Raw genomic sequence first — 72,089 nt, forward strand, 5'->3', positions numbered from 1 at the left:
ATACAGGACATGTGGTTTAACATGTGTATAGTATAAAAACAAATTTAAAAATGCCACCAGGATTCTTAACAATAGAGTCTTTTGCTATTGTTCTTGCAAGGATAATGCAGTGACGTTTATTTTTTGCCTCTAGGTAACCAGGCTTTTAGTCCCATTGCTATTAAACAATTTGGGAAGATTTTAACTATGAGATCTTTTTGTGTCTCTGTTTCATTTAACATGTAAATTTACATCTTTGTTGAAGAAAGATGTTTTGTGAAATCACATAGCCTCCTAGAATGCTGAATCCATTGATAAGATCAGCTGTGGATAATTGTTATTCTGATGACTGATCAAAGACTTTTTCAGAGGACTCACTACAGGAGGTGAGGGATTTGCCTCACAGGGGTTCTTGCTTTGAGATGCAAGATGGGAGACTTTTGGCCTCAGGTTATGGCCTAACCTTTTGTCGCCCTCATTTGTATTTGTTTGATGTGGACCGGATCTTGAGTGTTCTTTGTTATTCGTCCGCCTAAGGTGAGAACAAAAGCAGAGAAGAACCATAGTTATTTTAGAATTTTCATCAGTTTCTAATTCAATCATGTGGAATTAATGTTAATGCATCATTTTGCAATATTAATTCTGGAAGCCACATGATGTTGCTGGTCAGATCTGTGAGTGTGTAACACCTGTTTACACAGTCTGCTGTATTCTAAGCATTATCTCCCAATTCCGCTGGGGACATTTTTCTGAATCAATCAATGATTTTTCATTAATTTCAGTTCACAATCTAATGGGCCGATACCCATAGTTCATCTTTTGCTCTCATTAACAGTCAGATCTGTTGGCAGAAATCATTTCACCCTTTTGGTGTTCTCTGCTTAACGGTTGTCATTTTATGGTGTGACTCACAGATTCTTAGATCTTTTGACCCATAAAAATTTTGGTAACTCTGAATGTTATCATATCCATCCCCCTTTCATTATGTTTTTTCTGGTGAGCTTAACTCTCTGATCAAATTTTAATTGTAGGTGGTGTTTTTTCAGCGAGGATTTTATTGGTTTACAATCAGTTATGCTATAGTAGTTCTGTCAGTGTTTTCATTAAGCATAAAGAAAGCGAACCTCCTCAAAGTGAATGTTTCATCTCTAGTCTTTAGTGCCATGATTGGCGATTATAATATAATGTACATTATTGTTTATTCCTAATGTAATTATATTATATTAAAATAGTATGTATTAAATATAATTATATCTGGTCTCTGGAGAGTGTTTTAGAACACAGTGCATTGTTTTATGCAATTACAGCAAACACATTCTGAGCATCTTATTATCACTGAGGTGAGACTTCTTTGCTCTCTGTCAGGCCATTTGAATATGAAAAGGTTTGAGCAATCAGGAGGTCTAAGGGCTTATTTAAAGCTAAAATCTTTTATATTTAGTCTATTTCGAGATTAAATTAAAGTATAGTGGATATTTTAGTTGATCAGCATCATATTTAAATTTATCCCCATTAAATTTAAATGGCAAATTTCTGATTTGTAAAAGCAGAGTTTTCATTAGAGCTTATTTGTCTTTTTTGCAATCAAATCATTCTGTTCTGCTCACCTTTATTTTTCACATGCAAATGCCTTTAAACAGACTGTTGTTATTAATCCAATTTAAAAGTTTACAATTGTTTTTAAATCTTAAACCATTTTTTCCTGTTTTCCTTTTTTTCCATTTTTCTCTTTTTTATAAAACAGTAGACCAGCGTGGTGTTCCCGAATCAAAAACCATGGTTTGACAGGAATGTGTGCTCTTTACTGAGAGTGAGGAACGCTGCCTACAGGTCAGGGGACAGGCATGCTTACAGAAATGCCCGAAAAGATCTAAAGAAAGGCATTAAAGCAGCCAAGTACAGATATCAGCAACGGCTGGAGGGACACTTTGAAAACAACAACCCTCGCAGCATGTGGAGGGGCATTAAAGCCCTAACAGACTATAAGAACAGCCCCTCATTGTCCAGCCATGATGCCTCGCTTCCTGACACCCTGAACGAGTTTTTCGCACGCTTTGACAGTGACTCCAACAGAATGGAAATCCAGACAGCACCATCACCCACAGAAGAGACGATACCCGTCTTCGAGTGTCACCAGGTGAGATCCACTTTAAGGAGGATCAATATCAATAAAGCAGCTGGTCCAGACAAGGTTTCAGGTCGCACACTTAAGTCTTGTGCTGACCAATTGGCGGGGGTGTTCACCAACATCTTCAATCTGTCTTTAAAACAGGCCATAGTCCCTATGTGCCTCAAATCAACAACCATTGTTCCAGTGCCCAAAAAGCAATCAGTGAAATGTCTGAACGACTATCGCCCAGTTGCTCTGACACCCATTATAATGAAGTGTTTTGAGAGACTTATTCTTTCACACATCAAAACAAACATCCCTACTGACCTGGACAGCCTACAGTTTGCTTACTGCAGGAACAGATCAACAGAGGATGCAATCTCAATCACACTCCACACCAGCCTTTCTCATCTGGAACATCCCAATACATATGTTAGGATGTTATTCGTAGATTTCAGCTCTGCATTTAATACCATTGTACCATACAAACTGGTAAACAAGCTGAAAAATTTAGGATTAACCCCTTCACTCTGTTCTTGGATTTTGGATTTTCTCACTAACAGACCACAGAATGTAAGAGTGGGCAACCACATCTCATCCACCATCACCATTAATACAGGAGCACCGCAGGGCTGTGTCCTCAGCCCAGTACTTTTCACCCTCTTCACACATGACTGCAAACCCATTCACCCTTCCAACACTATAGTGAAGTTTGCTGACGACACCACAATAATAGGACAAATCTCAGGTAACAACGAGTCTCAATACAGAGAGGACGTCCAACACCTAATCAACTGGTGTGTCAATAACGATCTGGTTCTGAACACCTCCAAAACAAAAGAGATCGTTGTTGACTACAGAAGAGCAAAAAGGACACCACCAACCCCCCTCCACATAAATGGCGAGGAAGTTGAGAGGGTAAACAACATCAAATTCCTAGGCCTACATCTGACAAAAGATCTCACATGGACCATTAACACCACCCACTTAGTGAAGAAAGCTCAACAGAGACTTTTCTTCTTAAGAAAACTCAAGAAAACAAAAGTACCGACCCAGCTCTTACTAAATTTCTACAGGAGCACGATAGAGAGCATCCTCTGTCACTGCATCACAGTGTGGTACACAAGCTGCACTGCGGAAAACCGGAGAGCTCTATCCCGGACTGTTAAGACTGCACAGAGGATCATAGGAATTAAACTCCCAAACCTCGATACAGTCTACGCTAGCCGCCTACAGAGGAGAGCTAACAACATCATTAAGGACCCTACTCATCCAGGACACAAACTTTTTGCACTACTCCCATCAGGGAAAAGATATAAAGCAATTAAGACACGCACAAACAGGCTAAAGAGCAGCTTCTTCCCCAGAGCTGTAGCCTGTGCCACCCCTCCTCCTTGTGCACATTAACAATCACCCCCCCCCCCTCCCTCCCTCACTCCCTACCTTTCTGATGTTCTGCTGCTAATGCACAAAGACACTTTATGGATATTCATGTTTGCACTCATTTGCCATAATGTAAATACTGTGACTATTACATTTAGTATATTTTTATCTTACATCTTATATTTTTAGTATTATGTCTATTGTTGGTTTTTATATATTTTAGTATTATGTCTTATATTTTAGTATTATGTCTATTGTTTGTTTTTCTCTCTTTTTATGTTGCTGCTGGTCTCTGCGAGTTACCAAACAAATTTCGTTGTACAACTACAATGACAATAAAAGTTCTTTACTTTACTTTATTTAAAAACAATGGATAGTTTTTGATTTAAACTTTTAGGATCTAATTTGTGACTCTCCACTGAGTCCCAGAATATAATTTGGATGATGTTATTCCGATTTTAAGCTTCAACTCTTGCTGCCTAGCAGACAAAGAGATTTCAGAGCAAGGGATGGCATTTATCTATACTGCTGCTATCATGTCCCTGATAATCAAAGTGGTTTTGTCTAATTCTCAACCCCACCGGATAACGCATTCCGGTCTAACATTTTTGAGCATTTCCGACTCATTCTATCAATGTGTTTATATAGGGTGCGTCCAGCTTTCCCTCAACATTTCTAATAGGCAAAGAAGAATTGACTTACCACAGCAGCTGAAGATAGAATAGAAGATCCAAACCTCTTGGTTGATATAAATCCATTTTGTGCTGGAAAGACGTAACTCGCCTGAGTTGGGAGATCACGGAGATGGGTCACCATTTTGTAGGGTCCACCCAGTTGGCCCAATGCCGGTGTCCACTGGTGGATGAAGGTTCACTGCATGTTCGGTCTTTCCAGTGCACAATGTTGATTTATATTAAACTTAACTCATATCTGACTCCAATTTTAATATGAGATGGTTTAGAATATTAATATATTTATCCTCGTTTTATCTGACTCCAATCATAAAACATTAAGAAGATTATATCAATATGCAATTTAGATAAATGTTTGAACCTTTTGTCTTCACTAGTAACTATTACATCCGTTCATTCGGGTGCTCATGTCGCTCAGAGAAATCGCCTCGGCCGAAGGCGTCCCTCACGGTCACACTCCGGTCAGTCTTGAATATTAAACAGAGGTAAATTGACTAATACTTTAGATGGCCGCTACCAGCGCGCTCGTTCTAAAATACTTTAGTTAGTCCCGCTTAGATGTACACCTTTGAGTTAAGACAATCATCATTTCTAATTAGAGGTTAGGGCATTAATATAAATGTACCCGACTACTGGACTCTATAGTAACTTTGGTTTTCACCAAGCCCATGGTTTCCCATATGAACTTAATTTAGAATAATATTACCTTCAAACAAAGGTCGGGTACCCAATCTAGGTTAGTCGTGCAACACCTTGTTGACCTAGACGGAAGTTATCGCCCTTTCCACCTAAGTACACATGAATCAATAGCAAGAGTCAGCCGGATCGCTAAAACACAATTAGTGTGCCAATGCTCCATCTCAATTGGATTTTAGTCCGTCTACTGACCTGACGCAAGACGTGCGGAAACAAGGATACAGCGTAATCTACTTGAATTAATAATTACAGAGTGAGCAAAATATGGTCAAACATTACAATTTATTAGTCAGGTAAATGTATTATGCCAATTCAATCAGTCAATTCATAAATGATCAATACAAAACATCAAATTATCAAAGATAAATCCAAGATGAAAAAGATGCATTCCTGACTTTGAAATATACATAACATGGGGCAGACCCCATGTTATGGGCTGATCTGGTTAGGCAGAATCGCCCTGAGCTTTTCCCAGCCCTTACCTTAAATAATCCAAGAATTCCCTCAAGGAAGGGGGTGTGAATGTATAACAAAAGGCATTCACACTTAGTGTCACACCCCTCACAGTGGTTCAAAAGATGCCTGAAGTTATATATTTATTGTTCTGATTATGTCTATTTCTGAGAGGATGAGACCATTGTACCAATCGCACTGAGACATTTCAAATGATATCAAACATGATAGTTAAAGTCAGTTTGGTTAATTCTAGAACATTCAAACATTGAAATGACCATATGTGTGAGTTGGGGGGATGAAGCAGACTCAGATGCAAATGCAGCAGGAACTGGTTTTTCCCGCATTCCCCTTGCTGAGTTGTGAAGTTACCAGTCTCTGTTTTCAGCTTATGTTTTGAATTGTCAAAGATATCAGAATATTTGCAATATTTCAATTCTTACACAGCCGTCTAGATTAGAGAGATTGCTTGGTTTATAACGTGATAATTTAAAGCATATTCATTAGGCAGAATCATGCTGTTATGGGAAGGGAGCGCCGAGATCGGCTGTGATCCAGTAGACGAAACCTGGAAAGAGAAATTCAGAAAATTAGGTCAGTTTGCAAACGTAACTCAGTAAAAGCTTAAACGTGACAAAAGTCGACTAGTAATTTCTGTTTTTACTAGACTTAGCACTTGGCTGAAGGCGTATGCGTCGCCGCAGTAGCTGCAAGTGTGTAAAAATGAGAGGGGAAAAAGCAGGGATACGCAAGGTAGAGAGGCAGGGTACGTAGCCTGTAGGTGGTGAGGATCGCTGGAAGAGGAGGACTGGAGTTTGCACTGGAATCGGGAGCTGCAGGCTGGAAGAGTTGAGGTGGAAGTCCCAAGAGTTGCTTTATTGTCCGGGAGATTAGTTTTATTCGTGTTTAGACTTAATGATTGCTGCAATATGTCCAAATCCAATATATTTTTTTAATCCTTTCCTTGATGCCCCGGGGAGGTGGAGTGATTGCGGGTATATTGTCTGTTGGGGATAGGGGGTGTGGCAGGAGCGTGTTAAGTCCTGGGGGGGAGGGGGGGGGGGCGAAGACGTGGATTCGTAAGTCTTTTGGGTTTAATGCAGCGGCTTTGAATTGTGGTCCCGGCGTCTAGAAGTTTGGAGGAGTTCAGTGACAGTCGTTGTTGGATATGAGTGACCATGATGATGCTGGAGAAGTTACGTAGCGGAGCTGGGGAATGCATTGTGATCTGGCTGGAGTGGATAGGCCTACGACCTCTTGTTGGAGCCTCGGTCTCGAGCTGACTTTCATGCTGGGCTGGGTGTTGTTAAGACAGGGCTGGTGTTTCAGGGAGCGCTGAGCTTTCTTTCTTGTCTATGGCTGCGCTGATGCTGTTGTGATCTCCACCGCCGTCGCTGTTGTTGTTGTTTTTGTCATTTTTGTAGTTGCTGACGATGGTTGTAATGGTGGTGTGGTATTGTAGTTGGAGAATAGTAGGAGATGTGGAGAATTCGGTTTGTCCGTGAGTAACTTTTGAAGGAGCTAGAGCGGACCTATCGTTTGCTTCTTCGAAAAACGAAGATAAGGGAGTAATATCTTGCTAGGCTACTTATAGTGAGTTAGGATAAATCGGATTGGCTAATGTAACCCAGGTTACTAGTGGGTAGTATACAGCAATAGAGCAAATAGAAATATGAGGAAAAAAACATTGGCAGAATACTCGATTAAATAATATACATTAAAATTATTTACTTATATAAATAATTTATAATAGAGTATTATACAGCATTCAAGGGAATAGTGCTTTAGAATGACATCATCGTGCCTTACACTATAGCAGCAGATCAGCTTTCCAAACAATAACAAATCTCGCTTGTCTGTTAGCTTGTGTTTACCGTTGCTATGGTGATTCAGTGTTCGCAAGGGAAAGCAGAGATGTAAGTTGTTATATTAATAACAGAAATATAACAATTAGATTTACATCTTTTAATGTTTTAATGCGTATTAACTGTAAAAATTGACTATTAATAAGATGCTGACATGATTTCAATCATATATTTTTAATGAAGGATTGAGAGAAGAAAAAACAAGATTTGTCTCTGAGAGTGAAATCTGCACATGAGTGCCACCTGGAGTTTTCCTGTTTGTTTCATTTTGATTTTGAATGATTTCCTTGGTGAGTTCGTGTTTTTATTATTTATTATTGTATTCATTATAACATGATTTAAACTAGTGTCGAAAAATGTGTTTCATTAGTTAACCATTTGTTTGGTCTAGTAAAAACAAAGTATTATACAGAGTATTATACAAGTGATTGTGTAAAGTTTAAGTGAGAAAGTTTAAGTAAAATGCTGTCATTTGTAAAAAGAAAATGCCAAATAGGAGAGAGAAATAGGAAAAACACAGAAATTCAGCAGAGAGAAGCATATACATGGTTATTTACTGTTGCTGTTTATTTAGAAATGTGTTAAACTAAGATAATGCATACATTGTAAAATGCTAATGGTTTCTTTGGCCTTGTGTTTTCAAGGCCAGGTTTTTTTTTTTTCTTTTCCTTGGTTTTGTTCGTTTGTGCATCTTCTTCTGATTTTTCATCGGTGAGATGTTCTATTGACGTCAGTTGCTGGATGTGATCTGCTCTGGATTCGAATTAATTGAAGTTTGAACTCTTTTCTGGATTTGGATTGTCTCAACTTCCATCGGTGCGTGTCTAATTGTGGAGTTGGACTGGCGAGCCTCCCATTGAGTGGATTCTTTGGATACACCTGTTGAAAAGATACAAAGTAAAACCTATTCAGCGTCATGGTAGGAGTGTAAATTTACAACACACTCACAAGTGCAACATCCTGGATCTCTGGAACTGAATTTGCAACCTAGTTGTTTTGCAAAAGAATCTTTTTGAAAGTTTATCACCTTTACTGGACTTTTGGAACATTTTGAAATGTTTTAAGTGAATGTTTTATTTTCATTTTATTTTATTTGTACATTGTTTCTTTAGAGTGTTCATTCGTTGCAATTTTTGAATCTTTATAGAGAGAGGTTTACTGGTTAAAGAAGGGAAATCTTGATTATATGTTAAATAATAATACAATTTTAATATTGTATTATTAACTTACACTTACAAACCTTTAATATAGTATTGTTATTAGTATATTAATATTATATTATTGTTATAATAGTAACCAAAATATAATATTAGCTCTTAACAATAGAAAAACAGAAAAAAACCCCATAATATTAACTTACCTTATTAGTGATATAGCCATAAAACCCTGTGAAGAAAGAGAAGTGTTATTAGAGAGTGTAAATAAGACTGAGGTCATTAGATAGGTGTAAAAAAAACCTAGAATTTGTTTTATTTATTTATTTATTTTTATTTATTTATTTTTATTTATTTATTTATTTTATATTTATGTGAACATTTTACAATACAATCTTTTAATATTCTTACCTCTGTGTCAGAGTCCTTCACTGTTGTTGTATCTTCTCTCTCTTTGGAGGAATTTAGACTTCTGAGCATCTGGTCCATTGATTAAAAGCTTATAATACATTTGTGTATCGAGGGTTACACTAACTAATGAGTGTAGATAGGTGGCCAGCTGCAGTCAATTATATCACATGCTCCTCTCGAAATTAGTTTAAAAACTTCACCTAGCTTACCCAATTCACCTGTACCGCATGTCTTTAGACTGTGGGGGAAACCGGAGCACCCGGAGGATACCCACGCGAAGGCAGGGAGAACATGCAAACTCCACACAGAAACGCCAACTGAGCCGAGGTTGGAACCAGCAACCCAGCGACCTTCTTGCTGTGAGGCGACAGCACTACCTGCTGCGCCACTGCCTTCCCCCATTTTTATATTGAAATTTTTAATTCTTGTGGCCTACAAAATTTATTCAATTTTATTATTATTTGTTTAATACTTGAGCAAGCAATACAGGTTTATGATTATTTATTTCGTCCTTGTTATTTGTTATGTTATATTCAGCAGCCGGATATGGCAGCGATCTCTTGCCTTGTGTAGGGTTCTTTAATAGGCGGCTGCTGTCCCGAGCAAAAAGCGTTTGGGGGAGTTCTCGAGACCTATCTGAGATCTGACTCCCCTCTTGCCCTGCAACAGAAGGGAGCCCCGGGCTCGAGGATCTCACAAGTTCAGGGCTCTCTCCTGGGACAGCATGCCAAACAAGCTCCATAATCAATCATCAGCTAAGGGCCAACTCTTCAAACATTGAAAATATTTTCATAACTGAAAAAAAATTATATTTTTATAATTATATTTTGTTCTCTCTCTTTTCTTTTCTCACACGGAGACATAGTCATCACTCCACTTCATTTTGATTCATAATCACTGAAAAACAACACTTAGCTGCTTCACTATATAGGTTGATAACACCACAAAGATCTGGATCAGTCTCTACATCAGCAAGCCAGCATGTCACCGACTGCAAACCCCACTGCTCGCGGAGAAGATGTGGAAACCTGGCTGAGACATCACGAATGGCCTAATTCACAAGGCAATTGAACTTTTATTACTTTTAGCAATATTCATGATTCTGAAGAGACTCTTGACACAGGACTCACAACCATCCAGAGCTAACCAAATTCATCTGTCTTCTGAGTGACGCCTTCACAGCCCAGCTCAAGCTCAGCGACAAAAACCTCATCCATCTTCAGAAGGAGCTGACGTGTGCACAAAGCCGCATCAACAAGCTGGAAGCGAAAGGCCAAGATGACTTCAAGCATCAAACCAACTTCTCATTTCAACTTCTCATCAATTAGAAATTATCAGACTCTTGACCATTTTTGAGTAGTTTCTACTCTAAGTGGTCCTGCAATTCTTGGCTCTCTGTCAGCTTGCTAGGGTTAGCGAGATGTCACTGTCACGTTTTGTGTGACAGTTCATTATTTTGGTATGTGTTTCTAAGTATGTGTGTTTCTCTCTCTGTGTTTGTGTGGGACTCGCGTGCCTGTCAGTGGGTGTTTGTTTTCGTGTCATCAGCTGAGCAGTCACATGATCATTGTTACCGGAACTATTGCATGTCACCGCTCGGCTGTTTGATCCACTCTGTTGACGAGTGTCATGAACTTTCTATCGGCGCTGCCGACCCAGATCCCTACTGTTTATTCCTGATAGACTGTGTACTTCCAGCCACTCACCATTTTCTCTGTCTATTTTTCTGTGATCTTCATTAAAACACTTTCACTTGCAATTGGGTTCCACGTCCTGATTATTGAGCGTCACAGAACAAACTCCCCAACATGGACCCAGTAAGTGCCGCGGAAATTCAGGAGGTGCTTTCACGCAGTGTCGCCAGGATGGATCATCAAGACCAACAGATGAAAATGACCAGCCAAGCCATCCAAGCACTGGTCAATCAAGTTTCGGAGCTGACTACACAAGTCCAACGACTCAGCTCGGGTCTCAGTGCCGGATCCTCCTTACCAGCTCGCTCCGTCGACCCACCAGCCAGCCCGTTGGTCAACGAAACTCCCTGAACCACCGAACCACGACTACCTCCACCACAGCCTTATGCAGGTGAACCCCATTTATGTAGAGCCTTTATTGCCAAATGTTCACTTTACATATCTCTTCAACCATCATCTTTTCCCACCGAAGAGAGCAAGGTGGCGTTTTAATTAATCTATTGACTGGCAAGGCGGCATTATGGGGAACCACGTCGTGGGAGAAGAAACTTCCCTGCTGTCTGTCTTTTAAGTCTTTTTCAGAGGAGCTCAAGACGGTGTTTGATCTGGCTGCTTCGGGGAGGGAGGCATCCAGACGTCTCGTGGAGCTTCGCCAGGAGGATCACAGTGTGGCAGATTACTCCATCGATTTCCGCACCCTGGCGGCTGAGTGTGGCTTGAACAGTGAAGCCCAGTGGGATATGTTCTTTCACGGACTCGCGGACCACATAAAAGATGAAATTTATGCATTGGAGCTGCCCAAGACGTTGGACGATCTCATCAGTCTGGCTATAAGGGTGGACAACTGTCTGCAGGGCAGAGGCGCTCACAAGGAGTTCCGTCCTCAGGCCTGCTTTCCAGAGGCTACAACCCCCGATCCGGAACCTGAGCCCATGCAGGTGGGAAGATTTCGCCTCTCGTCGGAGGAGAGACGCCATCGTCGCACAGGGGGATTGTGCATGTACTGTGGGGTTGGTGGTCATTATGCAGCCATATGTCCAGTCCAGAACAAACCATCCACTGGTAAGAGTTTTTTGGTGGGCGAAATATTGACTGGGACAGAAACTTCAGGTTCCACTTTTCTACCCATTAAATTGGAGGTTAACTCGAACTTTCATTCCTGTGATGCGCTCATCGATTCAGGAGCTGAAGGGAGTTTTATCGATGCGGATCTAGTTAATAAGTTAAAATTCCTTGTTTTCCTCTTTCTTCACCCATAGCTGTTCACGCACTTAGTGGACTACCTCTTCCTACTATCACGCAGATCACGGCCCCTATTAGACTTATTACTTCAGGAAATCATACTGAAACTATTTCCTTTTTTCTCACTAAGACTGTTATGTCAAGGCGGAGAAATGCGTTTTTCATGCACAGTCGGTTCAGTTCTTGGGACATATCGTGTCAGTCGAGGGGATGCGCATGGATCCAGAGAAGATTCAGGCTGTGGTAGATTGGCCAACCCCGGATTCCCGTAAGGCCCTGCAGAGGTTTCTGGGTTTTGCCCATTTCTACCGGCGTTTTATTAACAATTTCAGCCAGCTCACCACACCTCTGACTTCCTTGACCTCCTCCAAAACACCGTTCAGGTGGTCCAGTGCAGCCGAGGCTGCCTTTTCCAAACTAAAAGGCTGCTTCGTTTCAGCCCTGATCCTCATTGCCCCTGACCTTTCCCGGCAGTTTGTGCTGGAGGTCAATGCAGCGGAGGTTGGGGTCGGAGCCATCCTGTCCCAGCATTCCACCTCGGATGGCAAGGTCCATCCTTGCGCATATTTTTCTCATTGATTATCTCCTGCAGAAAGAAATCACGACATTGATATTCGAGAGTTGTTGGCCGTCAAGCTTGCTTTGGAGGAGTGGCATCACTGGTTAGAAGGCTCGGGGGTGCCTTTTATCATCTGGACCGGTCATAAAAATTTTGAATATATTAGATCTGCTAAAAGATTGAACTCCAGGCAGGCTCGGTGGGCATTATTTTTCGGACGGTTTAATTTTACCATCTCGTACAGACCAGGTTCCAAAAACATCAAACCTGATGCGTTATCACGTCTTTTCGATCCTTCGGATCGCAAGTCATCTCCTGATCCTGTACTTCCTCAGAACATCGTCGTAGCAAACATATCTTGGGAGATCGAGTCTAGGGTCCGTGCAGCCCTGGATTGGGTAACGCCCCCGATCGGATGTCCACCGAGTTGTTTGTTCGTGCCAGAGGGATTACGGTCCGACGTTGTCTGGTGGGGTCATTCCTCCAAGGTAGCTTGTCACCCAGGGGTGAGTCATACATTATTTGTTATCAAACAATGATTTTGGTGGCCAGCTGTGGCTCGCGATGTGCATGATTTTGTTTTGGCTTGCTCTGTCTGTGCGTTTTCCAAGTCTTCCAATCGCCCACCTGCTGGACTCCTCCAACTGCTGTCAGTGCCTTCGAGGCCCTGGTCACACATTTTGCTAGATTTTGTTATGGGTCTTCCATCCTCTAACGGTAACACGGTTGTTTTGATCGAGGTGGACCGGTTCTCGAAGGCTGCTCATTTTATCTCTCTGCCCAAATTACCATCAGCCAGAGAGACAGCGGTTGCTGTCATTGATCATGTCTTTCGCATTCATGGCCTCCCGACGGATGTGGTCTCTGACGGGGGCCTCAGTTTGTCTCTAAATTTTGGAGAGAATTCTGCCGTTTATTGGGGGCCACTGTTAGTCTTTCTTTTGGTTTTCATCCCCAGAGTAACGGTCAGACCGAGAGAGCCAACCAGGATCTTGAGCGCACATTGCAATCTTTGGTCTCGCAGAATCCATCCTCTTGGAGCCAACAACTTTCGTGGGTGGAGTACGCACATAATACCTTACCAGTGTCTGCCACGGGCCTTTCTCCATTTCAGTGTAGTCTAGGTTACCAGCCACCAGTTTTTCCTAGTCTGGAATCCGAAGTTGCGGTTCCCTCCGTTCACGCCTTTGTCCAGAGGTGCCGCCGCACTTGGAATAGGGCCAGAAAGACCCTCCTCCAAGTGGGGAGGCGCACCAAGGCTAAAGCCGATCGCCACCGGTCTAAGCCTCCCGTTTACGTTGTCGGTCAAAAAGTATGGCTTTCTACTAAAAACATTCCGCTCCGCACCGTCTGTTATAAGTTACCTCCTAAATTTATCGGCCCTTTTATTGTCACTAAAATCATTAATCCTGTGGCAATCCGCCTCAGATTACCTCCAGCATACAGGAGAATTCATCCCGTGTTCCATGTATCCAAAGTAAAGCCCGTTTTTCATACGGCAATTAATCCGCACACACCAGTAACCCCCCCTCCCCGCCGCGTCTAGTAGATGGGGAGACTGCTTATTCGGTTAAGCGCATTCTGGACTCTAGACGGAGGGGACGAGGATTTCAGTACTTTCTGGACTGGGAAGGTTACGGTCCGGTGGAGAGAAGTTGGGTTCCGGCCGGGGACATATTGGACCACTCTCTTTTCGATGATTACAATCGCCAGGTAGGCTCGTCTGGGGACGCCAGGAGGCGTCCGTAGGGAAGAGGGTAATGTCTCGGTTGTGGATCTATCTGCTCTTTATTTGAAGTGTCTGCGTTGTGTGACAGTTCATTATTATGGTATGTGTTTCTAAGTATGTATGCTTCTCTCTCTGTGTTTGTGTGGAACTCGCCTGCCTGTCAGTGAGTGTTTGTTTTCGTGTCACCAGCTGAGCGGTCACATGATCATTGTTACCGGAACTATTGCGTGTCACCGCTCGGCTGTTAATCAGTGCGCTACAAGTGTAGCACATTATTGTGCTTATAAATATTCAGCGTTCCTGTCTCACTTTGTCAGTTCTTGTCAGGATCCTCTCGCTGATTCTCGCTGGTGGTGAATGGCTCGGTTGCTTCCTCGTTGCACTCTCTGATGCTTCCGGTTCCTTCGATGATGACTGTTTGATTCACTCTGTTGACGAGTGTCATGAACTTTCTATCGGCGCTGCCGACCCAGATCGCTACTGTTTATTCCTGCTAATAGACTGTGTACTTCCAGCCACTCACCATTTTCTCTGTCTATTTTTCTGTGATCTTCATTAAAACACTTTCACTTGCAATTGGGTTCCACGTCCTGATTATTGAGCGTCACAGTCACAGGTTTATGTCATGTCAGCAACTGTTTTGAAACCAAAGTTCTCTCTCCATAGATGCAACTTATGCAAAAGGACTAAGTGTTTACATATATTTTCAGGATAGGATAATAACTTGATAATATGTTACTCACTCTAGCTACCGACACATTTAGCTTCATACAAGTATTTAACATGTATAATCAGTGCTTTACATATTCAGTTATTCTACACAATCATTCTTCAGCATAGCCTTCTCCTAGTGTTGCTCCTGTGCAGAAATACTCATCTTACACAGACACATCACTGTATTTTTAACACACGCTGGCATGTTTGCTGCAAACACTCCATGGTTTCAGGCCTCCTTCATATGTGGAAATAAATCAGATATAGATTGGATATGTGACAATGCGACTGTCATGTAAACAGGCAGATTGAGTTTATTGAGGCATTCCGTTCCTTACATCATTAAACTTGCGACAATGTGCTGCTTCTCCGCGGTTTAATGACATAGAAGGAAGCGGTAAACAACATCAGAGGAAACACAGAGGAGGAAAGTGGTCTGTCGCCACATTTTGCTCCCACCAGACCTGGGATCTCTCTCGTACCCACAAATTCCTCTGAAGGGTGGAGGAAAAAGCATTTAAAGCATTTAATCATTAAAGCATTTAAACCCTAAGAGCAAGCTGCAATGATGGCCCTTTCCCACCTCTGCCTCAAAATCATTTTAACGTGTTGTAACTTTTGCTTTTGCTACACATAGAACAACTTTATTCTCTCCAACACCAGTACGCACACAGGCAAAGGCTACATCTTCCAACCACACACACACGTTTGTTTTTGTGAAAAATGGGGACATTACATAGGTTTCCATTCATTTTATACTTTCCAAACCGTATATTGTATTGCCCTTACCCCACCCCACCTCTAAACCCAACCATCACAGGAGACTGTGTGCAGCTTTACTCTCTGATTAAACTCATTCTGTAGGATTTGTAAGCATTTTGAGAAATGAAGATGTCACTAATGTCCTCATATTTCACATTCCAGTTTAGGGCGGCTTAGAAGGGACACCTTAACAATGTCTCTCGCTCTGCCATCTAGTCTGCTCATTATGAGATCACAAACTTCTGATTGTGTTTTACACACAATTCTGGTTAAATAGCAACTCATCATATCCTCCCACTCATGGATGGTAAACGAATCCCTTTTATAGCCCCTGAAGAATGGTGGAGGTGCAGTGTCTTTCTGAACTATCGCTTTCAGAGTGGAAGCATCAATACACTGAATGGGTTGTTCTGACTCAAGACGATTAGGCTGCGCTGGGCTGCTGCACAAGATTCTGGATGAAATACTTCCTATTTTCCTCCTATTTTCCTTCCTATTCTTACACCTATTTTCTGAGCCAGATATAAAAGCTTTAGCTATAGTTCTACACTAGTATGGGTAACTGCAGCCTGGAGAAATGGGCGTGGCACAAGGTAGGGGCGTGGCAAAAGGCTTTTTATTGGTCAGGTTTTTTTTTCGGTCAAATGTTTTGGCCAATCAGCAATCACCAAACGCTTGCACAATAGCGTGGGTAAAGACGTGGGGCCTGTTTCAGTAAGGAGGTTTAAACAACTCAGAGTTTAAACTTGAACTCTGAGTTGATTTACCGAGAGATAAAAAACTCTGAGTTTTCGGTTTCAGAACAGCTGATCTGAGCTGGGTCAATCAACTTTGAGTAGACCAACTCAGAGTTAAGCGCAAGCACCGTGACTATAAAAAGGCATTATCAATGGAGCGCAGACATTACGAGTGACTATGGCAACATCTTAAAAAAAGAGATCAGCATTTCTTTCTCCGGCTGAATTTGATCTGCTCATGCAAAGTAATAGCAAATATGAGCGTATATATTTAATAAGAAGCAGCCATCAGTGAAACAGAGACAGCGTGGGAAAACAGCTGCTCAAGTTAATGCGTAATTTTTAATTTTAAGTATTTAAACATTTAAGTATAATAAAATAAGTAAAGTAATGTGTGACGTTTATACTTTTTTTCTAAACTTTTATACACTTTTATCAGTTTTAATAGATTTAACAGTGCACTTGTTGTGTGTCTGCCTTTTTATTGATCAAGTGATAGAGGTTGATATAACATTAAGAAGGTAAGCAGTAATGAAATTATTTTTAGACAGAATAATAATCCCATTAATCTAGTAACAGTACATGTCGAAGTTTAAGCTAATTATTTATGATGAAAAAAAGGACAAGCCTCGTGCGTGACTTTGTTCTGTGTGTGACAAATATGTAGGCAATAGCTGTGTTTCCATCAAAATTACATAAATTTGTGCAACACTGGAATAAAATAAAGCAGCGTTTTTATCCAAAGAGTCGAAGAGAACACAATCGTCACTTCCTGATTAACTTGCGCCAAATATCAACTGTAAAAACAGAATTACTGCGGTAGAAGAAGCTGCGTCAATGATTTTTTATTTAATTAATGTACTTGCGCCTCAGAAGACAATTGACACACAATGAACACGTGGGGGCGTTTGAAGCCAGACGCGCAGATCTTGACACGCTCCAGACGCTCGGAGGTAATTAATAATATACACTAATACTGAAACAGTAAAGGCCTTTTAGAATGACTAAAATAACATTAAAGATGTTCTGCAGTTTGCTCAGTCTGCTGGTTTGTCCTTTCAGACACATTTTCATCATCATCTCTAACAAACCATTTTTTAATGTACATACTGTAATTTGTTAAGTGCACTTCGTAGTTTATGTGCATCTTATCAAATAAAAGTTTACCTACTCAGTTATGCACATGTTATATTATGCGTATTTTCAAAAGTTATGTGAATCATGACGTTTCCATCAATCTTTTTTATGCACATCTCCAAAATGAGCTCTAAAATAGGTGTGTGGAAATGTAAGACTAATGCGAGAAATACCGCTTCATCTTTAAAAAGGGGAGGAGACCGACAGAAACTCAGAGTTTAGAGAATAAAACCTGCTCCGGACCAGGTTAGATTCACAGAGTAAGTTACCACAGTAACTGACTCTGAGTCAAAGTTACCCTTCTTTCAGAAACAGGCTTGACTTACCCTGATTTCTCGAGTTTAACAAACCTGCCATTTTGAAACGGAAAACCCAGAGTTTCTCTCATTTCAGGATTAAACTACTCTGAGTTTTAACTTAACCTGCTTTCTGAAACAGGCCCGTGATGTTGACTGCTGTAAACAGACGTGTATTAAGATTTACGATTTAAACAGGTTGGTAATATGTTTAGGTGTCTGTTTTGTGTGAATATTTTGAGAGCCTTACACATGATACACACTCATCTGCAAAGTCACAAACCTCGCATAGTTAATCACGAACGTAAGTACTAGTTATTTTGCGCTATGCATTTTAATATAATTTGTTTGGGTCATATGTGATGACGTGAACAGCAATCTCTCATAGAAATCTGACACATGCCAATGTGTACGTGCAAATTAGCCTTATATATAACATTCATGTTTATTTTACATCTAACACTTGTCATTTATGAATATGCATTTAGAAATATAACAAATATGTTTACTTAGAGAAAAAAAGTCCACTAAAATCATAGTATAAAATATAGGCTAGCTAGGAACATGCATGTACATATTTATAATTCCAATGGTTGAAAACATAAGTGGACTTTTTTGCAACATTTCACAATATTTGTTGCATATATAATTTTATGCAAGTAAAATTCAAATATGAATTTGTATGTCAAGTAATTTCATATTTTACATCTATGCATAAGGGATGTTACTTTTTTGTTACATTTGAAACTTCTTATTTTAAACATGCTTTTATTTAAATGATTTTAATACATGACTTTTTTATGATGATTCTTGCAGATTTATAATTTATATTTTATATTTGTTTACATGTTTATATACATTTTATAACATTACCCAGGACATTCCAATGTAGTGTTTCTCCAATAACTGTAAAGTCTTTGCTCATGGTAAGTTTTACAATGTACAATGACAACTGCATAATTTTAGAACTAAACATCTTTTACTTTTAGCCTTGTACATTGCTCCTGAGGTTGGGTTTGACTATTCTGAGGTGAGTCTTTGCTTAACACTTTGTTAGCCAGTATAAAAGAAGAATTTTTTTATCTTTTTAGTAATTGTCTTTTTATTTAAAACAGGCTAAATGACTTGCATAAGGAGATTGTGGTGTGGGTTCTGGCTTGAAGACTCAGGGTAAATAAAAAATCTTTTCATACAATTAAAGTGATGTCAGTTAGCACTTTGCAATTAATTTTTGTCTTCCCTCAAGTTCTCCTTAAGAACGAAAAAGACCCAGAAATGTATAGAGCTTATCTTGGGCATCTGTACTCTCAGTTCAATGCAAATATAGCAAGTTAACAAGTTGGTTATTTATATATATATATATATATATATATATATATATATATATATATATATATATATATATATATATATATATATATATATACACACACACACACTGGCCACTTTATTAAGTACACCTTACTACAGAGGTGTCAAGGTCATTTCTTGCAGGACCGCAGCTCTGCACAGTTTTGCTCCAACCCTAATCTAACACATCTGATCCAAATAATCAAGGTGATCAAGACTTTTTTGAATGCCTCAATTATTTAGATTAGATTTGTTTGATTACAGTTGGAGCAAAACTGTGCAGAGCTGCGGTACTCCAAGTATTGACTTTGACACCTAACGAACGGAGTTGGACCCCATTTGCCTTCAGAACTGCCATAATTCTTCGTGGCATAGATTCAACAAGGTACTGGAAAATTTCTTAGAGATTTTGGTCTATATATACATGATAGCATTACGCAAGTTTCTGCAGAATCTCCTGTTCCACCACATCCCAAAGGTGCTCTATTGGATTGAGATCTGACTATATCATATCTGATCAAATCACCCCAATTTATCCTCCTTACATGGGCTGCCTGTTAAGTTTCGTATTGAATTTAAAATATTACTTCTCACCTATAAAGCTCTAAATAATCTAGCTCCTGTTTATCTAACCAACCTTCTGTCTCGCTACAATCCAGCTCGCTATTTAAGATCTCAAAACTCCGGGCTTCTGGTAGTACCTAGAATAGAAAAGTCGAGTAAAGGAGGTAGAGCCTTCTCCTTTATGGCTCCTAAACTCTGGAATAGCCTTCCTGATAATGTCCGAGGCTCTGACACACTCTCTCAGTTCAAAACTAGATTAAAGACCTATCTGTTTAGTAAAGCATACACTCAGTGCATCACTTAGCGGGTTTCCACACAAGTTTCTACATCTTGTTTATATACACTATGATCAGCAGCTACGCTAATTATTCTCTTCTCCATTTCCACCTGGGGATACTCATCCCGAGGTCCTCAGATTATGCAGAGTCCCTGATTGGACCCAAGACCAGCGACGAGATGATCCCAAGGTGTCCATATACAGGACCTGGCCGTATCCTGAGCTGCTGCTGCGCTGTTGGTCATAGGGGAGTGGAGAGTACGAGACTGATTCCAGTGACGCTCCAGGGACAGACGAGTCTTCGCTGAGGCCAGCTTCCAGCCCACTGCTGAGACTGCAGCTTTGCACAAGACTTTTGGCCAGCGGAGAAATTAAAATGGTCATGCCGAACTGAGTCTGGTTCTCTCAAGGTTTTCTTTCTTCACCCTCCTATCTGTAAAGTTTTTTCCCCTCTCCGCTGTCATCACTGGCTTGCATGGTTCAGGATCTGAAAAGCTACTCATCAATGAATTTGCTCTTCAGTGTTTGAACTCTCAGTAATGATTTCAAACCACACTGAACTTAGCTAAACTGAACTGAACTTAAACACTAAAAACTGAACTACCCTGATCCAGTTACCATGACCATTTATGTGAAGCTGCTTTGACACAATCTACATTGTAAAAGCGCTGTACAAATAAAGCTGATTTGAATATATATATATATATATATATATATATATATATATATATATATATATATATATATATATATATATATATATATATATAACTGTATGTGACCATTATGATATTTAAAATGTCTCAAACACTGCTTTTCAATTTACAACTACCAATGTAGCAGAAATCACTTTTTAAACTAAATTTTCCACTAGATGGCAGCACAATACCATTTATTGTGGATTGCTGCAATTGTAGGCTTGTTTTTTGTTCTTAGAGTTTAAAGAAAATGAAATTGCTGTGCAATCAAATTTACTACTTATTTAATCAAACTTACAACCTAATTAATATACACATTATACTTTCCCAGTTATGGAATTACATTCCATCATAGTTGTGCTTTAGTGTCATCCTAAATGATGGGACTTAAATAGCACAAGTGTCATAAAGGCTCTTAAATGCTTAAAACCTGACAATCAGCTTGTGTTTGTAATTATCAAATATATGTGTATGTGTATATACATACACATTTCATTTTATATTTAAAAAATATGTATACATGCATTTTCCTTCAGCTATGGATCCAAGAGGAGGTCTTAGTGATGTATGTTTAAATTTATTTTATTTTTTCAATTTATTTTATAGTTTTTTTTTTTTTTTTCATTTTTACATTCGTCATTTATTATTTTGTGTGTGTGTGTGTGTGTGTGTGTGTGTGTGTTTCGTCTTTAATTCAGCTACCATCAAACCTGTTCTGAAAGGTTCTTTTAGATGTTTATGATGAAGGGGATGGAGCATTCCTCACACTGTTACTTGGTCAAATATATAGTAGAGTTCAAGCTCTCCAGATGTGAATCCTGTGGTTGGCTCTACAAAAACACCATTGGATACTGTGGCAATGGGAGGAAAAGGGATGTACAGAGCATTCAGACAAGAGTTTAATGGCTTCTGCTCTATGCACTGCTACTACACGATGAATGGATGGATTTGTACTTAATGGATTGTCGTGAACTGACGGATGTATGAATTTTTAGTCAGTGGAAGGCATGTTTTTTAAGAGATTGTTTTATTTGTTTTTTGATAATTAAACTGAAATGTTTAATGAACTTGTGTCTGTGTTCTAATTAAACTGATTAATATCACTTAACATAAGTTTATTAATGAGTTAACTTTGTTATAAATCTGTGATATTTGAACAATATATATTTACCCGACATAAAATGTATTTTTTTTTTATCTTTTTAATTTAAATTATTTTAGGCAATAATATCAGTGCCACAGTTGGGAAACAACTAATTCACAATTTAAAATAGTATTAAATAAAATGCTTTTTTAAGTAGTGCATTTATAATAGCCAGTAAAAAGAACCAAAACATATCATTTGACTAATGATATTTAAGCATTTGTATCCTAAAGAATGCTAATTTACCAATTATTTTAATGAAACTTGTGATTACATTTAATTCATTCTTTATTCTTAACACCAGCAGCATAAAGTAGAATGATCCACCCTTAAGCTAAACAAGCAGCTTAAGTAATATGTTATTCTAATTGGCCAACGCATTTGACCGGAAATAAAACCTTTGAACAATGAAAAACCTTTTGCCACGCCCCTACCGGAAAAAAACTTTCGACCAATGAAAAACCTTTTGCCACTGTTTCGGTCAGTGTCTTTTTGTGTTCTTCTTTTTTTTATTAACCCTCCTTTGTTTTTCTTGGTTTTTGATACGAGTTCCAGCTCTCCGTTGGTGGACGCACCTTTTTCCCATGTCGGAATTAATTGGAGAGGGGATAAAGATGCCAACGAGGAGGCGAAAGGGAGACACAACTTTAGTGGACCAGCTAGCATTTGATTTTGTGATTTTTTTCTTGTCTTTTTTTTTTGTTTCTTTCTGGGGATTTATTATTTCATTCATTTGTTGTGGGGTAAGCATTTGTTATTGTTATTATTGGGTTTTCTGGTAAAATAAATTCATTTAAAAACGATTATTATGTTTACTAAGTTTCTCTTTTTATGTTGCTTTCTCTCTGTTTAAAACAAGCTATTATTTTTGAGAGAGGTTGTAACACCATGCCCCTACCTTTTACCACGCCCATTTCTCCAGGCTGCAGTTACCCCCTACTCGTTCTACCAGGAAGACTTAGATGTCACGTCATTCATAATAATGATCTCGTCAGCCTATAACAACCGAGCAAGCTATGTATATAAGCTCATCTAAACAATCTGTTTCGCTGTATTCAGGTGATGTTGCAAAAGTTTCGGTCACGGTACGAAAGTTTGGACTGCCAACATTGTTTATATCTCACAAGTTTGTTCATTTCTCTGTCCGTGTTCACGTAACAGCTCAAAGTTGAAGGTTAAACAGCTTAGTCATATCACTACATTTTTGCTATTGATTGATTTCGCCATTACACTTTCATTACTCGCCAATCGTACGTTTAAATGCCCTTGCATACGGTTAACGTTACTAGCTTTTAGCACTTCTAACGTTAGCTCCTACTCAAAAAAAAAAATGTACTTTTTGTAATTATGAATTTAACAATGCTGAAATCGAACAGTATTAAAATGCAAACTTCTACGTTGCCTTTTAAACAACCTAGAGCTGGTTACAAGAATGATCATGGGATTTCACCAAAAACAGCCCGATTATATACTGTCAATCTTGTTCATTGGGATTTCACGCCATCTTCATCAGCCATTCCATCTCGATGATCTTATACTCTGTGTTTATTACCTTAAATCATTACGTGTATACATAGTCTGCATGAGGTAAGTCTAACTCTTGTTTTATTAACGTTATATGAAGTTACTGAATCATGATATGCAAGTTAATGTCTGAAAGAGCACATATCTAACTTTATGGCCTTTAATCATTTCGTTATAAATGTTTTCTAGCTGGAATCCACATTATATAGTTATTATATATGTAGCGCCACCTAGGTGTATTAAGTTTAAGATAGCGCTCCAGGTTCAATACACTAAACGCCTACAAATATGTTGAAGTAGGCCCCTCTGATATATTTCAATGACGTAATGTAAATAAGTCAGATGAGAATACAAATATTTGCTGTGTTTTAATAAATTACTAGAAATAAACTCTTTGAATAATAAAACTCTTAGATAAATCAGAAAATATAAATAATTTAATTAGAATAAAAATGTAAATATTGGGAAAAACCCCAGATGTAAAACAAAATACAAAATATAGAATTTATGCACAGCTAAAAGACAGTAAAATGACCCAAAGTCAAACCCAGCAATTTACAGTACAATGAAGAATATTAATTAAACCAATATAGAAAAATACCACCTTTCTACACTCTAACAATTAAACTTATAAATCAACAAGTGACTAAGAGTGACTGAATATGTTTCTCTTTGAAAGTGGCTACAATTGTGTCACTAAATTACACACTGAATTAAACCTATATAAACTATTAGTATAAATCTATACTGTAAAACACGCAGCAGTATTTTATGCTCACTGCATCTCCATAAACAACTCAAAACTCTGTGGGCCCACACACTCACACATTCATACACCCCCCGTTGCAGGCCTGTATCGCTGCTAGTGTACGTTGTGGCCGGGAAAATGAAAATGGCCTCTTCACTCTCCTGAGCACAAATAAAATTAAACAAGATACCTCAGATGAAGATGACCTTGATCCAGATGACAGCAAACCAGATGCCAGCGATCCTGATGACAGCGATCCAGTTGACAGCGCTCCAGATGCCAGCGATCCAGTTGACAGCGATCCAGATGACAGCGATCCAGTTGACAGCGATCCAGATGACAGCAATCCAAATGACAGCGATCCAGATGACAGCAATATGTGACAGTTCTCCAAACTGACAACACTTGTGAACAACGGGCCAACGAGCCGCGATCGATCGGCGAACTTCTGCCGCGGGTCTTTCAAATCCTCACTTTCACTTTTCCTCCCCAGCTGATGAGAGGCAAATCTCACGTAGTATTCAGGTTATTTGTGGTGCTATTTGCTCCTCTTTGACTCTTTCATCCTTGTTTCATACTAATCTAACAGTCTCTTTTTTCTCCTCCTTATTTTCAGTTTAACCGTCTCTCTCTCAGTTCAGCTTTAGTCCTCCGTAACTGTCAGTTGACAATCTAGGCATTTAAAAAATGCTCACTCACTCTGAACTGACTAATAACTGACACTGGAAACTTATATGATGAAAACACACCGCGAACTTAAAACAAACACAAAACAAACTCAAAGTAATCAAAAACATGTTGTTCACACGCAATATCTATTACTATCTCTTGTTTTTATTCTCCGTGAATGTTACGCAATCATAACAGCCGCGACGCGAGTCTCCCCTTCAGTTTCCAAAACTGCCGGCTGTGTCTCCTCTCTCCCTTCTCTCTTCCCAACAGCCAATCACATTTCACACTCCACACCAGAGGGCGGGACTACACGCATATAAACCAATCATGTAGGAACACCTACCAAACTTGTTAACCCCATGTATTTCAGTGAAGGTTGATCAAACTTGCTATCTTATCATATTCTCAGAGATAGACGCTCATATATTACACATCAACATTAGGATGTATATTCACAAATGAATGCAAAACACATTTTAGATTTAATTCTGTTCTAGAACCAATATGAATAAATAAATAAATAAATAAATAGATAGACAATAAATAAATAAATAACCTTAAGATTACTTTAAAACTTAACTTGTAGAACTTCATTCTACTGGGTTACATGCTCCCCCTTCTAAACATCTCATGTCCTCATGAGATTACCTCATTAAACTTCAATAGTGATCTCAGGCTCAGCACAATTGCTTACTTGAACACAATGAGTACATCGTGCCATAGGGTGGCACCACACTGTATTACAAAACTTTGGTGAACTATCCCCACCTTGTACTTTTACAACCATTCCTCTGTGAACTAAGGTTAAAGACTTGTTAGTGGGTCTCCCCAGACAATCATAGCTCAATCGGTCTATAGGTCTTGTGTTTCTCTTAGGTCGCACATGAACATGCTCTACTACCTCTCTAGTAGTATTGGCTGTTCCAGGATCTCCCCCTTCTAGAGCAGGATCTTCAAGCTCCTCAGGAGTCTGCTCCAATACTGCTTCGTGGCCCTGGTCAGTGACTGATGTGTCATCCATCTCTGCAGCCGGTGTTTCCAATTCATCCTTATTGTAAACTGCTCCCTCATTTATTGAAGATTCCTCCTGTGTTACATACTTTTGAGTTTCATCGACCCTATTCGGGTAGTAATACCACAAGTCATCCTTTTCACTGTCTGAGTCATTTCTTAATCCACTTCCTGTCATGTTCTGATTTATTTCCTTTAATCCTCTTCCATATTTTCTCCCCACAGATTCTGTCCTGATCTCTGTTGGAGCAGCTGTATTTTGAATTTTTCCTGAATCAGACAATCTCACATCATCCCCAACAGGTAAGAGATGGTCTCTGTGAAGAGTCCTCACACTTCCCATTCCAGATTCAGGTTTTAAACGATATACAGGTAAGTTATTCAGCTTTTCAACTATCAGGTAAGGAACAGAATTCCACTTGTCACCAAGTTTGTTCTTTCCAGTCATACCCAGATTTCTTGTCAGCACACGATCTCCTACAGCCAGTGTCTGATGTTTTATGTGCTTGTCATACAATCGTTTGTTTCTCTTTTGACTTTTCTGTGCAGTTTCAGTTGCCAACTGATATGCTTGTTGTAACTCTGACTTCATTCTTTCTACATATTGTCGATGGCTACCAGCTCCTTTTCCATCAGGTGAAGTTCCAAAACACACATCCACTGGCAGACGAGCCTCTCTTCCAAATAGAAGATAGTACGGGGAATATCCAGTTGCATCATTCTTAGTACAGTTGTAAGCGTGCACTAATCGGTTGATGTGCTGACTCCATCTGTGTTTCTCCGTAGGATTCAGAGTACCGAGCATGGACAGCAGTGTTCGGTTGAATCTTTCTGGCTGAGGATCTCCTTGTGGATGATAGGGTGACGTTCTGGATTTTCTTATACCAAGCATGTTAAGCATTTCTTTTATGAGACCACTCTCAAAGTCTCTTCCCTGATCTGAGTGGATTCGGGTGGGTAAGCCATAGTGAACAAAAAATTTGTCGCACAGTACTTTGGCCACAGTTAGTGCTTTCTGATCTTTGGTTACAAATGCTTGTGCGTAGCGAGTGAAGTGGTCGGTTACAACCAGAACATTGCTTAGACCTCTGGAGTCAGGCTCAATAGATAAAAAGTCAATACATACTAAGTCAAATGGCCCATTGCTGGTGAGGTGGTACAGTGGGGCAGCCTTCTTAGGTACTGTTTTTCTTGTTACACATCGCCCACAATTCTTAACATACTGCTCCACATAGCTAGACATTCGGGGCCAATAGAATCGATCTCTCAGTAGTTCAGTTGTTCTCTCTACCCCCAAATGACCAGAGTCATCATGCAAGGAGCGCAGTACATGGGACCAATACCTTGAGGGTAAGACAAGCTGTATATTTTCCTTTCTGCAGGAACTGTTGGTGACTCTGTACAGAAGTTTATTCTCAATTTTCAACTTGGGTCCCTGCCGCCGTAACAGAGCAATTGAATCATCTGAACTCCTAGTATCAGTAAGTATTTGTCCAGACTCCAATTCTCGCTTCACTATACCAATTACAGGATCTTCATCTTGAGCCTTACTTAACTCCTCATGGCTCAACTGTTCCATAGGACTGAAACTCAATGAAGTGGGACAAGCAAATGCTTCTGGGATACTGTGAGAAGAGACACATAGATGATCCACTAGCCTGGAGGATGACTCATCACTTTCATTAATTCTTGCCAGCTGGCAAATAGCTTTTACTCCTGACTTTGAAATTTCCTTCCATTCTGTTGAGATAGCTGATTCAAAGGGGTAGCGTGACAATACATCAGCATCCGTGTTGTGACTCCCAGGCTTGTATTGTAAGCTAAAGTTGTATGTGGCTAAAGCAGCTAACCATCGGTGACCTGTTGCACTCAACTTGGCGCTGGACAGCACATAGGTAAGTGGATTGTTGTCTGTTTTCACCACAAACTGAGCACCATAAAGATAATCATGGAACTTGTCCACAACTGCCCATTTAAGCGCCAAGAACTCAAGCTGATGAATGGGGTAACGCTGCTCAGATGCACTAAGCTTTCGGCTTGCATAGGCTACTGGCCTAAGTCCACCAGGATGCTCCTGATTCAAAACAGCTCCCAGACCATTAAGGCTAGCATCCACATGAAGAACATAGGATTTGTTAGGGTCGGCGAAAGCAAGTACTGGGGCATGTGTGAGACAATAAATGATCTTGTGAAATGCTGCTGTACAGTTATCATCCCAACGCTCCCCAAAAGGCTCAGACGTTTTGTGATATTTTCTGACATCTGCGGTCTTTTTGTTTTGGCCAGATGTTGGTGGGTACCCTTTAGTGAGTTCTGTTAATGGCCTTACAATGGCTGAGTAGTCTTTTATGAATCGTCGGTAAAATCCACAGAAACCAAGAAAGGATCTCAGTGATTTCAGATCAGTGGGGATTTTCCAGCGGGTTACCGCCTCAACTTTAGCTGGGTCTGGTGATACTCCAGCAGCTGACACAATGTGCCCCACATAACGTACTTGGGACTGACAAAACTGGCATTTATCAATTGAAACTTTGAGGCCACACTCTCTGAGTCGATCTAAAACTTTTAATAGTCTCTCTTCATGTTCTTCAAGAGTGCGCCCAAACACAATGATATCATCCAGATAGACTATTACTTGAAGGAGATGCATGTCACCAACAGCTTTTTCCATTAGCCGTTGAAATGTGGCTGGAGCTCCAGTAATCCCTTGAGGCATACGTTCAAACTGGAAAAATCCTAAAGGACAGATAAATGCTGTCTTTTCTTTGTCCTCCTCAGCCATAGCTATTTGATAATATCCACTGCGAAGATCTAGCACAGAAAACCACTTACTGCCAGCCAAAGAGTCCAGAGCATCATCAATCCTGGGAGTAGTGTACTGATTGGGGATGGTGCGAGCATTTAGAGTTCTGTAGTCAATGCACATCCTAACTGCTCCACTCTTTTTCCTTGCAATTACAATGGGCGATGCATACTGGCTTCTTGATTCTGTAATTATTCCAGCCTCTAAAAGTTCTTTGATATGGCGTCGCACATCCTCGATGTCTGCAGGAGCGATGCGTCTGGAGCGCTCTCTGAAAGGTTTGGTGTCTGTCAGTCTAATGTTATGTTCAACTCCTTGGGCTAATCCCACATCCCACTCATTGGTAAAAAAGACATCACTTCTGACTGCCAACTTCTGACGGAGTCGCATTTCCCATAACTCAGGAATGGATGACTCTTCAAATTTAAACAGGCTTGGGTCAATTACTTGAGAGCTTTTTTCCCCAGAACCAACAGTAAGTGTGTCAGTAAGGTACACATTGGCCATTATTGTACCCGATGGAATTGAAATGTCCTTTGAGGTTTCGTTATGGACTAACACTTGCACACTGTTATCTTGAATGGTGGAAAAGGGAAGCACAAATGGAGTTATGAATGTACCAGCTGGAAGATTGTCCTCTTCAGGTGAGTCTACCACAAAAATTTCTTTTCTCAAGGGTTTTTCAGTCTCTATTTTACAGACAGCCAGTACTTCTCCTCTAGATGGAACTACACACTTTTCAGGTCCCATCCACCGTACTTTCCCCTCAGGCTGGTCGATTAAGGTATTTTTACATGTCTGCTGATTGAGATGGATTTCAGGAAGGTTAGTATGAATTCTTAAAGCTTGTGCAGTGCTGGATGATTTTACATCATGACTGAGAGTAGCAAGGCGCTGGAAGAAACTGGCGTTTGTTCCAATAATGACTGGTAACTGGGAGGGCCCTTGAGGTTCAGGACATACGAGAGCCAAGATGGACAGCGGCTCCTTTACTCCACTGACTGAGAACGGGAAAGTGACATCCACTACTATATATCCCTTATAAGGATAACTGGACGAACTGAGGCCCCATATGGATAATCCAGTCAAGGGGTGAATCGGTACATAATTTAAATTCTTAGAGTACCAACTCTCAAACACTATTGTCACTTGTGATCCACTGTCTAACAGGGCTTGACATAAATGTCCATTAATTGTCACTTCTACTGTTGATGCTGGTCCAACTAGGCCTTTTGGAATACTGCTGGCTTTGCTTATGTCTGTCTGACTCTTTTTAGAGAAACCAACTTGGTTCTGGGTTTTTCTGCTTTCATTAGCCTCGGACTTAAAACTCTTAGCTTGCCGCAAAGAACGAATTAGCTTCTGGATTACTTGGTCTGAATTTTGTGGGGCTTGACATTTTGTCGCAATATGACCGTCTTGTCCACATTTGTAACAGAAATAATCATCTTTTGTTCTGGTTGACTTTCGGCTAAATGATGATGAAGTGGACTGTGATGGTTTTGGCCGTTGTTCTGTAACCTCTAGTGAGCCCTGAGAAGGACTGACACTCATAACTGCCAACTGTTGTTGTAAGTACTGAACTTGTTTCTTTAACTCTTGAACTTCTACATCTTCTGTTTTTTCCATCTGGTTAGGTTTCTCTCTGGATTTAACCACCAAAGAAGAAGTAGAAACAGTTTTGGGCATGACTCCACATAATAGTGCACGCAGCTCTTGAATCTCTCCTTTGAGTTCTTGAATGACAGATGTGCTTGTGGTTTCATCACAATACTGTATGGATTTGGCTTTAGCTGACATTCTGTGGCGAGAAGCTTCACTCTCTTCTGCCTCACGTATTTCCTTCAGCAGACTCAGGAAAGAAGGTGGGCATGCTGTACGTTCTCGAAGCCTCAACTGTAGCAACATGAGATCAGAATTCACTGCCCCTCGAATGAGTTGTTCTACTCGCACTTTATCGGCCATTCTGAAAGACAGGCTATTTCTTTCCACTACTTTTTTTAGAGCTTTGTCAATTCTCCTCAGAAACTCTGATAATGCCTCCCCTGCATTTTGACGCATAAGTCAAAACTTAAAATACAGATCTTCACCAGACTCTGAAGATCCAAAGGAACTCTCTAATGCTTCCACATACTCTAAAGCATCTGCTTCTGGATTTGAGAAACGAACAGCTCTCACTATTTCCATTGCTGGTCCTTTAAGGCTTTCCATGATTCTGCGTCGTTTGTCTTTTTCAGTACAGTCACACTCAGTTATCATGAGCCTTGCTTGATCTATCCAGTTATCCATGTTTTCCTCTCCAATTGGGGTTGGAACAATGGCTGAAAATGTCCGAAGTCGTCGGTATGCATTTCCATCACTTGTTGGCTTTATGGTCTTTTCCAGTACTTCACCCATTGCACGTATAATTGATTCAGGAGAACTATCACCAGCACTGTGGGGTGTAATTAAAGCTTTTACGTCACTGAAAGTTTTCCCTTCCTCCATCAGGAACTTTGTCAGCTTTTCAGAGAATCCTTCAGCATCTGTATTAGAGGCACTTTCACTTGGTTGAATCACGATAACTGACCAGGGCTCACTCTTTTCCCCCCTTGTCACTTCAGGAGGAATACGGGTGGAGTCAGTGGCTTGTCGGCACTCACATAGAACCATCATAGACTGGGCAGTAGGTCCTTCTCTTGTGTCCCTCACTCGAACCCTTCCCAGAGCTTTGACAGTTTCCATTACATCTTCAATCTCTGCCACTTCTGTGTAAACAGGTACATTTAACAGGATTAAAGCATGAGTAGAATCAATACTGGCTGCTTCACACCATTTTGTTAACTCTGCTTGAAGACTGGGGTCCTTTCTCAAAGCCATAGCGACAGTTTATGAACTTTTGTATAGAAGACAGTAGGTGCTTGGATTCAGATAATTTAACTTGTCTCTTCTTTCTTTATGAACTTATCATTGATGTATCAGAGGGAGATCCCGGACGAGCCCCCACTTTATGTAGCGCCACCTAGGTGTATTAAGTTTAAGATAGCGCTCCAGGTTCAATACACTAAACGCCTACAAATATGTTGAAGTAGGCCCCTCTGATATATTTCAATGACGTAATGTAAATAAGTCAGATGAGAATACAAATATTTGCTGTGTTTTAATAAATTACTAGAAATAAACTCTTTGAATAATAAAACTCTTAGATAAATCAGAAAATATAAATAATTTAATTAGAATAAAAATGTAAATATTGGGAAAAACCCCAGATGTAAAACAAAATACAAAATATAGAATTTATGCACAGCTAAAAGACAGTAAAATGACCCAAAGTCAAACCCAGCAATTTACAGTACAATGAAGAATATTAATTAAACCAATATAGAAAAATACCACCTTTCTACACTCTAACAATTAAACTTTTAAATCAACAAGTGACTAAGAGTGACTGAATATGTTTCTCTTTGAAAGTGGCTACAATTGTGTCACAAAATTACACACTGAATTAAACCTATATAAACTATTAGTATAAATCTATACTGTAAAACACGCAGCAGTATTTTATGCTCACTGCATCTCCATAAACAACTCAAAACTCTGTGGGCCCACACACTCACACATTCATACACCCCCCGTTGCAGGACTGTATTGCTGCTAGTGTACGTTGTGGCCGGGAAAATGAAAATGGCCTCTTCACTCTCCTGAGCACAAATAAAATTAAACAAGATACCTCAGATGAAGATGACCTTGATCCAGATGACAGCAAACCAGATGCCAGCGATTCTGATGACAGCGATCCAGTTGACAGCGCTCCAGATGCCAGCGATCCAGTTGACAGCGATCCAGATGACAGCGATCCAGTTGACAGCGATCCAGATGACAGCAATCCAAATGACAGCGATCCAGATGACAGCAATATATGACAGTTCTCCAAACTGACAACACTTGTGAACAACGGGCCAACGAGCCGCGATCGATCGGCGAACTTCTGCCGCGGGTCTTTCAAATCCTCACTTTCACTTTTCCTCCCCAGCTGATGAGAGGCAAATCTCACGTAGTATTCAGGTTATTTGTGGTGCTATTTGCTCCTCTTTGACTCTTTCATCCTTGTTTCATACTAATCTAACAGTCTCTTTTTTCTCCTCCTTATTTTCAGTTTAACCGTCTCTCTCTCAGTTCAGCTTTAGTCCTCCGTAACTGTCAGTTGACAATCTAGGCATTTAAAAAATGCTCACTCACTCTGAACTGACTAATAACTGACACTGGAAACTTATATGATGAAAACACACCGCGAACTTAAAACAAACACAAAACAAACTCAAAGTAATCAAAAACATGTTGTTCACACGCAATATCTATTACTATCTCTTGTTTTTATTCTCCGTGAATGTTACGCAATCATAACAGCCGCGATGCGAGTCTCCCCTTCAGTTTCCAAAACTGCCGGCTGTGTCTCCTCTCTCCCTTCTCTCTTCCCAACAGCCAATCACATTTCACACTCCACACCAGAGGGCGGGACTACACGCATATAAACCAATCATGTAGGAACACCTACCAAACTTGTTAACCCCATGTATTTCAGTGAAGGTTGATCAAACTTGCTATCTTATCATATTCTCAGAGATAGACGCTCATATATTACACATCAACATTAGGATGTATATTCACAAATGAATGCAAAACACATTTTAGATTTAATTCTGTTCTAGAACCAATATGAATAAATAAATAAATAAATAAATAGATAGATAGACAATAAATAAATAAATAACCTTAAGATTACTTTAAAACTTAACTTGTAGAACTTCATTCTACTGGGTTACATATATACAAGTCTTTTGCTATACCATAAAGCTAGAGCTTTTCATCATAACCGATCATTACTATGGTGAGAAAGTAAAAAAATTCATTTTGAAAACGTAATGCATTTTTTTCTTCTGCTGTTTGGAACAACTAACACTCATTTGGGGGATGGTGGGTCTCTAGCAGGGGGGTCTTTGGAAAGACCGCTGGCAAATGCAATGGATGAGCTCACCGGGGGCATTGATTAGACCCAAGGGAGAGCTCACCAAGCCATGCCCGGGTAGAGACCACTCTCCCCGGCGTGTCCCGCGCCTGGAGGTGCTAGCGCGACCCTGGGTTTCGCTGACCTGCCGTGGAGGTTTCGGTAACGGCGAGAAAAAGGGCACTTAGTGCAATTTTTGATTTAGCGGTTGAAGGAACCAGAGCTCTAAGGGGGGGCCTGTTGCCCCAGGAGACGCGCTCGAACCCAGGCGAGCTAGGTGCGTGCTACTGCCCTGGTCTAGCCAAAGACCTGGTCCAGCCAAAGGCATCCAAAGCAGCCCCAGGAGACGCGCTCAAACCCGGGCGAGCCAGGCACGCGCAGTTTGGCCCCGCAGGGTCACCAGTGGCACGGCACAGTTCAACGCAAACGCATGGATGAGCTCACCGGGGGCGTTGATTAGACCCAAGGGAGAGCTTACCAAGCCATGCCCGGGTATAGACCACTCTCCACGGCGTGTTCCGCACCTGGAGGTGCTAGCGCGACCCTGGGTTTCGCTGACCTGGCGTTGAGGTTTCGGTAACGGCGAGAAAAAGGGCACTTAGTGCAATTTTTGATTTAGCGGTTGAAGGAACCAGGGCTCTAAGAGCAGGCCTGCTGCCCCCGAAGGCGCGAGCGAACACGGGCAAGGCCTCCCTGAGGCTAGAACTACGTGCTGCTAGTGCCCCATCCACGAGTCAAAGGCCGGTGGTGCCCCATTCACAAACCCAAAGACCGATTGGGGCAACAGCGGTACGTCTTGGCCAGCTGGGTCAAAAGCTGTCAAAATCCACAGCGGCGTCCGTCAAGGGTGTCCTTCATCTCCGCTCCTGTATGTGGCTTGCATAGAGCCACTGGCACAGATCTTGAGAAGGGACAAATGGATTTCGGGTTTTAAAGTACCGGGAACGGGTGGGTTAGATGTAACATGTCTTTTATATATGGATGACGTCACACTTTTAACTTCAGACCTGTCAACGGCCCGAAGAGCCATGGATTTGACCGACTGGTTCGGTCGGGCCTCGGGCGCAAAACTGAACAGAAACAAGTCCGAGGCCCAGCTCTTCGGGCCGTGGGACAACATCCAACCAGAGGGGCTTGACATGGTTTTTAGAAGGGATGATCATTTTAAATTTTTAGGGGTGAAATTTGATAAAGAGGGAGGAGGTCGGGAAAACTGGAATGATATTTTAGGGAAAGTTAGACAGCGTTTGGGTTTTTGGGTTTTAAGACAGTTGACCATATAGGGTAAAATTTTAATTTATAAAGCGGTGATTTTACCCTTAATGCTTCTTGTCTGTTCTGTTTTTAGCCCACCAAGGCACTTCCTGCTGGAGTTGGAGAGGGCGGTGTTTTACTTCATATGAAGGTCCAAATGAGAAAGAATGAGAAGGGAGGTCGTAAAGAAAAAAACAGAGAATGGCGGAAAAGGCCTCCCGGACCCCTACCTGTTTTTAGCCAGCCGCTTCACCGCCCTCCATTTTAGATACGTTACGACCCCATCCAGAGAAAACAAAACAGCAGCAATGGCGAGATTCTGGATGGGGTCATACCTATGGTCTTTAAAGGTTTTAACTCCAGACTTGAAAACTCCAGTTGCTTTTAACCTCACTAGAGAATATGATTTTATAAAGAAATTTTTTAAGGAAGTATGTTTTAGAGACTAACGATGTCACCATTTTAACTAACCACAAGGCTCTCATTTCTCTTGTGCAGGATCGAGAGACGGTGAGTCGGGTCCCGGGCCTCACATTATGTGAGGCCCAACAAGTGTGGAGGAACGCGGCACACCCAGCTCTCCAGAACGGACACAAGGACCTGTTGTGGATGGTGGCACATGAGATCCTCCCGGTCAGGGCGGTTATGCACTCCAGAGGCATGGCCAGAAACCCCGTCTGCCCACGGCCTGGGTGTGCAGGCCCAGAGACCGTGCGGCACCTGCTCTGGGAGTGCGGCGCTGTGCGGGACCTGTGGGCCAGGACCGGCCCCCTGTATCATCAGTACCTGCCGGCGGGGAGGGCCCAGATGGACTACCACATTGCCATCCATGGGGTGGGCCAGGGCGTGAAAGACATGACGAAACAGGATTTTACATCGCTCTGGCTCACCCTGACCGCCATTAAGGATGCCATCTGGGTCACAAGAAACCTGCTGGTGGGGAAGCAGGTCACGGTACCCCTTCAAGGGACAAAGAGAATGATAACAACCACGCTACAGGGGTACCGGACCTTGACAAAAGGCCAAGGGGGCCGGGGTCATACGGAGGAGGTCCCGGCCGCCACCGTACCTGGCCGCCCGTAGATGCACCCTCAGCACTCTGGCTACGGGAACAGCGGGCCAGCAGGTCAGAGGAGGGGGATCTCCGCTATGCCCCTGAAACACAGGGGCTGTGACCGTCCTGGAGAGTTGGTGTGAATGGACTTTTTTGGTATGACTCACCCTCGATCCTGGACAAAGAAATGATTTTATTTCTTTGGATTGCGTCTACTCTTTTACATCGTTTTTACTGGACCGGTTTTATCGCTTTTATCAACGCTGCGCCTGGACTCTCTCTCTTTTGACATAACACACGCACACACAAAAGACTTTTGCACAACATACACTTTTATTTTCTTCCAAAAAGCAAGATTTTTTAAGGGAAAAATTTATGTATATTGTCTGTGTTTTATTGTCTTTTAAAGTGTGCCAAAATGTTTTATCGTGCGTTTTTTTTGCTTTAGTTCTATTAAGTCCAGTGCTTAATTAAAATGGTGACTAGCCAACAAGTTTTAGGCCAGTTTTATTGTTTATGTTTTTATTTTTTATGCTTTATTTTTATTGAACAGCCTTGATTTTACTCCATTGTATGTTTTTGTTTTTAAAAACATGTCTTTTATACAAACATTATTGTATTTTAAGTTCGCACAAAACACCTACCCTTTTAATTTATCCTCTATTTTACTCCTATTTATTTACTCTGTAAGTTTTTAAGGGAAATAAGTGAACTATAAAAGAGCAAGATGTGTTTTTGAGATGAAAATTTTATGTAAAAAGCTGTCAATAAATTTTTTTCGAAAGAAAAAATCTGTTCTTATCAGTATTATATTTGATCTTGTCACGCAACTGGGACTGCGATCGCCTTCTGGAGGTTCACCCTGGTGGGCGCTTTTTGTAGTGCTTACCACGACCTGTGAGAGGTACATCGGCTGCGTTTATACAAAGTCTTTTAAGGTAAGGTCTCTTTTAATATTTATTCTGCTGGTTTTAAGTTTATTGGTGTTTTTAGAGAGCTGTCGGTACCTCCACCATGTCGGCCGCTCATGCCGGCATGCGGAGGCACCACAGCGTGCGTTTTAATTTCAAAGTTGTAAATGGAAAGCTACTGGAGTTGTTCAGATTGGAGGCCTGGCCGCCCGTAGATGCACCCTCACCACTCTGGCTACGGGAACAGCGGGCCAGCAGGCCAGAGGAGGGGGATCTCCGCTATGCCCTTGAAACACAGGGGCTGTGACCGTCCTGGAGAGTTGGTGTGAATCGACTTTTTTAGTATGACTCACCCTCGATCCTGTACAAAGAAATGATATTATTTTCTTATCGTTTTTATCGCTTTTCACGCAGTTTTTATCGGACTGGTTTTTATCACTTTTTTTATCAACATCTACGCCGGGGACTTTTTTTACATAACACACGCACACACAAAAAACTTTTGCACAACATACACTTTTATTTCCTCCACAAACCCTGATTTTAAAGTGTTTTTATTAAGTGCCAAATGTCTTTTAATGTGTATTGAAATGTTTTTTTAATGTGTGTTTTATGTTTCAATTCATTTTACTAAGTCCTGCGTTGTTAAAATGGTGACTAGACCGTGATTCTTTTTTAGACCCGTTTTAAGTTTTATTGAACAGCTTGTGTTTTTTAGTCTTTCATTTGTTTGCCTTTTTAAAAAACATGTCCTCTATACAAAAAACACTTGAAATTTTATGTTCATTTAAAGTACTTTTGCATGTATTTATTTATTTATTTATTTATATATTTATTCATTTTTTTATTTATTTACTGTTATGTACTCAAATGAAGCCAAGTGAAGAGATGTTTTTAAATATTATTGTGATGTAAGAAACAAATGGGAAACGCTGTCAATAAAATGTTTTTCAAAAGAAAAATAATCTGTTCTTATCAGTATTATATTTGATCTTGTCACGCGGCTGGGACTGCGATCGCCTCTTGGAGGTTCACCCTGGTGGGCGCTTTTTGTAGTGCTGACCACGACCTGTGAGAGGTACATCGGCTGCGTTCAATCGAAGTCTTTTAAGGTAAGGTCTCTTTTAATATTTATTCTGCTGGTTTTAAATTTATTGGTGTTTTTAGAGAGCTGTCGGTGCCTCCACCATGTCGGCTGCTCGTGCCGGCATGCGGAGGCACCACAGCGTGCGTTTTAATTTCAAAACTGTCAATGGAAAGCTCCTGGAGTTGTCCAGATTGGACTTCTCCAGGAAGCTTATCCAAAAAGCTTTAAATTTTAAACCAGAAGGCCTGAACTGTATTGTGGCTCTGCCCCTGAACAAGGGATTTGACGTGAGTTTTAAGGCTGCTTCCCTGTTAACTGTTTTTTGGCAAAAGTTGGAGTCGGTTAAAGACCAGCTCTCCGTGTTCACCGTGGAAAAACTTTCGGACAACAAACTTAAAACTGTGATTGTCCGAATGTTCAATGAAACGGTGACGGGGGAAGACATTTGTGTCTGGCTGGGCAGATTTTGCACTGTTCGTGGACAGTGACAATAATCATCTTTTCAGAGATTGTCCTAAAAGTTTTGCCAACAGACTGAAAGGTAACAAAATGGCTGCCCCGCAAAACGTGGTGGCCGACAAACAAAGGGAGGAGGAGGCCCGGCCAAGAAGGAGGAGGCGGGGCGGCCAAGGGGGCGGAGTCACAATCGGTTGAGGTGAGGAGAGGGGAAGCTGTCGAATCAAAAGTGAGTTTAGAGAGGAAGGAGGAGGAAGACACAGCTTCCTCTCTCCTCATCGTCTCGGAGATAGTGGAGGCTTCAGAGCGGAGTGAAATCAATGTTTCACTCCCTAGTGCTCAGGTGCTAAAGAGACCTGCGGGATCTCCTCTGTTTGCTACAGAAAAGAAAATGAGAGTCTCACACGATTCGGATAGTTCACCTGTAACTATTTCAAGTCGTGTGTGGCCTCTCGAATCCCCAAATGAGGTGTCTTTTTTGCACGTTAAGCTAATATCATCATTGCCAAAAGAGACACGAGAATATCTCTGTGGATTTGGAGGCGATAGACACACACCCTAACAATCCAGGGATAATTCCTAGAAAGGAGGGGAGTGTGCTACAAGAAAAGACATGATTTTAATGTCGGTTTTAAGACTTTTCTGTAGGTTTTAAAATGGTCTTTTAAGAAGCTCATGTCTTTAAAATATAGTGCTCATGGATATCACCTTCTCCACTATAAATGTGAGAAGTGTGAAGTCCCTAGTAAGAGCACAGAGCATATTTTCCCTTTTAAAACAGACATTTTTTTATTACAAGAATGTGCTTTACCCTTTTTAAAAAATTATAAAAAAGTGGGAGGATTTATGGACCCCGGACCCTCCATATGGAGTGGCTCAAATTTTAATAAAAATGACGGGGTGGCCATTTTAATCAATAATCCAAACATTTGGGTGAAGGGGAGCACGGTGGTGAGAGATGGGCGGGCTATTTTAGCTAATTTGACTGTTTTAGATAGGGATTTTAATGTGCTAAATTTTTATGGTTTTACGGACAAAAACAAAAGATTTGAGCTTTTAGAAGACATACAGCCCCACATGCTAGGTAGGGTGCCCTTCATTTTAGCAGGTGATTTTAACTGTGTTTTAACTCAAAAAGACAGAAGAAGGACAGATGATTTTAAAGTAGATAAGACATCGGTTTTATTGCAGGGTTTAGTTAGAGATTTTAAATTAGTGGACTGTTTTAAAGCTATGCATCAGAGAGAGGATTCAATTCAATTCAATTCAGCCTTATTTGTATAGCGCTTTTACAATGTAGATTGTGTCAAAGCAGCTTCACATAAATGGTCATAGTAACTGGAACAGTGTGGTTCAGGTTTTAGTGTTTAAGTTCAGTTCACTTCAGTTTAGCTCAGTTCAGTGTGATTTAATCATTACTGAGAGTTCAAACACTGAAGAGCCAATTCATCGATGCGTAGCTCTACCAATCCTGAACCATGCGAGGCAGTGGCGACAGCGGAGAGGGAAAAAAAACTTCACCTGATGGGAGTGAAGAAAAAAAACCTTGAGGGAACCAGACTCAGTTGGGCACGGCCATTTTAATTTCTCCGCTGGCCAAAAGTCTTGTGCAGAGCTTGGTTTAGGCAGGAAGATGACCTCAGCGAAGACTCGTCTGTCCCTGAAACGTCGCTGGAATCAGACCCATGATCTCCACTCCCCACGACCATCAGCGCAGCAGCAGCTCAGGATATGGTCTGGTCCCGGATATGGAAACCTTGGGATCATCACGTCGCTGGTCTTGGATCCAATCAGTGACTCCGCATAATCTGAGGACCTCGGGATGAGTATCCCCAGGTGAAAATAGAGAATAAAGAGAATAATTAGCGTAGCTGCTGTTCATCGTGTATATAAGCAAGATGCAGAGGCCTGTGTGGAACCCGCTAGGTGATGCATTAAGTGTATGCTTTACTAAACAGATAGGTCTTTAATCTAGTTTTGAACTGGGAGAGTGTGTCTGAGCCTCGGACGTTATCAGGAAGGCTATTCCAGAGTGTAGGAGCCATGAAAGAGAAGGCTCGACCTCCTTTACTTGATTTTGCTATTCTAGGTACTACCAGAAGCCCTGAATTTTGAGATCTTAAAGAGCGAGTTGGTTTGTAGCGAGACAGAAGGTTGGTTAGATAAACAGGAGCTAGATTATTCAGAGCTTTATAGGTGAGAAGTAATAATTTAAATTCAATACAAAACTTAACAGGCAGCCAGTGTAAGGAGGATAAAATTGGGGTTATATGATCATATTTTCTAGACCTGGTCAGAACTCTGGCTGCTGCATTTTTTACTAATTGAAGTTTGTAAATAGAGGATGCTGGGCAGCCAGCAAATAGAGCATTACAGTAATCCAGTCTCAAAGTCATGAAAGCATGGACTAGCTTTTCTGCATCTGAGATGGATAGCATATTTCGTAATTTAGCGATATTTCTCAGATGAAAGAAGGGAGATTTTGTGACATGGGATATATGGTTTTTAAAAGTTAGATTGCTGTCTAATATGACACCCAGATATTTTATAGTAGAGCTAAAACTAACTTTGTATCCCTCTAATTGTAAATTGAGTTGCGAGATCTGCTGTGTGCGAGATTTAGGCCCAATAAGTAATAATTCTGTTTTGTCGGAGTTTAAGAGAAGAAAATTGTTGGTCATCCAGTCTTTGATGTCTTTGATACACTCAGTTAGTTTAGAAAGTTCAGACGTCTTGTCAGGTTTAGTTGAAATATATAATTGAGTATCATCTGCATAGCAGTGAAAGCTGATCCCATGTCTTCTAATAATGTCTCCCAGAGGTAGCATGTAAATTGTAAACAGTAAAGGGCCTAAAACTGATCCTTGAGGCACCCCATACTTTACTGGGCTGACTTGTGAAGGCTGTCCATTAATATTCACAAACTGGTAGCGGTCAGTTAAGTATGACTTAAACCATTGTAGAGCCTGTCCCTGGACACCTGTAGACTTTAAGCGATTTATGAGGATATTGTGGTCAATGGTATCAAATGCCGCACTAAGATCGAGTAAAACTAATAGCGAGGCGCACCCTCGGTCAGCAGCTAAGAGTAAATCATTGGTTATTTTCACTAAGGCGGTTTCTGTACTGTGGTGAGCCCTGAAACCTGACTGAAACACTTCAAAAATATTGTTCGTCTGCAGAAAAGAGCATAATTGAGTGGAAACAACTTTTTCTAGTTTTTTAGACATAAATGGAAGATTTGAAATAGGCCTATAGTTAGCTAAGTTGTTGGTGTCTAGTTGCGGTTTCTTAATAATAGGCTTAATAACAGCTAGCTTGTAAGAGTTTGGAAAATGGCCTATAGATAAAGAAGAGTTGATAATGTTAAGAAGAGGTTCTCCAATAGCAGGTAGCAGCTCTTTCAGTAATTTTGTTGGAATTGAATCCAGCATACACGTAGCTGGTTTAGAGCTATTTATAATTTTCACTAACTCTTCATGTTCTATGATTTTAAAGCAGTGTAGGTTATTATTATGATTCAATGAAATATTTACAGGATTTGGAGTATAAGCCGGTGCAGAAAGTTTGGCATCTCCTATTTTCTGTCTAAAGCCTTCTATTTTATTACTGAAAAAATTCATTAAGTCATCACTACTAATTTGCGGTGGAGTAGTTTGTTCCAAGGATGACCGATTATTTGCTAATTTAGAGATGGTGTTAAATAAAAATCTAGGATTGTTATGATTATTTTCTATCAGTTTGCGCAGGTCCTCGGTCCTGGCAGATTTTAGAGCCCTCCTATAGCTGGACATACTGTCTTTGTACGCAATTCTAAAGACCTCTAAATTAGTTTTTTTCCATTTACGTTCCAGGGCGCGGGTTGCTGTTTTGAGCGCATGAGTATGACTATTATACCATGGTATAGTTTTAATCTCTCTAGCCTTTTTTAATTTGATGGGTGCCACAGTATTTAGTGTGCTAGTAAAGATGGCATCCATACTGCTGGTTACGACATCAAGATCATTTGAGTTTGCGGGTGCATTACGAAATAGAGAGAGATCAGGTAAGTTATTTATAAATTCATCTTTAGTTGACGGAACAATAGTTCTACTAGGGCGGAGTATTGGAGCGGGTTTGCTGATTTCAGGTAAACACAGCTTATATAGTAAGAGGTAGTGATCTGTAATATCATCACTTTGTGGTTTAATGTCTACGTCAATAACCTCGATTCCATAAGACAGAATTAGATCTAATGTATGCTTTAAGCAATGGGTTGGACCCACAACGTTTTGCTTTATCCCAAGTGAGTGTATTAAATCCATAAACGCGAGCCCTAATGTATCATTAGCGTCATCTATGTGGATGGTAAAGTCACCTACAATTAGCATTTTATCAGTTTTGACTAGTAAGTCAGAAATAAAATCAGAAAATTCTTTTAAAAATTTGACATAGGGTCCTGGGGGTCTATATATGGTGATTAAAGTGAGAGATAACATAGGTTTTTGCATAGTATCTGGAAGCTGAACATTAAGCGATAATACTTCAAAGGAGCTAAACATAAGTCCGTTTCTCTGTTTTAGGAAATCACTAAAGATTGATGCAACTCCACCACCACGACCAGTTTGACGAGCCTCATGTTTATATAAGAATCCTGGAGGAGTTGCTTCATTTAAGCTAATATAGTTATTTTGTTTCAGCCAGGTTTCAGTGAGACAGAGTGCATTAAGATTGTTTTCTGTTATTATTTCATTAATGATAAGTGCTTTAGGTGCAAGTGACCTGATGTTTAGGAGACCAAGTTTTACGAAATTTGTATTTTCACTTTCAACTGGTTTTTCTGGTTTGATTCTTACTAGATTTTTTCTGGAGCACACAGTACGTTTATTTCTTAATCTATTAATATGAGGAACAGACACAGTCTCTATAGGATTTGCCAGATGTGTGTTACTGATGTTTAAGTGGGGTGAACAAGAGTCTAGGAGGCTATAATGTGAATTTTGTGAATTATTACCTGCTAGTCAGATGGTGCGAAGTAATCTGGAGATGTTGTCCGACAGGAGTTCAGGTCCGGCTCGACTGGGGTGCAGGCCGTCAGGACGGAAGAGCCTAGGACGCTCCCAGAAAAGATTCCAGTTATTAGCAAAGAGCAATTTCTGTTCTTTACACCATGTTATTAGCCATTCATTCAGAGCTAAAAGTCTACTGAACCTTTCATTTCCTCGGCGGTAGGTAGGAAGCGGCCCAGAAACGATGATCTGCGTGGCGGGCGAGGTGTGTTGAACCGTCTCGATCAGGCTCCTGAAGTCCTTCTTCAGGATCTCCGACTGCCGGAGCCCGGTGTCGTTTGTCCCCACGTGGAGGACAACGGCACCAGGGCTCTCGGCAGCTCCCAGGATGGTTGGAATCTGTGTAGAAATATTTCTCACACGGGCACCAGGAAAGCAGAAAGTACATACTTTATTACCTTTTGAGGAAGCGGCACAAACATGACGAACGATCGAGTCACCGATGATGGCCACATCGGGACCCGACTCGCGGAGAGGGGAGAAGCGGTTCTCCGTGGAGATCTCGAACACGGGAGGAGACGTTCTGCCCCGAGATCTGGGAAGCACCTTGCGCGGCTGCACCCAGGCGCCGTGGTAGCCGGGTGTCGGCGTGAATGACGCCTGGCTGAGCCGCGCCCCGGTTGCGCTGGACCTGGACAGAGAAGGACGCGGGGTTGAGGTAGAGGGAATGATGTGGTTGTAATTTCCACGTACCTTAGGTGATGAGACGGCCTTAGCATTAGGTACAACAAGCAGTTGTTCCCGTAGCTGCGACCGTCTCACCAGAAACGCCCGGATCTGGGACTCCACTTCTTCCAGCTCCAGCTCCAACTCCTCCATCGATGCTTCTCCTGCACACAAGGACAGAGACGTAAGCGACATTTTATGGGGTAAAGAGCAAAGCCAGTAAGTCAAAAGTGTATGGTAAAAGAGATCGGTAGCTTTAGCTGACCAGCGGCGCTAGCAGGCTAAAGCTACAAACAACAGGCGGATGCTCGAGGGACAGACCGTTTTTAAAGCAGTTTTGTTTGCATAAATGTATTAAGGGTTTGGTCACCCTAAGTAGGAGAGACAAATACTTAGCGAATGAGGAAGAATTTTGATTCGGGAGGGCTTCACCTGGTTCAGTGGTGATGGCACCAGAGCCTCTCGAATCGATTACATGTTCACACGTGACTACCCGCCAACCGATGCGAAATTAACCCCCCTCTTTTTTTCCGATCACTTAATGCTGTCTTGCACGCTTTCACTGCCCCCTGGTGTGACGATAGGCGGAGGGCTGTGGAAGCTGAACTGCTCCCTGTTGGAAGAGGAGGAAGTGGTTAAAGGATATAGGGAGCAGTTCAGCCAATGGCAGACCCTCCAGGACTTTTATGATACACGAGCACAGTGGTGGGAAATGGTTAAAGGGAGGACAAGAACATATTTTAAAAAAATAGGAAAACAGAGAAAAAACAAAAGGAAAAAACGCATGTTGGGGCTGCAAAAACGTTTACAAAGATATTTTAACCTTTTAAACATGGGCTTTGATTTTAACAACGAAATTAAAGAAGTTAAAAAAGAGATGTTGGTTTTAGCAGAGGAAAATAGCAGGGGAGTGATTTTAAGAGCAAAAGAGAAAAAAATTGAAGAAAATGAAAAGTGTACAAGATATTTTTTTTAAAAAATAATCACAAAGGGAGGGGGGATATCAAAGATAAAAAACGACGAGGGGACTATTTTAAATACCACAGAGGGGGTTTTAAAAGAAGTCGAAAAGTTTTACGAAAACTTATATGGGAAAAAAATAGTACACGAGGACGCTTTAAATGAGGTTTTTAATTTTTTAGACAAAAAAGTACAAAAAGAAAAACATTCAGTTTTAACCCAAGATTTTAAGAAAGAAGATTTAGATAAAGCTCTTAAAAGTTTTAAAAAGGGGAAGTCTCCAGGAATGGACGGTCTTCCCCTGGAGTTTTATCAATGTTTCTGGGACATTTTAGCTGGGGTTTTACTGACTGTTTTTAATGAATTCGAAAATTTTAACAAACTACCTGCGGATTTTAGATTAGGAATAGTTTCTCTGCTTTTTAAAAAAGATGACAAGACAATTTTAAAAAATTGGCGACCAATTACTCTTTTAAACACTGATTATAAATTTTTTACAAAGATTTTAGTGACTAGGATGTCGACAGTTTTAGAGGATGTAATCCACCCGGATCAAGCCTGTGCTGTGCCCGGGAGGAAGATCACGGACAGCCTATTGCTGATCCGAGATGCCATCTGTTACGCGAGAGACAGAAACATTCGTCTAGCCGTGGTAAATTTAGATTTTGAAAAAGCATTTGACAGAGTCTCGCACCAGTACTTGTTACAAGTACTGGAAAAAATGGGGTTCCCGGGAAGATTTTTAGCATGGGTGGGACTGCTGTACAACGACCTTGTCAGCAAAATCATTGTAAATGGGCATTTAACAAAAGCAGTAAATATCTGCAGTGGCGTCCGTCAAGGGTGTCCGTTATCCCCACTCCTGTATGTGGTTTGTATTGAACCACTGGCACAGCTCTTGAGAAGGGATAAATGGATTACAGGTTTTAAAATTCCGGGGGGTTTAACAGCATCTTGTGTTTTATATATGGACGACGTTACCCTTTTAACGACAGACCTCACCTCGGCCCGAAGAGCTATGGATTTGACCGATTTCTACGGTCGGGCCTCGGGAGCCAGATTAAACCGAAAAAAGTCCGAGGCCCAGCTCTTCGGGCCGTGGGGTAACGTCGTCACAGAGGGACTAGAGCTGACTTTTAAGGAAAATGATTTTAAAATTTTAGGGGTAAAATTTGACAAAGAGGGTGGGGGAGGGCAAAATTGGAACGACATTTTAACAAAGGTAAACCAAAAGTTGGGATTCTGGGGGTTACGAAAATTAACAATGGAGGGTAAAATTTTGATTTTTAAATCCGTAATTTTACCACTCATTTTACTTGTTTCTTCTGTTTTTAGTCCACCAAGACGTTTTATCAGGAAGTTGGAAAGGGCGGTGTTTTATTTCCTGTGGGGATCCAAGTGGGAGCGCCTAAGAAGAACAGAGTTAAAGAAAAAGCCCGAACATGGTGGAAAAGGCCTCCCGGATCCCCACCTGTTTTTAGGCAGCCGCTTCACCGCCCTGCATTTTAGTTACGCGTTGACCCCATCCAGAGAAAACAAGATGGCTGCCATGACTCGCTTCTGGATGGGGTCCTACCTGAGAACCCTGAAAGTTTTAGCAGTGGACCTTAAGTACCCAGTGTCTTTTAATTCACCTAGGGAGTATGATTTTATAAAGAAATTTTTAAAGAAGTATGTTTTAGAGACTAACGATGTCACCATTTTAACTAACCACAAGGCTCTCATTTCTCTTGTGCAGGATCGAGAGACGGTGAGTCGGGTCCCGGGCCTCACATTATGTGAGGCCCAACAAGTGTGGAGGAACGCGGCCCACCCAGCTCTCCGGAACGGACACAAGGACCTGTTGTGGATGGTGGCACATGAGATCCTCCCGGTCAGGGCGGTTATGCACTCCAGAGGCATGGCCAGAAACCCCGTCTGCCCACGGCCTGGGTGTGGATGCCCAGAGACCGTGCGGCACCTGCTCTGGGAGTGCGGCGCTGCGCGGGACCTGTGGGCCAGGACCGGCCCCCTGTATCATCAGTACCTGCCGGCGGGGAGGGCCCAGATGGACTACCACCTTATCATCCATGGGGTGGGCCAGGGCGTGAAAGACATGACAAAACAGGACTTTACATCGCTCTGGCTCACCCTGACCGCCATCAAGGATGCCATCTGGGTCACAAGAAACCTGCTGGTGGGGAAGCAGGTCACGGTACCCCTGCAAGGGACAAAGGGACTGATAACAACCACGCTACAGGGGTACCGGACCTTGACAAGAGGCCAAGGGGGCCGGGGTCGCACGGAGGAGGTCCCGGCCGCCACCGTACCTGGCCGCCCGTAGATGCACCCTCACCACTCTGGCTACGGGAACAGCGGGCCAGCAGGCCAGAGGAGGGGGATCTCCGCTATGCCCTTGAAACACAGGGGCTGTGACCGTCCTGGAGAGTTGGTGTGAATGGACTCTTTTGGTATGACTCACCCTCGATCCTGGACAAAGAAATGATTTTATTTCTTTGGATTGCGTCCACTCTTTTATATCGTTTTTACTGGACCGGTTTTATTGCTTTTATCAACGCAGCGCCTGGACTCTCTCTTTCTTTTTTTGACATAACACACGCACACACAAAAGACTTTTGCAAAACATACACTTTTATTTCTTCCAAAAAAACCCACGTTTTTAAAGGAAAATGTTATGCTTATTGTCTGTGTTTTATTGTCTTTTAAAGTGTGCTAAAATGTTTTAACATGTATTTTCTGTTTTAGCCCCTTTAAGTCCAGTGTTTAGTTAAAATGGTGATTAGCCAACAAGTTTTAGGCCAGTTTTATTGTCTATGTTTTTAGTTTTTAGCCTTATTTTATTGAACAGCCTTGTTTTTACTCCATTGTATGTTGTTTGTTTTTTAAAAACACGTCTTTTATTCAAACACCATTGATTTGTACGTTCACACAATAGCACTTTTTAAATTTATACTGTATTTTATTGCATTTATTTATTTATTCTGTAAGTTTTATATTCAAAAGAAAATATGTGAAACGACAAAAGATTAAGATGTGTTTTTGGGATGGAGATTTTATGTAAAAATTGTCAAACGCTGTCAATAAATTTTTTTCGTAAGAAAAAAAAATCTGTTCTTATCAGTTTAATATCTGATACGTGCCCTACCCGGGCACTATATATTAAATTGATTTTTGCAGCTGGGAGATGGGTTAGGGGCTTGCTCCACCCACTCCACGCATCGACCTGGTATTGCAGTACCTCCGGGAACGGTGCACTCATTAAGCGGTGAACAGCAGAACTAGATTGCATGAAATTTAACATAACGTTAGATTGAATGTAGGGACGTGCGCTTCTTTGCGATTAGGTATCTGTCTTATGCGCTCGTTTAGACAGTGAGCATGAACAACCCTCTTGGCAGGATCCTCTTATTCTAGTCCATGAGCCACGATGCACATATTGCAACTCAGGGAGGAAAAAAAAATAAATAAAAAAAATCCATCCAAAATTCCCAATCAGGACCTAAGTCTGACCTGGGGGATGGTGGGTCCAGAGAGCTGTGGAGAGGATAATTCCCAATCAGGACCTAAGTCTGACCTGGGGGATGGTGGGTCCAGAGAGCTGTGCAGAGGATTTGAAAAATGGCAAAGCATGAAACCCCCGCTCCTGTCGCATTCACCCAGGGTCCAAAGCGCCGGGCCGGGGCCCCAACTCCCAGCCTACGTGTGGGGACGTCCCGCGCCTAGAGGTACATGCCCCTTTGGGGCACCAGCGGCACGCAAGGCTGGCACCTGCGGTTAACCAAGTCAATGTTCCCGGGCTTAAGTTTGGGCTACCCGGGCACTGCTGGAGAACAGGTGTTCCTCCAGGGTCCCCCACAGGGCAGGTGCTTGCCCCCAGAGAGGGTGAAGATTACCCAGCCAGAGTCAAGGCCAGTGCGGGCAAGGAAAAACGCTCCGGAAAGGGGGGCCCTTAGGAGCTTAAGCGTATCCCCGGGAAAGGGTGACTGATTTCCGGCCAAGCTGGATTGGAAGAAAGGCTCTGGAAGTCCTTCCCATGGAAGGGTCCCTTAAGAGCTGGGTCTGACCCTAAAAAAGGTGATGGTTTCCCGCTAATTGTGGCCATGGAAGTCCTTCCAGGGCGCTTTTGAGAGCTAAAACACACCCCAGAAAGAGTGACCGATTCCTGCTGATTATGGTGGCTCAAGTGGGCATGGAAGAATCGCCCTGGAAGTCCTTCCCACTGGTCCCTTGAGTAGCCGAAGCTGCCCCAGAAAGGGTGACTGATTGCCGCTTGTGGAGGCATCTCGTTTGGGCTTGGAAGAAACGCCCTGGAGGTCTGTTCTTGGGGCCCTTCCAGAGGTCTAGCTGCCCCAGAAAGAGTGACTGATTCCCGCCTATTGTGGCAGCTCGTTTGGGCTTGGAAGAAACGCCCTGGAGGTCTTGTTCTTGGGGTCCTTCAAGAGGTCTAGCTGCCCCAGAAAGAGTGACTGATTCCCGCCTATTGTGGCAGTTGCTGGCAGCTTGTTTTGGCATTCAAGAAACCCTCCATAAGTCTTACCCAGGGGTCCCTTTGGAGCTGAAGCTGCCCCAGACAGGGTGACTGACTCCCGCTTATTGTGGCAGCTCAATTGGGCATGGAAGAAACGCCCTGGAGGTCTTGTTCTTGGGGCCCTTCAAGAGCTCAAGCTGCCCCAGAAAGAGTGACTGATTCCTGCCAGTTGCTGGCAGCTCGTTTTGGCATTCAAGAAACCCTCCGCAAGTCTTACCCAGGGGTCCCTTTAGAGCTGAAGCTGCCCCAGAAAGAGTGACTCCTTCCCCGCTGACTGTGGTGGCTCAAGTGGGCATGGAAGAATCACCCTGGACGTCCTTCCCAATGGTCCCTTTGGAGCTGAAGCTGCCCCAGACAGGGTGACTGATTCCTGCTAGTTGGGGCAGCACGTTTGGGCATGGAAGAAACGCCCTGGAGGTCTGTTCTTGGGGCCCTTCCAGAGGTCTAGCTGCCCCAGAAAGAGTGACTGATTCCCGCCTATTGTGGCAGCTCGTTTGGGCTTGGAAGAAACGCCCTGGAGGTCTTGTTCTTGGGGTCCTTCAAGAGGTCTAGCTGCCCCAGAAAGAGTGACTGATTCCCGCCTATTGTGGCAGTTGCTGGCAGCTTGTTTTGGCATTCAAGAAACCCTCCATAAGTCTTACCCAGGGGTCCCTTTGGAGCTGAAGCTGCCCCAGACAGGGTGACTGACTCCCGCTTATTGTGGCAGCTCAATTGGGCATGGAAGAAACGCCCTGGAGGTCTTGTTCTTGGGGCCCTTCAAGAGCTCAAGCTGCCCCAGAAAGAGTGACTGATTCCTGCCAGTTGCTGGCAGCTCGTTTTGGCATTCAAGAAACCCTCCGCAAGTCTTACCCAGGGGTCCCTTTAGAGCTGAAGCTGCCCCAGAAAGAGTGACTCCTTCCCCGCTGACTGTGGTGGCTCAAGTGGGCATGGAAGAATCACCCTGGACGTCCTTCCCAATGGTCCCTTGGGCAGCTGAAGCTGCCCCAGACAGGGTGACTGATTCCTGCTAGTTGGGGCAGCACGTTTGGGCATGGAAGAAACGCCCTGGAGGTCTGTTCTTGGGGCCCTTCCAGAGGTCTAGCTGCCCCAGAAAGAGTGACTGATTCCCGCCTATTGTGGCAGCTCGTTTGGGCTTGGAAGAAACGCCCTGGAGGTCTTGTTCTTGGGGTCCTTCAAGAGCTCAAGCTGCCCCAGAAAGAGTGACTGATTCCTGCCAGTTGCTGGCAGCTCGTTTTGGCATTCAAGAAACCCTCCACAAGTCTTACCCAGGGGTCCCTTTAGAGCTGAAGCTGCCCCAGAAAGAGTGACTCCTTCCCCGCTGACTGTGGTGGCTCAAGTGGGCATGGAAGAATCACCCTGGAGGTCCTTCCCAGGGGTCCCTTAAGTAGCTGAGGCTGCCCCAGAAAGAGTGACTGATTCCTGCCAGTTGGGGCAGCTCCTTTGGGCATGGAAGAAATGCCCTGGAGGTCTTTTCTTGGGGTCCTTCAAGAGCTCAAGCTGCCCCGGAAAGAGTGACTGATTCCTGCCAATTGCTGGCAGCTCGTTTGGGCATGGAAGAAATGCCCTGGAGGTATTCTCTTGGGCTCCTTCAAGAGATCAAGCTGCCCCGGAAAGAGTGACATATTCCTGCCAGTTGCTGGCAGCTCGTTAGGGCATTCAAGAAACCCTCTGGAAGTCTTTCCCAGGGGTCCATTTTGAGCTGAAGCCGCCCCCGGAAAGAGTGACTGATTCCCCGCCGACTGTGGTGGCTCAAGTGGGCATGGAAGAAACACCCTGGAGGTCTTTTCTTGGGCTACTTCAAGAGCTCAAGCTGTCCCAGAAAGAGTGACTGATCCCTGCCAGGAGCTGGCAGCTCGCGTGGGCGTTCAAGAAGCCCCCTGGAAGTCATTTTCCAGGGTTCCCTTCAGAGCTGAAGCTGCCCCCGGAAAGAGTGGCTGGTTCCTGCCAATTGCTGGCAGCTCGTTCGGGCACGCAAGAAACTCTCTGGAGGTCTTTCCCAGGGTTCCCTTTAGAGCTGAAGCTGCCCCAAAAAGAGTGACTGATTCCCGCTGATTGTGGTGGCTCAAGTGGGCATGAAAGAATCACCCTGGAGGTCCTTCCCAATGGTCCCTTAAGTAGCTGAAGCTACCCCACAAAGAGTGACTGATTCCTGCTAGTTGGGGCAGCTCCTTTGGGCATGGAAGAAATGCCCTGGAGGTCTTTTCTTGGGGTCCTTCAAGAGCTCAAGCTGCCCCAGAAAGAGTGACTGATTCCTGCCAGTTGCTGGCAGCTCGTTTTGGCATTCAAGAAACCCTCCGCAAGTCTTACCCAGGGGTCCCTTTAGAGCTGAAGCTGCCCCAGAAAGAGTGACTCCTTCCCCGCTGACTGTGGTGGCTCAAGTGGGCATGGAAGAATCACCCTGGAGGTCCTTCCCAGGGGTCCCTTAAGTAGCTGAGGCTGCCCCAGAAAGAGTGACTGATTCCTGCTAGTTGGGGCAGCTCGTTTGGGATTGGAAGAAATGCCCTGGAGGTCTTTTCTTGGGCTCCTTCAAGAGCTCAAGCTGCCCCAGAAGGAGTGACTGATGTGGTGGCTCACGCGGGCATGGAAGAAATGCCATGCAAGTCCTTTCCAGGGGTTCCTTTAGAGCTGGAGCTGCCCCAAAAAAGAGTCACTGATTCCCGCTGACTGTGGTGGCTCATACGGGCATGGAAGTCTTTTCCCAAGGCTCAAGCAGGTAAAGGAAGACAGGTTGATCTCCGAGGCCGGCCCAGACAAAATCCTGGTCTGGACTTCTGAAGGGGGGATGGCAACTACACTGACTTGGTCGGAAAAGTCTCTCAAACAGGGGCTTTTCAAGTACCCTCATTGGGCACCAGCGGCCCATAGTCACGTCTCTTTGCCGTATTCAAGCTTGGAGTTTGTTTTTGGTCACCAACGGCTCTTAGTTAAGCCTAAAATGTTATGTCTGTCTGTCTGTCAGCAAATGTGCTGGAGGTTTAAGGGTTAAAAATTAGTACCTGTTATGCTTGCCGACATTGTATTATTTGTGGCGTAGATTGCGGCTCCTACTGCTGACAGTTTGTGGGTATCGCTTCTCGGCCTTTTGGCTAAGATCAAGTGTAGTATCTGTTCTTATCAGTAAAGGAATTGCACTTTTTAAGGTAAGACGTTTTAAGTATTTATTGGCTATTTATTTGGGTTTTAGTGTTTTAGTGTGTTTTAAGCTGTTGGTGCCTCCACCATGTCGGCTGCTCGTGCCGGCGTGAGGAGGCACCACAGCGTACGCTTTTTATTAAAAGAAAAAAATGGTAAGCTCCTGGAGATGTCCAGACTGGACTTCTCCAGGAAGCTGATACAAAAAACCTTAAATTTTAGACCTGAAGACCTGAATTGTATAGTGACTCTGCCTCTAGGAAAAGGATTTGATGTTAGTTTTAGAGCTGCTTCCCTATTAAATGACTTCTGGCAAAGGTTTGATGCGGTTAAGATCCAGTTTTCCATGTTTACTGTGGAAAAACTTTCTGACAACACACTTAAAACTGTGATTGTCAGAATGTTTAATGAAACAGTTACTGGAGATGACATTTGTGTGTGGCTGGGCAGATATTGCACTGTTCGAGGCCAGCCAGTCAAGGTGCTAGATGAGGATGGCATCTGGAATTGCTCCTGGCGAATTCCCATTAAACAATGGGAAGATGCCGGGGGCTACCAGGGCCTGAGACATCTGCCCTCAATGATTGTGCTTGGAGAGAACAGGGGCTACATTCATTATCAGGGGATGCCCAAATTGTGCAGAAAGTGTGGGAAGAATGGGCATCTCGCTGAAGCATGCCAGGAGTTAATCTGTGGGAAGTGCAGAGAAGTTGGTCACAGTTTTGAGCAGTGCACCAATGGCAGGCGGTGCAATCTGTGTGGAGAAGAAAACCATCTCTTCAGAGATTGCCCAAAAAGCTTTGCCAACAAGCTGAAAAACAACAAAATGGCCGCCCCACAAGCAAGCATGGTTGAACAAAGGGAGGAGGCGGGAAATTCCCTGCCAGCCACAGGAACCGGCCAGGAAGAAGAAAATGGGGCGGCCATAGGGGCGGAGTCACCCATTTTATTTGAACAGAGGGAGGAAGCCCCTCCCCAACAAAGTGTGACACAAAATGTAACAGCCAATGAGGAGGAGGAAACGGCTTCCTCTCTCCTCACCGTCTCTGAGGCAAGTGTTGACGCTAGTCAAAGTGAAACTCAGTGTTCACTTCCTTATGCTCAGATGCAGAAACGGGCTGCGAGATCTCCTCTGGAAATGGAGGAGAAAAGACTAAGGGCTTCAGAGCGGCTAGATAGTTCCAAATCGGAAGATCTAGACCGCTCATGGCCCTTAGGTTCTCCAAATGGAGTTTCATTTCTGCATGTAAAGCTAAGATCATCATCACCGAAGGAGCTACAAGAGGTCTTCTCTGTGGCTTCTGAAGTGGTTAGCATCTCCTCCCCTGACCCAACACCTGTTGGGATAGGTAAAGAGCAGATGCAACAAGACATAACCTGATTTTTATCTTGTTTTTAAAACCATTGATATCTTTGTAAACTAACTGTAACTCTTTTAAATGTTCATATCCCTTTTTCATCTGCTCATGGCCCTTACTATTTCCACTATTAATGTGAGAAGTGTGAGGAGCCCCATTCGAGCACAAAGCGTTTTATCTTTTTTAAAACTCTTAAAGTCTGATGTGTTTTTATTACAAGAATGTGCCTTACCTTTTATCTCTAATTACAGAAAGTGGGAAGACGTGTGGACCCCAGGTCCCTCCCTATGGAGCGGATCGAACCAAAACAAAAATGATGGGGTCGCAATTTTAATAAAAAATCCCAACATTCTGGTGAAGGGTACCACTGTGGTGAGAGATGGGCGGGCTTTTTTAGTAACACTGACTTTTTTAGGAAGAGATTTTAATGTTTTAAATATATACGGACACACTGATAAAAACGAGAGATATGAACTTTTAGAAGACTTGCAGCCCCACATGCTTGGTAAACCTCCCCTAGTGGTGGCAGGGGATTTTAATTGTATTCTAACACAGAAAGACAGGAAAAAGGCAGATTTTAAATTGGACAAAACATCAACTCTTTTAAACAATTTAGTTAAAGATTTTAAATTAGTTGACTGTTTTAGACAAGTGCATCCAAGAGAGGAAGGCTTCACTTGGTTCAGTAGTGACAGCACCAGTGCCTCTCGAATAGACTATATTTTTACAAGAGATTTCCCGCCCGTGGATGCTACATTGACCCCCACCTTTTTTTCTGATCACACAATACTATCCTGCACTCTTTCACTTCCCCCTGGTGTGACGATAGGCGGAGGGCTGTGGAAGCTGAACTGCTCCCTGTTGGAAGAGGAGGAAGTGGTTAAAGGATATAGGGAGCAGTTCAGCCAATGGCAGACCCTCCAGGACTTTTATGATACACGAGCACAGTGGTGGGAAATGGTTAAAGGGAGGACAAAAACATATTTTCAAAAAATAGGAAAACAGAGAAAAAACAAAAGGAAAAAACGCATGTTGGGGCTGCAAAAACGTTTACAAAGATATTTTAACCTTTTAAACATGGGCTTTGATTTTAACAACGAAATTAAAGAAGTTAAAAAAGAGATGTTGGTTTTAGCAGAGGAAAATAGCAGGGGAGTGATTTTAAGAGCAAAAGAGAAAAAAATTGAAGAAAATGAAAAGTGTACAAGATATTTTTTTAAAAAAATAATCACAAAGGGAGAGGGGATATCAAAGATAAAAAACGACGAGGGGACTATTTTAAATACCACAGAGGGGGTTTTAAAAGAAGTCGAAAAGTTTTACGAAAACTTATATGGGAAAAAAATAGTACACGAGGACGCTTCAAATGAGGTTTTAAATTTTTTGGACAAAAAAGTACAAAAAGAAAAACATTCAGTTTTAACCCAAGATTTTAAGAAAGAAGATTTAGATAAAGCTCTTAAAAGTTTTAAAAAGGGGAAGTCTCCAGGAATGGACGGTCTTCCCCTGGAGTTTTATCAATGTTTCTGGGACATTTTAGCTGGGGTTTTACTGACTGTTTTTAATGAATTTGAAAATTTTAACAAACTACCTGCGGATTTTAGATTAGGAATAGTTTCTCTGCTTTTTAAAAAAGATGACAAGACAATTTTAAAAAATTGGCGACCAATTACTCTTTTAAACACTGATTATAAATTTTTTACAAAGATTTTAGCGACAAGGATGTCGACAGTTTTAGAGGATGTAATCCACCCGGATCAAGCCTGTGCTGTGCCCGGGAGGAAGATCACGGACAGCCTATTGCTGATCCGAGATGCCATCTGTTACGCGAGAGACAGAAACATTCGTCTAGCCGTGGTAAATTTAGATTTTGAAAAAGCATTTGACAGAGTCTCGCACCAGTACTTGTTACAAGTACTGGAAAAAATGGGGTTCCCGGGAAGATTTTTAGCATGGGTGGGACTGCTGTACAACGACCTTGTCAGCAAAATCATTGTAAATGGGCATTTAACAAAAGCAGTAAATATCTGCAGTGGTGTCCGTCAAGGGTGTCCGTTATCCCCACTCCTGTATGTGGTTTGCATTGAACCACTGGCACAGCTCTTGAGAAGGGATAAATGGATTACAGGTTTTAAAATTCCGGGGGGTTTGACAGCATCTTGTGTTTTATATATGGACGACGTTACCCTTTTAACGACAGACCTCACCTCGGCCCGAAGAGCTATGGATTTGACCGATTTCTACGGTCGGGCCTCGGGAGCCAGATTAAACCGAAAAAAGTCCGAGGCCCAGCTCTTCGGGCCGTGGGGTAACGTCGTCACAGAGGGACTAGAGCTGACTTTTAAGGAAAATGATTTTAAAATTTTAGGGGTAAAATTTGACAAAGAGGGTGGGGGAGGGCAAAATTGGAACGACATTTTAACAAAGGTAAACCAAAAGTTGGGATTCTGGGGGTTACGAAAATTAACAATGGAGGGTAAAATTTTGATTTTTAAATCCGTAATTTTACCACTCATTTTACTTGTTTCTTCTGTTTTTAGTCCACCAAGACGTTTTATCAGGAAGTTGGAAAGGGCGGTGTTTTATTTCCTGTGGGGATCCAAGTGGGAGCGCCTAAGAAGAACAGAGTTAAAGAAAAAGCCCGGACATGGTGGAAAAGGCCTCCCGGATCCCCACCTGTTTTTAGGCAGCCGCTTCACCGCCCTGCATTTTAGTTACGCGTTGACCCCATCCAGAGAAAACAAGACGGCTGCCATGACTCGCTTCTGGATGGGGTCCTACCTGAGAACCCTGAAAGTTTTAGCAGTGGACCTTAAGTACCCAGTGTCTTTTAATTTACCTAGGGAGTATGATTTTATAAAGAAATTTTTAAAGAAGTATGTTTTAGAGACTAACGATGTCACCATTTTAACTAACCACAAGGCTCTCATTTCTCTTGTGCAGGATCGAGAGACGGTGAGTCGGGTCCCGGGCCTCACATTATGTGAGGCCCAACAAGTGTGGAGGAACGCGGCCCACCCAGCTCTCCAGAACGGACACAAGGACCTGTTGTGGATGGTGGCACATGAGATCCTCCCGGTCAGGGCGGTCATGCACTCCAGAGGCATGGCCAGAAACCCCGTCTGCCCACGGCCTGGGTGTGGATGCCCAGAGACCGTGCGGCACCTGCTCTGGGAGTGCGGCGCTGCGCGGGACCTGTGGGCCAGGACCGGCCCCCTGTATCATCAGTACCTGCCGGCGGGGAGGGCCCAGATGGACTACCACCTTATCATCCATGGGGTGGGCCAGGGCGTGAAAGACATGACAAAACAGGACTTTACATCGCTCTGGCTCACCCTGACCGCCATCAAGGATGCCATCTGGGTCACAAGAAACCTGCTGGTGGGGAAGCAGGTCACGGTACCCCTGCAAGGGACAAAGGGACTGATAACAACCACGCTACAGGGGTACCGGACCTTGACAAGAGGCCAAGGGGGCCGGGGTCGCACGGAGGAGGTCCCGGCCGCCACCGTACCTGGCCGCCCGTAGATGCACCCTCACCACTCAGGCTACGGGAACAGCGGGCCAGCAGGCCAGAGGAGGGGGATCTCCGCTATGCCCTTGAAACACAGGGGCTGTGACCGTCCTGGAGAGTTGGTGTGAATGGTCTTTTTTTTGGTATGACTCACCCTCGATCCTGGACAAAGAAATGATTTTATCTTCTTATTGTTACTATTGCTTTTCATGCATTTTTTAACGGACTGGTTTTTATCACTTTTTTTTATCAACATCTACGCCAAGGACTTTTTTTTTACATAACACACGCACACACAAAAGACTTTCGCACAACATACACTTTTATTTCCTCCACAAACCCTGATTTTAAAGTGTTTTTGTTAAGTGCCATATGTCTTTTAATGTGTATTGAAATGTTTTAAAATGTGTGTTTTATGTTTCAATTCATTTTTACTAAGTCCTGCGTTGTTAAAATGGTGACTAGACCGTGATTCTTTTTTAGACCCGTTTTAATTTTTATTGAACAGCTTGTTTTTTAGTCTTTCATTTGTTTGCCTTTTTTAAAAAAAACATGTCCTCTATACACTTGACATTTTATGTTCATTTAAAGTACTTTTGCAAGTATTTATTTATTTATTTATTTATTTATTTATGTATATATTTATTCATTTTTTATTTATTTACTGTTAAGTACTCAAATGAAACTAAGTGAAGAGATATGTTTTTAAATATGATTGTGATGTAAGAAACAAATGGGAAACGCTGTCAATAAATTTTTTTCGAAAGAAAAAATCTGTTCTTATCAGTATTATACTTGGGCTTACCTCGCGGGCAGTGACAGCGATCGCCTCTTGGAGGTTTCCTGGCTCACAATTACTCCTGTGTTGTGAGCCCTCAACCCTTGAGAGGTAAAGGAATTGCACTTTTTAAGGTAAGACGTTTTAAGTATTTATTGGCTATTTATTGTGGTTTTAGTGTTTTAGTGTGTTTTAAGCTGTTGGTGCCTCCACCATGTCGGCTGCTCGTGCCGGCGTGAGGAGGCACCACAGCGTACGCTTTTTATTAAAAGAAAAAAATGGTAAGCTCCTGGAGATGTCCAGACTGGACTTCTCCAGGAAGCTGATACAAAAAACCTTAAATTTTAGACCTGAAGACCTGAATTGTATAGTGACTCTGCCTCTAGGAAAAGGATTTGATGTTAGTTTTAGAGCTGCTTCCCTATTAAATGACTTCTGGCAAAGGTTTGATGCGGTTAAGATCCAGTTTTCCATGTTTACTGTGGAAAAACTTTCTGACAACACACTTAAAACTGTGATTGTCAGAATGTTTAATGAAACAGTTACTGGAGATGACATTTGTGTGTGGCTGGGCAGATATTGCACTGTTCGAGGCCAGCCAGTCAAGGTGCTAGATGAGGATGGCATCTGGAATTGCTCCTGGCGAATTCCCATTAAACAATGGGAAGATGCCGGGGGCTACCAGGGCCTGAGACATCTGCCCTCAATGATTGTGCTTGGAGAGAACAGGGGCTACATTCATTATCAGGGGATGCCCAAATTGTGCAGAAAGTGTGGGAAGAATGGGCATCTCGCTGAAGCATGCCAGGAGTTAATCTGTGGGAAGTGCAGAGAAGTTGGTCACAGTTTTGAGCAGTGCACCAATGGCAGGCGGTGCAATCTGTGTGGAGAAGAAAACCATCTCTTCAGAGATTGCCCAAAAAGCTTTGCCAACAAGCTGAAAAACAACAAAATGGCCGCCCCACAAGCAAGCATGGTCGAACAAAGGGAGGAGGCGGTCCCTGTGGTTTTGGCGGGAAATTCCCTGCCAGCCACAGGAACCGGCCAGGAAGAAGGAAATGGGGCGGCCATAGGGGCGGAGTCACCCATTTTATTTGAACAGAGGGAGGAAGCCCCTCCCCAACAAAGTGTGACACAAAATGTAACAGCCAATGAGGAGGAGGAAACGGCTTCCTCTCTCCTCACCGTCTCTGAGGCAAGTGTTGACGCTAGTCAAAGTGAAACTCAGTGTTCACTTCCTTATGCTCAGATGCAGAAACGGGCTGCGAGATCTCCTCTGGAAATGGAGGAGAAAAGACTGAGGGCTTCAGAGCGGCTAGATAGTTCCAAATCGGAAGATCTAGACCGCTCATGGCCCTTAGGTTCTCCTAATGGAGTTTCATTTCTGCATGTAAAGCTAAGATCATCATCACCGAAGGAGCTACAAGAGGTCTTCTCTGTGGCTTCTGAAGTGGTTAGCATCTCCTCCCCTGACCCAACACCTGTTGGGATAGGGAAAGAGCAGATGCAACAAGACATAACCTGATTTTTATCTTGTTTTTAAAACCATTGATATCTTTGTAAACTAACTGTAACTCTTTTAAATGTTCATATCCCCTTTTCATCTGCTCATGGCCCTTACTATTTCCACTATTAATGTGAGAAGTGTGAGGAGCCCCATTCGAGCACAAAGCGTTTTATCTTTTTTAAAACTCTTAAAGTCTGATGTGTTTTTATTACAAGAATGTGCCTTACCTTTTATCTCTAATTACAGAAAGTGGGAAGACGTGTGGACCCCAGGTCCCTCCCTATGGAGCGGATCGAACCAAAACAAAAATGATGGGGTCGCAATTTTAATAAACAATCCCAACATTCTGGTGAAGGGTACCACTGTGGTGAGAGATGGGCGGGCCTTTTTAGCAACACTGACTTTTTTAGGAAGAGATTTTAATGTTTTAAATATATACGGACACACTGATAAAAACGAGAGATATGAACTTTTAGAAGACTTGCAGCCCCACATGCTTGGTAAACCTCCCCTAGTGGTGGCAGGGGATTTTAATTGTATTCTAACACAGAAAGACAGGAAAAAGGCAGATTTTAAATTGGACAAAACATCAACTCTTTTAAACCATTTAGTTAAAGATTTTAAATTAGTTGACTGTTTTAGACAAGTGCATCCAAGAGAGGAAGGCTTCACTTGGTTCAGTAGTGACAGCACCAGTGCCTCTCGAATAGACTATATTTTTACAAGAGATTTCCCGCCCGTGGATGCTACATTGACCCCCACCTTTTTTTCTGATCACACAATACTATCCTGCACTCTTTCACTTCCCCCTGGTGTGACGATAGGCGGAGGGCTGTGGAAGCTGAACTGCTCCCTGTTGGAAGAGGAGGAAGTGGTTAAAGGATATAGGGAGCAGTTCAGCCAATGGCAGACCCTCCAGGACTTTTATGATACACGAGCACAGTGGTGGGAAATGGTTAAAGGGAGGACAAGAACATATTTTAAAAAAATAGGAAAACAGAGAAAAAACAAAAGGAAAAAACACATGTTGGGGCTGCAAAAACGTTTACAAAGATATTTTAACCTTTTAAATATGGGCTTTGATTTTAACAATGAAATTAAAGAAGTTAAAAAAGAGATGTTGGTTTTAGCAGAGGAAAATAGCAGGGGAGTGATTTTAAGAGCAAAAGAGAAAAAAATTGAAGAAAATGAAAAGTGTACAAGATATTTTTTTAAAAAAATAATCACAAAGGGAGGTGGGATATCAAAGATTAAAAACGATGAGGGGACTATTTTAAATACCACAGAGGGGGTTTTAAAAGAAGTCGAAAAGTTTTACGAAAATTTATATGGGAAAAAAATAGTACACGAGGACGCTTTAAACGAGGTTTTAAATTTTTTAGACAAAAAAGTACAAAAAGAAAAACATTCAGTTTTAACCCAAGATTTTAAGAAAGAAGATTTAGATAAAGCTCTTAAAAGTTTTAAAAAGGGGAAGTCTCCAGGAATGGACGGTCTTCCCCTGGAGTTTTATCAATGTTTCTGGGACATTTTAGCTGGGGTTTTACTGACTGTTTTTAATGAATTCGAAAATTTTAACAAACTACCTGCGGATTTTAGATTAGGAATAGTTTCTCTGCTTTTTAAAAAAGATGACAAGAAAATTTTAAAAAATTGGCGACCAATCACTCTTTTAAACACAGATTATAAACTTTTTACAAAGATTTTAGCGACACGGATGTCGACAGTTTTAGAGGATGTAATCCACCCGGATCAAGCCTGTGCTGTGCCCGGGAGGAAGATCACGGACAGCCTATTGCTGATCCGAGATGCCATCTGTTACGCGAGAGACAGAAACATTCGTCTAGCCGTGGTAAATTTAGATTTTGAAAAAGCATTTGACAGAGTCTCGCACCAGTACTTGTTACAAGTACTGGAAAAAATGGGGTTCCCGGGAAGATTTTTAGCATGGGTGGGACTGCTGTACAATGACCTTGTCAGCAAAATCATTGTAAATGGGCATTTAACAAAAGCAGTAAATATCTGCAGTGGCGTCCGTCAAGGGTGTCCGTTATCCCCACTCCTGTATGTGGTTTGTATTGAACCACTGGCACAGCTCTTGAGAAGGGATAAATGGATTACAGGTTTTAAAATTCCGGGGGGTTTAACAGCATCTTGTGTTTTATATATGGACGACGTTACCCTTTTAACGACAGACCTCACCTCGGCCCGAAGAGCTATGGATTTGACCGATTTCTACGGTCGGGCCTCGGGAGCCAGATTAAACCGAAAAAAGTCCGAGGCCCAGCTCTTCGGGCCGTGGGGTAACGTCGTCACAGAGGGACTAGAGCTGACTTTTAAGGAAAATGATTTTAAAATTTTAGGGGTAAAATTTGACAAAGAGGGTGGGGGAGGGCAAAATTGGAACGACATTTTAACAAAGGTAAACCAAAAGTTGGGATTCTGGGGGTTACGAAAATTAACAATGGAGGGTAAAATTTTGATTTTTAAATCCGTAATTTTACCACTCATTTTACTTGTTTCTTCTGTTTTTAGTCCACCAAGACGTTTTATCAGGAAGTTGGAAAGGGCGGTGTTTTATTTCCTGTGGGGATCCAAGTGGGAGCGCCTAAGAAGAACAGAGTTAAAGAAAAAGCCCGAACATGGTGGAAAAGGCCTCCCGGATCCCCACCTGTTTTTAGGCAGCCGCTTCACCGCCCTGCATTTTAGTTACGCGTTGACCCCATCCAGAGAAAACAAGACGGCTGCCATGACTCGCTTCTGGATGGGGTCCTACCTGAGAACCCTGAAAGTTTTAGCAGTGGACCTGAAGTACCCAGTGTCTTTTAATTTACCTAGGGAGTATGATTTTATAAAGAAATTTTTAAAGAAGTATGTTTTAGAGACTAACGATGTCACCATTTTAACTAACCACAAGGCTCTCATTTCTCTTGTGCAGGATCGAGAGACGGTGAGTCGGGTCCCGGGCCTCACATTATGTGAGGCCCAACAAGTGTGGAGGAACGCGGCCCACCCAGCTCTCCAGAACGGACACAAGGACCTGTTGTGGATGGCGGCACATGAGATCCTCCCGGTCAGGGCGGTTATGCACTCCAGAGGCATGGCCAGAAACCCCGTCTGCCCACGGCCTGGGTGTGGATGCCCAGAGACCGTGCGGCACCTGCTCTGGGAGTGCGGCGCTGCGCGGGACCTGTGGGCCAGGACCGGCCCCCTGTATCATCAGTACCTGCCGGCGGGGAGGGCCCAGATGGACTACCACCTTATCATCCATGGGGTGGGCCAGGGCGTGAAAGACATGACAAAACAGGACTTTACATCGCTCTGGCTCACCCTGACCGCCATCAAGGATGCCATCTGGGTCACAAGAAACCTGCTGGTGGGGAAGCAGGTCACGGTACCCCTGCAAGGGACAAAGGGACTGATAACAACCACGCTACAGGGGTACCGGACCTTGACAAGAGGCCAAGGGGGCCGGGGTCGCACGGAGGAGGTCCCGGCCGCCACCGTACCTGGCCGCCCGTAGATGCACCCTCACCACTCAGGCTACGGGAACAGCGGGCCAGCAGGCCAGAGGAGGGGGATCTCCGCTATGCCCTTGAAACACAGGGGCTGTGACCGTCCTGGAGAGTTGGTGTGAATGGACTTTTTTTTGGTATGACTCACCCTCGATCCTGGACAAAGAAATGATTTTATTTCTTTGGATTGCGTCTACTCTTTTACATCGTTTTTACTGGACCGATTTTATTGCTTTTATCAACGCAGCGCCTGGACTCTCTCTTTTTTTGACATAACACACGCACACACAAAAGACTTTTGCAAAACATACACTTTTATTTCTTCCAAAAAAACCACGTTTTTAAAGGAAAATGTTATGCTTATTGTCTGTGTTTTATTGTCTTTTAAAGTGTGCTAAAATGTTTTAACATGTGTTTTTCTGTTTTAGCCCCTTTAAGTCCAGTGTTTAGTTAAAATGGTGATTAGCCAACAAGTTTTAGGCCAGTTTTATTGTCTATGTTTTTAGTTTTTAGCCTTTATTTTATTGAACAGCCTGGTTTTTACTCCATTGTATGTTGTTTGTTTTTTAAAAACACGTCTTTTATTCAAACACCATTGATTTGTACGTTCACACAATAGCATTTTTTAAATTTATACTGTATTTTATTGCATTTATTTATTTATTCTGTAAGTTTTATATTCAAAAGAAAATATGTGAAACGACAAAAGATGAAGATGTGTTTTTGGGATGGAGATTTTATGTAAAAATTGTCAAACGCTGTCAATAAATTTTTTTCGTAAGAAAAAATCTGTTCTTATCAGTAAAGGAATTGCACTTTTTAAGGTAAGACGTTTTAAGTATTTATTGGCTATTTATTTGGGTTTTAGTGTTTTAGTGTGTTTTAAGCTGTTGGTGCCTCCACCATGTCGGCTGCTCGTGCCGGCGTGAGGAGGCACCACAGCGTACGCTTTTTATTAAAAGAAAAAAATGGTAAGCTCCTGGAGATGTCCAGACTGGACTTCTCCAGGAAGCTGATACAAAAAACCTTAAATTTTAGACCTGAAGACCTGAATTGTATAGTGACTCTGCCTCTAGGAAAAGGATTTGATGTTAGTTTTAGAGCTGCTTCCCTATTAAATGACTTCTGGCAAAGGTTTGATGCGGTTAAGATCCAGTTTTCCATGTTTACTGTGGAAAAACTTTCTGACAACACACTTAAAACTGTGATTGTCAGAATGTTTAATGAAACAGTTACTGGAGATGACATTTGTGTGTGGCTGGGCAGATATTGCACTGTTCGAGGCCAGCCAGTCAAGGTGCTAGATGAGGATGGCATCTGGAATTGCTCCTGGCGAATTCCCATTAAACAATGGGAAGATGCCGGGGGCTACCAGGGCCTGAGACATCTGCCCTCAATGATTGTGCTTGGAGAGAACAGGGGCTACATTCATTATCAGGGGATGCCCAAATTGTGCAGAAAGTGTGGGAAGAATGGGCATCTCGCTGAAGCATGCCAGGAGTTAATCTGTGGGAAGTGCAGAGAAGTTGGTCAGTTTTGAGCAGTGCACCAATGGCAGGCGGTGCAATCTGTGTGGAGAAGAAAACCATCTCTTCAGAGATTGCCCAAAAAGCTTTGCCAACAAGCTGAAAAACAACAAAATGGCCGCCCCACAAGCAAGCATGGTTGAACAAAGGGAGGAGGCGGGAAATTCCCTGCCAGCCACAGGAACCGGCCAGGAAGAAGAAAATGGGGCGGCCATAGGGGCGGAGTCACCCATTTTATTTGAACAGAGGGAGGAAGCCCCTCCCCAACAAAGTGTGACACAAAATGTAACAGCCAATGAGGAGGAGGAAACGGCTTCCTCTCTCCTCACCGTCTCTGAGGCAAGTGTTGACGCTAGTCAAAGTGAAACTCAGTGTTCACTTCCTTATGCTCAGATGCAGAAACGGGCTGCGAGATCTCCTCTGGAAATGGAGGAGAAAAGACTAAGGGCTTCAGAGCGGCTAGATAGTTCCAAATCGGAAGATCTAGACCGCTCATGGCCCTTAGGTTCTCCAAATGGAGTTTCATTTCTGCATGTAAAGCTAAGATCATCATCACCGAAGGAGCTACAAGAGGTCTTCTCTGTGGCTTCTGAAGTGGTTAGCATCTCCTCCCCTGACCCAACACCTGTTGGGATAGGTAAAGAGCAGATGCAACAAGACATAACCTGATTTTTATCTTGTTTTTAAAACCATTGATATCTTTGTAAACTAACTGTAACTCTTTTAAATGTTCATATCCCTTTTTCATCTGCTCATGGCCCTTACTATTTCCACTATTAATGTGAGAAGTGTGAGGAGCCCCATTCGAGCACAAAGCGTTTTATCTTTTTTAAAACTCTTAAAGTCTGATGTGTTTTTATTACAAGAATGTGCCTTACCTTTTATCTCTAATTACAGAAAGTGGGAAGACGTGTGGACCCCAGGTCCCTCCCTATGGAGCGGATCGAACCAAAACAAAAATGATGGGGTCGCAATTTTAATAAAAAATCCCAACATTCTGGTGAAGGGTACCACTGTGGTGAGAGATGGGCGGGCTTTTTTAGTAACACTGACTTTTTTAGGAAGAGATTTTAATGTTTTAAATATATACGGACACACTGATAAAAACGAGAGATATGAACTTTTAGAAGACTTGCAGCCCCACATGCTTGGTAAACCTCCCCTAGTGGTGGCAGGGGATTTTAATTGTATTCTAACACAGAAAGACAGGAAAAAGGCAGATTTTAAATTGGACAAAACATCAACTCTTTTAAACAATTTAGTTAAAGATTTTAAATTAGTTGACTGTTTTAGACAAGTGCATCCAAGAGAGGAAGGCTTCACTTGGTTCAGTAGTGACAGCACCAGTGCCTCTCGAATAGACTATATTTTTACAAGAGATTTCCCGCCCGTGGATGCTACATTGACCCCCACCTTTTTTTCTGATCACACAATACTATCCTGCACTCTTTCACTTCCCCCTGGTGTGACGATAGGCGGAGGGCTGTGGAAGCTGAACTGCTCCCTGTTGGAAGAGGAGGAAGTGGTTAAAGGATATAGGGAGCAGTTCAGCCAATGGCAGACCCTCCAGGACTTTTATGATACACGAGCACAGTGGTGGGAAATGGTTAAAGGGAGGACAAAAACATATTTTAAAAAAATAGGAAAACAGAGAAAAAACAAAAGGAAAAAACGCATGTTGGGGCTGCAAAAACGTTTACAAAGATATTTTAACCTTTTAAACATGGGCTTTGATTTTAACAACGAAATTAAAGAAGTTAAAAAAGAGATGTTGGTTTTAGCAGAGGAAAATAGCAGGGGAGTGATTTTAAGAGCAAAAGAGAAAAAAATTGAAGAAAATGAAAAGTGTACAAGATATTTTTTTAAAAAAATAATCACAAAGGGAGAGGGGATATCAAAGATAAAAAACGACGAGGGGACTATTTTAAATACCACAGAGGGGGTTTTAAAAGAAGTCGAAAAGTTTTACGAAAACTTATATGGGAAAAAAATAGTACACGAGGACGCTTCAAATGAGGTTTTAAATTTTTTGGACAAAAAAGTACAAAAAGAAAAACATTCAGTTTTAACCCAAGATTTTAAGAAAGAAGATTTAGATAAAGCTCTTAAAAGTTTTAAAAAGGGGAAGTCTCCAGGAATGGACGGTCTTCCCCTGGAGTTTTATCAATGTTTCTGGGACATTTTAGCTGGGGTTTTACTGACTGTTTTTAATGAATTTGAAAATTTTAACAAACTACCTGCGGATTTTAGATTAGGAATAGTTTCTCTGCTTTTTAAAAAAGATGACAAGACAATTTTAAAAAATTGGCGACCAATTACTCTTTTAAACACTGATTATAAATTTTTTACAAAGATTTTAGCGACAAGGATGTCGACAGTTTTAGAGGATGTAATCCACCCGGATCAAGCCTGTGCTGTGCCCGGGAGGAAGATCACGGACAGCCTATTGCTGATCCGAGATGCCATCTGTTACGCGAGAGACAGAAACATTCGTCTAGCCGTGGTAAATTTAGATTTTGAAAAAGCATTTGACAGAGTCTCGCACCAGTACTTGTTACAAGTACTGGAAAAAATGGGGTTCCCGGGAAGATTTTTAGCATGGGTGGGACTGCTGTACAACGACCTTGTCAGCAAAATCATTGTAAATGGGCATTTAACAAAAGCAGTAAATATCTGCAGTGGTGTCCGTCAAGGGTGTCCGTTATCCCCACTCCTGTATGTGGTTTGCATTGAACCACTGGCACAGCTCTTGAGAAGGGATAAATGGATTACAGGTTTTAAAATTCCGGGGGGTTTGACAGCATCTTGTGTTTTATATATGGACGACGTTACCCTTTTAACGACAGACCTCACCTCGGCCCGAAGAGCTATGGATTTGACCGATTTCTACGGTCGGGCCTCGGGAGCCAGATTAAACCGAAAAAAGTCCGAGGCCCAGCTCTTCGGGCCGTGGGGTAACGTCGTCACAGAGGGACTAGAGCTGACTTTTAAGGAAAATGATTTTAAAATTTTAGGGGTAAAATTTGACAAAGAGGGTGGGGGAGGGCAAAATTGGAACGACATTTTAACAAAGGTAAACCAAAAGTTGGGATTCTGGGGGTTACGAAAATTAACAATGGAGGGTAAAATTTTGATTTTTAAATCCGTAATTTTACCACTCATTTTACTTGTTTCTTCTGTTTTTAGTCCACCAAGACGTTTTATCAGGAAGTTGGAAAGGGCGGTGTTTTATTTCCTGTGGGGATCCAAGTGGGAGCGCCTAAGAAGAACAGAGTTAAAGAAAAAGCCCGGACATGGTGGAAAAGGCCTCCCGGATCCCCACCTGTTTTTAGGCAGCCGCTTCACCGCCCTGCATTTTAGTTACGCGTTGACCCCATCCAGAGAAAACAAGACGGCTGCCATGACTCGCTTCTGGATGGGGTCCTACCTGAGAACCCTGAAAGTTTTAGCAGTGGACCTTAAGTACCCAGTGTCTTTTAATTTACCTAGGGAGTATGATTTTATAAAGAAATTTTTAAAGAAGTATGTTTTAGAGACTAACGATGTCACCATTTTAACTAACCACAAGGCTCTCATTTCTCTTGTGCAGGATCGAGAGACGGTGAGTCGGGTCCCGGGCCTCACATTATGTGAGGCCCAACAAGTGTGGAGGAACGCGGCCCACCCAGCTCTCCAGAACGGACACAAGGACCTGTTGTGGATGGTGGCACATGAGATCCTCCCGGTCAGGGCGGTCATGCACTCCAGAGGCATGGCCAGAAACCCCGTCTGCCCACGGCCTGGGTGTGGATGCCCAGAGACCGTGCGGCACCTGCTCTGGGAGTGCGGCGCTGCGCGGGACCTGTGGGCCAGGACCGGCCCCCTGTATCATCAGTACCTGCCGGCGGGGAGGGCCCAGATGGACTACCACCTTATCATCCATGGGGTGGGCCAGGGCGTGAAAGACATGACAAAACAGGACTTTACATCGCTCTGGCTCACCCTGACCGCCATCAAGGATGCCATCTGGGTCACAAGAAACCTGCTGGTGGGGAAGCAGGTCACGGTACCCCTGCAAGGGACAAAGGGACTGATAACAACCACGCTACAGGGGTACCGGACCTTGACAAGAGGCCAAGGGGGCCGGGGTCGCACGGAGGAGGTCCCGGCCGCCACCGTACCTGGCCGCCCGTAGATGCACCCTCACCACTCAGGCTACGGGAACAGCGGGCCAGCAGGCCAGAGGAGGGGGATCTCCGCTATGCCCTTGAAACACAGGGGCTGTGACCGTCCTGGAGAGTTGGTGTGAATGGTCTTTTTTTTGGTATGACTCACCCTCGATCCTGGACAAAGAAATGATTTTATCTTCTTATTGTTACTATTGCTTTTCATGCATTTTTTAACGGACTGGTTTTTATCACTTTTTTTTATCAACATCTACGCCAAGGACTTTTTTTTTACATAACACACGCACACACAAAAGACTTTCGCACAACATACACTTTTATTTCCTCCACAAACCCTGATTTTAAAGTGTTTTTGTTAAGTGCCATATGTCTTTTAATGTGTATTGAAATGTTTTAAAATGTGTGTTTTATGTTTCAATTCATTTTTACTAAGTCCTGCGTTGTTAAAATGGTGACTAGACCGTGATTCTTTTTTAGACCCGTTTTAATTTTTATTGAACAGCTTGTTTTTTAGTCTTTCATTTGTTTGCCTTTTTTAAAAAAAAACATGTCCTCTATACACTTGACATTTTATGTTCATTTAAAGTACTTTTGCAAGTATTTATTTATTTATTTATTTATTTATTTATTTATTTATGTATATATTTATTCATTTTTTATTTATTTACTGTTAAGTACTCAAATGAAACTAAGTGAAGAGATATGTTTTTAAATATGATTGTGATGTAAGAAACAAATGGGAAACGCTGTCAATAAATTTTTTTCGAAAGAAAAAATCTGTTCTTATCAGTATTATACTTGGGCTTACCTCGCGGGCAGTGACAGCGATCGCCTCTTGGAGGTTTCCTGGCTCACAATTACTCCTGTGTTGTGAGCCCTCAACCCTTGAGAGGTAAAGGAATTGCACTTTTTAAGGTAAGACGTTTTAAGTATTTATTGGCTATTTATTGTGGTTTTAGTGTTTTAGTGTGTTTTAAGCTGTTGGTGCCTCCACCATGTCGGCTGCTCGTGCCGGCGTGAGGAGGCACCACAGCGTACGCTTTTTATTAAAAGAAAAAAATGGTAAGCTCCTGGAGATGTCCAGACTGGACTTCTCCAGGAAGCTGATACAAAAAACCTTAAATTTTAGACCTGAAGACCTGAATTGTATAGTGACTCTGCCTCTAGGAAAAGGATTTGATGTTAGTTTTAGAGCTGCTTCCCTATTAAATGACTTCTGGCAAAGGTTTGATGCGGTTAAGATCCAGTTTTCCATGTTTACTGTGGAAAAACTTTCTGACAACACACTTAAAACTGTGATTGTCAGAATGTTTAATGAAACAGTTACTGGAGATGACATTTGTGTGTGGCTGGGCAGATATTGCACTGTTCGAGGCCAGCCAGTCAAGGTGCTAGATGAGGATGGCATCTGGAATTGCTCCTGGCGAATTCCCATTAAACAATGGGAAGATGCCGGGGGCTACCAGGGCCTGAGACATCTGCCCTCAATGATTGTGCTTGGAGAGAACAGGGGCTACATTCATTATCAGGGGATGCCCAAATTGTGCAGAAAGTGTGGGAAGAATGGGCATCTCGCTGAAGCATGCCAGGAGTTAATCTGTGGGAAGTGCAGAGAAGTTGGTCACAGTTTTGAGCAGTGCACCAATGGCAGGCGGTGCAATCTGTGTGGAGAAGAAAACCATCTCTTCAGAGATTGCCCAAAAAGCTTTGCCAACAAGCTGAAAAACAACAAAATGGCCGCCCCACAAGCAAGCATGGTCGAACAAAGGGAGGAGGCGGTCCCTGTGGTTTTGGCGGGAAATTCCCTGCCAGCCACAGGAACCGGCCAGGAAGAAGGAAATGGGGCGGCCATAGGGGCGGAGTCACCCATTTTATTTGAACAGAGGGAGGAAGCCCCTCCCCAACAAAGTGTGACACAAAATGTAACAGCCAATGAGGAGGAGGAAACGGCTTCCTCTCTCCTCACCGTCTCTGAGGCAAGTGTTGACGCTAGTCAAAGTGAAACTCAGTGTTCACTTCCTTATGCTCAGATGCAGAAACGGGCTGCGAGATCTCCTCTGGAAATGGAGGAGAAAAGACTGAGGGCTTCAGAGCGGCTAGATAGTTCCAAATCGGAAGATCTAGACCGCTCATGGCCCTTAGGTTCTCCTAATGGAGTTTCATTTCTGCATGTAAAGCTAAGATCATCATCACCGAAGGAGCTACAAGAGGTCTTCTCTGTGGCTTCTGAAGTGGTTAGCATCTCCTCCCCTGACCCAACACCTGTTGGGATAGGGAAAGAGCAGATGCAACAAGACATAACCTGATTTTTATCTTGTTTTTAAAACCATTGATATCTTTGTAAACTAACTGTAACTCTTTTAAATGTTCATATCCCCTTTTCATCTGCTCATGGCCCTTACTATTTCCACTATTAATGTGAGAAGTGTGAGGAGCCCCATTCGAGCACAAAGCGTTTTATCTTTTTTAAAACTCTTAAAGTCTGATGTGTTTTTATTACAAGAATGTGCCTTACCTTTTATCTCTAATTACAGAAAGTGGGAAGACGTGTGGACCCCAGGTCCCTCCCTATGGAGCGGATCGAACCAAAACAAAAATGATGGGGTCGCAATTTTAATAAACAATCCCAACATTCTGGTGAAGGGTACCACTGTGGTGAGAGATGGGCGGGCCTTTTTAGCAACACTGACTTTTTTAGGAAGAGATTTTAATGTTTTAAATATATACGGACACACTGATAAAAACGAGAGATATGAACTTTTAGAAGACTTGCAGCCCCACATGCTTGGTAAACCTCCCCTAGTGGTGGCAGGGGATTTTAATTGTATTCTAACACAGAAAGACAGGAAAAAGGCAGATTTTAAATTGGACAAAACATCAACTCTTTTAAACCATTTAGTTAAAGATTTTAAATTAGTTGACTGTTTTAGACAAGTGCATCCAAGAGAGGAAGGCTTCACTTGGTTCAGTAGTGACAGCACCAGTGCCTCTCGAATAGACTATATTTTTACAAGAGATTTCCCGCCCGTGGATGCTACATTGACCCCCACCTTTTTTTCTGATCACACAATACTATCCTGCACTCTTTCACTTCCCCCTGGTGTGACGATAGGCGGAGGGCTGTGGAAGCTGAACTGCTCCCTGTTGGAAGAGGAGGAAGTGGTTAAAGGATATAGGGAGCAGTTCAGCCAATGGCAGACCCTCCAGGACTTTTATGATACACGAGCACAGTGGTGGGAAA

At 42.4% G+C, this 72,089-nt stretch overlaps 2 protein-coding genes, 1 long non-coding RNA gene, 1 other non-coding gene and 1 pseudogene across 4 annotated transcripts; 3 read left to right on the top strand and 2 right to left on the bottom strand.

Moving 5' to 3' along the window:
- The first annotated feature begins 7,194 nt into the window (after positions 1-7,194).
- Positions 7,195-8,178, top strand: LOC137496092 (uncharacterized). Its single transcript, XR_011016183.2, has 3 exons — positions 7,195-7,229; positions 7,362-7,468; positions 7,823-8,178. It is a non-coding gene; the product is annotated as an uncharacterized lncRNA (long non-coding RNA).
- A 22,290-nt stretch (positions 8,179-30,468) lies between these two features.
- LOC103909885 (paraneoplastic antigen Ma1 homolog) lies at positions 30,469-31,263 on the bottom strand. Its single transcript, XM_009298202.1, has one exon. It carries the CDS (start codon positions 31,261-31,263, stop codon positions 30,469-30,471), a length of 795 nt encoding a protein of 264 aa, XP_009296477.1.
- Positions 31,264-39,326: 8,063 nt separating this feature from the next.
- Positions 39,327-44,806, bottom strand: LOC141379234 (uncharacterized). Its single transcript, XM_073933172.1, has 2 exons — positions 43,144-44,806; positions 39,327-39,958 (listed from the first exon to the last, which is right to left on the bottom strand). Exon 1 carries the CDS (start codon positions 44,057-44,059, stop codon positions 43,151-43,153), a length of 909 nt encoding a protein of 302 aa, XP_073789273.1. The 5' UTR covers positions 44,060-44,806; the 3' UTR covers positions 39,327-39,958; positions 43,144-43,150.
- A 3,098-nt stretch (positions 44,807-47,904) lies between these two features.
- On the top strand, positions 47,905-48,084 carry LOC141379425 (U2 spliceosomal RNA; annotated as a pseudogene).
- A 4,334-nt stretch (positions 48,085-52,418) lies between these two features.
- On the top strand, positions 52,419-52,610 carry LOC141379443 (U2 spliceosomal RNA). Its single transcript, XR_012396061.1, has one exon. It is a non-coding gene; the product is annotated as a U2 spliceosomal RNA (small nuclear RNA).
- Positions 52,611-72,089: the final 19,479 nt, after the last annotated feature.

Source organism: Danio rerio, chromosome 2, assembly GCF_049306965.1.
Source record: "Danio rerio strain Tuebingen ecotype United States chromosome 2, GRCz12tu, whole genome shotgun sequence".
Classification (NCBI taxonomy): Eukaryota; Metazoa; Chordata; class Actinopteri; order Cypriniformes; family Danionidae; genus Danio; species Danio rerio.

Bases quoted from the DNA above. Each gene is read 5' to 3' on its own strand.
- LOC103909885 (XM_009298202.1), bottom strand. From the start codon at position 31,263: ATGGCTTTGAGAAAGGACCCCAGTCTTCAAGCAGAGTTAACAAAATGG.
- LOC141379234 (XM_073933172.1), bottom strand. From the start codon at position 44,059: ATGTCGCTTACGTCTCTGTCCTTGTGTGCAGGAGAAGCATCGATGGAG.